The 65,839-nt window shown below is 36.7% G+C and overlaps 1 protein-coding gene across 6 annotated transcripts; it reads left to right on the top strand.

Moving 5' to 3' along the window:
* The first annotated feature begins 7,036 nt into the window (after positions 1-7,036).
* On the top strand, positions 7,037-40,577 carry UBE2D3 (ubiquitin-conjugating enzyme E2D 3). Of its 6 annotated transcripts, none has more exons than XM_008580869.1 (8): positions 7,037-7,121; positions 8,396-8,550; positions 25,704-25,767; positions 25,870-25,901; positions 33,092-33,169; positions 34,285-34,390; positions 36,960-37,053; positions 39,084-40,577. In XM_008580869.1, exons 2-8 carry the CDS (start codon positions 8,527-8,529, stop codon positions 39,127-39,129), a joined length of 444 nt encoding a protein of 147 aa, XP_008579091.1. In that variant the 5' UTR covers positions 7,037-7,121; positions 8,396-8,526; the 3' UTR covers positions 39,130-40,577. The 6 variants fall into 6 exon arrangements, with proteins under 6 accessions (XP_008579091.1, XP_008579080.1, XP_008579074.1 ...); XM_008580858.1 differs by lacking the exon at positions 7,037-7,121 and adding an exon at positions 7,283-7,477; XM_008580852.1 differs by lacking the exon at positions 7,037-7,121 and adding an exon at positions 7,509-7,620.
* Positions 40,578-65,839: the final 25,262 nt, after the last annotated feature.

Here is a 65,839-nt window from a genome sequence, read left to right as displayed (position 1 = left end):
CCGGGCTAGGCCAGGGGGCGGGAGCCGGTCTGTATGTGGGATCCGAACCCTCGGGCGGGAGCGCCGCCACGCTTCCCAAGCGGCGCACTATCCAGTGCGCCACCGGGCCGGCCCAATCACTCCAATTTTGAAGTTCTTAAATAGAAAAAATTTTAGATATATCATTACTATCTTATTAAGGAATCCTCACATAGATTTTCAAATAATCAAATCCAATACTGGTAAAACAGTGATCATTTCTAGTCTAAATCATACCCTTTTTATTTTTCATATCATTACTGAAACAAGAAAGAACATATTATGGTTGGGGGTCATTTTTTTTTTGGCAGGGCGGTATTATTTTAATTTGAATTCCTTATTTTTAGTTACATGCCTAATCTCCCAAATATTTAGATGATTTCCCCCGATTTTTAACCTACTCAATTTCATTTGAAATTTTAGGGAAATTTTTTTATAGTATACCAAAATCAGATACAATCTTCGATTTCTGGTCAAAACTATGAGTATTTATTTTCAATGAAATATTTTTTTAAAAAATTGTTTTTGGCAGCTTGCCATTATATGGATCTGAAACCTGACGTTGTTGTTACCAGCACCATGCTCTAACCAAGTGAGCTAACTGGCCAGCCCTCTAAATTTTTAATCACCATGTTTTATTAAGCAAATAATACTGATGAAAATGCCTCCAAATTTAAGACTGACAACAAATGCTTATTACTATATTAAAATCAAATTTAAATTACATTGTTGTTTATGCTGAAGGAAAAACCTCTCACTGGCTGTAAACTTTTCACATTTTCAATGTACTATATCTATTTATCATCAGTCACCTGAAAAGTATTAAAAGATACTTAAAATATTTACTAATAAGCTTCCAGACTGATTTCACATTTTGCTTCTATTACTTTTTGACAAAATATCTATATTGAGATAATTCACATACCATAAAATTCTTTTAAAGTGTACAACTTAGTGGGTTTTAGTATATTCACAGAGCTGTACAACCATTACCATTATCTAATTTTAGAACATTTCATCACCTCCCCCCTACCCCACAAAACCCATACTCTATCACTCCCCATTCTCCCTTGCCCCTAGTTCCTGGCAACTAGTAATCTACCTCCTCTCCCTATGGGTTTGCCTCTTCTAGTCATTTCATATAAATAAAATCACAACAATATGTCCTCTTTTGTGTGCAGCTTCTTCCTTCCACTTAGGAGAATGTTTTCAAGCTTCAAGATTCACGTTGTGACATGTATCGGTATTTTGTTCTTATTAATATTATTCAATCATTATAGATACACCACATTTTGCTTACCCATTCATCAGCTGATGGACATTTGAGGTGTTTCTACTTTTTAGCTATTATGAATAGTGCTACTCTGAACATTTGTGCATGTAAATTTTTGTGTGGAAAAATGCTCTTATTTTGATCTCAAAGATTTATACATGGTTCATTACATGCCACAAACCCTACTAATTTAAGGTAAAACTGATGTTCTTAGCATTAAATAAAATACAGTTTCTTAATCCACATTAATTTGACTTAAAAAAATGAGAGTCTGAATTGGTAAGTATAGAAACTAATTTAATTTTTATGCAAACAATATGAAATAACATTTGGTTGACCTGAGCTCCAAATGACCTATTCCAAGCAGAATATGTAAGCGTGCATCCTAAACATAAAATCCAAACCATAGCATTTACAATTTAATTAAACTGATATAATGGTATATACACTATATTAGAGCCAGAGTCCTTGGCAAGTTATGAGTTCTATGACAAAGAAACATGAAAACACAGATACATTAAAAACAGAAGTATATACACTAATCCATGTTAATTATATTTTATTCACAGGTACATCTTAATTAACCCCTGTACTCCATTTAGTATAATACTGTGTCCGCACTGAAGAATTCACACAATATTAGGATGTCAGCACACCTTCATTATTCAGATTATTTAACTGTCAACTTTATAGTAATGTTCTTGATCCTTTATATTTTTCTCCTGTTTTATGCCAATTCATCCAAGAAATCTACTGTAAGTAGAAAGCTTTTGAGACTTCAATATGATATTCATTAAGAAAGGTTTTTAGCTGATTATCTTTTCAGCACTTTTGTATCTTTACTGATTTCTCAATGTAAATGTTTCTTTCAGTATTTTTTTTTTTTTTTTTAAAGATGACCGGTAAGGGGATCTTAACCCTTGACTTGGTGTTGTCAGCACCATGCTCAGGCAGTGAACGAACCGGCCATCCCTATATGGGATCCGAACCCGTGGCCTTGGTGTTATCAGCACCGCACTCTACCGAGGGAGCCCCAGGCCGGCCCCCCTTTTTTTTTTTTTTTTTTTTGTCTTTTTTCGTGTCCAGCAACGGGCAACCCTCAGTGTCACGCCCGTACGGGACCGGGACCGGCAACAGGATCGCAACCCTCGGTGTTGCTCCCACACCTCACTCAGCCAGTGAGCGGGAACCAGTCTGTATGTGGGATCCGAACCCTCGGCGGGAGCGCCACGGCACTCCCAAGCGGCACACTGTAGCAGTGCGCCACCGGGCCGGCCTCTTCTTTCAGTATTTAAAACCAGAATCTTTTTTAGCATATCCCAAACTGCAATATAAAAAAATGATTTTTTAAAAATTTATTTTTGTTTTTTCAGATGGAGACATTTCTACGATTGTAATTCAAATAGGTGAAATGAATGAAAATGTTTTAACTTTAGTTGCAACTGCAAAGTGGAGTCTCTAACATTAGATATGTGAACAGTATTTAAAACTTTGAGCTAATCCTAATCCTAGTCTGCTTTATTCTAAAACGTCAAAATGCTTCCTTTTAACTGTAGCGAAATGTGAGCAGAAATATGTCCACTAATGCAAATACAAAAAAGTAAACAGAAGCAGGTAAATAAACCAATAAGTTCACTTCAGTGCCAAACAGAAATGAATTTGGGATTACACAATCACTTACCTTTATAAGCATGGATAATCTAGAATTCCATATATTAGGATCTATTTATAAGTCATAACTTCTTATATATAATTTCTTTTTTGCTGCTAGCTGGTACAGGGATCAGAACCCTTGACCTTGGTATTGTCAACACTGCACTCTAACCAACTTAGCTCACTGGCCAGCCAACTTATATATAATCTTGATAACTGTCAATATAAAACTACGGTGGCACTACGAGGACACTTCAAAAAGTTCGTAGAAAATAGAATTAAAAGATAATCCAAATCTTTCCATGAACTTTTTGAAACACCTTTGTATTGTAAAACAAAGGTTTACATTTCAGAAGTGAAAGTATGTTTGGAGAGCAGGAAAAAGCATGTGTGCATTTCATCTTTTAAGCAAAACTCCATTACAACAAAAATTTCTGTAAAAAAAACCAACAAAAAAAAGGTTTTCTAAACTCCTCTGGTAGCCCACTTTTTTAAAGGTGGTATTGGATATAATCGACACCACTGCAAAGGAAGAATTTGGAAAATCCCTTTTAGTCATTGGGTAGAATTCTACTTGGAATACTCAGGAGTATATAAACATTTTGAGGTAGCAAATACATATGTATCACACTAATGGAGAAATTAATATTGGCTAATGGTCAAGGGGCTAAAAATAATCAAACAATTTAGTGGTTACAAGTGTGGGCTTGAGGTCAAATTGCCTAGGTTTAAATGCTGGCTCTCCTACTTACTAATTGTATAACCTTGAGTGTTTTCATCAATATTATGGGGATTTGATGAGATAATGAATTAAAGGACCCAATACATAATAAGTACTTCAAATAATAGTTATATTAAAACTTGTTAAAAAATTTTAAAATACAGTATTTTAATTTCTTTCATCCTTGATTTTTTTTCCTATCCTTGATTATTTCCATTTTGTAATTCTCCCAACACATCCTATTTACAAAGACATATAATAAATGAATGTAATACAATAAAACCTAAGTTATCCTTGGAAAATGAATCATTCTGGATATTTAAATTTTGCATGTTACCTTTATAGGTATCCAAAAAGAAAAAAGAAAAAAAAAATCAACGAAGATAAAACTGTTTCCTAAATGTATTATATACTACCATACCTTCTTAGAGAGAGTATAATGTTTGTAATTAAATTTTTTTGAATCACTATTGTTAAAAATATCAATCATAATTCTATGTTAAAATTTCACAGTCCCTTCAAGATTCTACTTAAGATTTTTTTTTTTTTTTTTTTTAAAGATGACCGGTAAGGGGATCTTAACCCTTGACTTGGTGCTGTCAGAACCACGCTCACCCAGTGAGCCAACCGGCCATCCCTATATGGGATCCGAACCCGGGGCCTTGGTGTTATCAGCACCACACTCTCCCGAGTGAGCCACGGGCCGGCCCTACTTAAGATTTTTTAACGTGTAGTCCTTGGATAGAAGTCGGGGGAGTGTAAAGTTAGATGGGAATATCTCTAAAAATTATCATTTGTTCGATTATGAATGTTGGCAACAAACAGTAGTATTACCTACATCTGTTATCAGCAATATAAATCACAGATACTTAATATCATGATTGTTACAAACTCTGGAAATATTTACTTTTATCATTTCAAAATTTTGGTCTTTATTAGACCCATTACATCTTTCTTACTATGTTTATAAAGAACATATATTCCTATATCACAAATTTGTTTCTTATTAATATTCTGATATATTTCAAATGTTTTCTTTTATAATGCAAAGAATTTCATTTTATACATGCGAGAGTGATTTTTAAAATTCATGGAAAGACTCATTATCGTTTAATTCTATTTTTCCATGAACTTTTTGAAGTGCTCTCATATAAAACATTCTGAGAAGAGTCTGTGGCTCTATCGGACTGCCAAAGGGGCTTATGGCACAAAAAAATTAAGAATTCTGACCTCAAAGTTATGCCAATCTGCTGTGCTCTGCTAATTCACAACATTAATGTTCTATTATACTTTTATACTTAAGCTTGTTTAAAGTAGGGTAATACAAATTGGCTTCTCCGGGGCTTTTCTTCATAGATCTCCCCAGATATTCTGAGTTCCCTTTGGTAGGTGGGAATGCTTAATAATATCCTTTTACCTTGGCTTCTGAAGAACAGAAGAAAACAAATAGAAGAAATAAATCAAATAAAACTACATTCAGATGGCACTTAAAGTAGAAATACAAAACATCCTACTCTTTCTAAATTAAGAGACAATATGAAACTTCATTTAACAAATATTCAGAAGTTAACTACATAGGTTCAAATTCTACTTCTGCCATTTATTAGCTCTGTCACCTTAGAATATTAATCTGTGCATAAGTTTCATTTGTAAAAGGGGGCTAATAAGCACAGTATAGGGTACATGATAAGTTCCATAAATATTCCTCGTATTTATTACTATTATACACTTATTTCACACTATGGCTAGCTAATGCCTGACTGGTTACTTTAATAACTTATTTTATACTGCACTGCAGAGTCTACAGTATCCTTTCACACACATTATGACATTTGAACCACACAATAACCCTGTGAGAAAGGACAACTATTATTACACCTAGTATAGTGGTAAAGAAACAGACTCAAAAGATAAAATAACCAGACCAGTATCTTACAAATGGGAAACAATAAGAACTCAAATCTGGGTTTTTCCCTCCATCATCATGCCTAATCCTGTGCTTCTAATATAATTGGCTAGCTAGCAGAAAGAAAAAAAGGAAAGATTACTCAGGGAGAAAGAAGAGGGCATAGAGGTCCAGTAGGCCATGAGGTGAACGCTTCAGGGCTCTGCTACTTACACCGTGGTTCAGATCTGAAAAATCTGTATCACCTGCCAGCTTGTTAATAATGTCTAATCTCAGGCTCCACCCTGGCATACGAAACCCGCAGTCTTAACAAAACCCAGGTGATTCCGATGGACACTAGTTTGAGAAGCAGTTTCACTAATTGCTGAAGTGACACTATATGGTCACTTGAACAGTATATATTAGACCGCCTATCACTGACCTGTGACATTGTTATTAGGTAATACTTCTTGCAACAGGTTGTGTTGTTTATTATTTGTTTCTAATTAAGTACATCTTTAAAACCACTTTGCTTTTCCACGTAATTCTTAAAGATCTCCACTTTGCTGAATGGGGTTATTTAAGGAATGTTACAAAACCTTAAGCAGATCGGTGCTTACCCGCCTTTAAATTCCTTTTAAAAATTAAGGTCTTAACTATCTTTTGCCTGAAGGATACACTAGCGAGCAAAATCCCCCTCTCCAACTTTACACCTGGCAGATTAGAACAGGCCCATCCTACGCACAAAACCCCCCCCCCCCATTTCAGTAAGTAGTGCATTTTCCCGACCCAAAACTCTGATTTTATGAATTTCACCACTTTCTGGCTTAAGAACTGCAACAACAAGAGGGAAAAAAAAGATACTAAAATGTTAAACCTGTTCCCATACCTAAACCTTAGAGGACTGTGGCGGTTATTTACAGAGACAAGGAGACAGCCCGCCCCTAGCCCTCGCTTCTCTACCCTAATCAATTCACAACTGAGTTTGATTCCGAGGCTGTTGTAACTCAGGAACTGTCCACCGACCTGCTCTTTTCAGTACTCATCCTCTCGGGTCAGAAATGCACTACATTTCGGCACGTGGGAGCGCTGATCAGCGGTCAGCCTGAGGTCTATCTAAAATTACTGCTCCCTTTTTGAGGGTCGCCTCCTCCCGCTGGTTAACCAGCCCAGGAGCGGAGCGAGTGAATATGGTTCACCTGCTCCACTGAAAACCTCAAAAACCCTGCCCACCCTCGACTAAATGTATCCAGTAATTAATCTGTGGTACCTCCCACCGCACATTCCTGATTGGGCGCGTGAAAGAAGGATGTGTCGGCTCGCACTCCTACCAGTCCCGGAATTCCATTTCCTCTCCCTCCCACCAACATAGGCATTCAGGGGCGGCGCTTCCCGGGCCACGGTCGGCCCCAATTGGAGCCCATGCCACACTGCATCTCGCGAGAATTTGTGGTTTTGGGGGCGGGCCCCAGGCAGGAAGAGCGCACAAAACTCCTCTTAAGTCATTGCACAGCTACAGCTCTGGTGAGCGTGCCACGAGATTCTCGCGAGATCCGCCGCCTCAATACCAAGTGAGGAAACTGGGGGATGCTGTTGGGAGGGGCGTGGGGCACGAGCGCGCAGCTGCTGCTTCCATTACCTTCCTCCCATGGTCTCCTTCCGGTTCTCGATGCTTCTCTGAGTCTAAGGGTTTCCGCCACTCGTCTACCCTCCCCCCCAGCCCTGGCCCGCCTCCGTCCCCCGCCCTCCCCCAGTCCAGCCTCCGGTCTGTTTAGTAAGAAGGTGCTATTCCGAAAAGGAGAAGGAAAAGGGGAGGCACAGATTCACTCAGCCCTGGACGTCGGAAGTAAACCGTCTGCCTTCAGCCTCCTATTCGTCCAGTGCTCGCGACAGCGGCGTCGGCGGACTGATACGCGGCGGTGAAGAGGCAGGAGGAGGGGGGAGGGGCGGAGCGTGGCAGCTGGCAGTAGTTCCGTCAGAGCGGACATCTTGTGGCTGTGTCGTGCGCGTGAGCCCCGTAGGGCTGGGGAGGCACCAGCTGCCGCGCGGGGAGGAGGCCGAGGCCCCTCTGTACGCGTGGGTGTGAACGGCTAGGGGAAGGGAAGGGAGGCTGGCCCACTGGCCGGCCGGGTAAGAAGGGGAAGTACGGCTCTGGGTGGCTTGAGTGGCCAGCCTGTTGGGTGGGGTAGGGTGGGAAGGCTGGAGAAGCCGGGGCCTCCTGCTTAAGAGGGAGGGGGAATGGGCGCGTCCTCGCGCCTGAGCTGGGTTCTCAGGGGTAGCACGAGCGCGTGGTGGTGGCTGGGCGGGCGCGCTCGGGAGCGCGCTGGAAGGCGGAGTGTACGGTGGCGTCAGGGGCGACACAGAATAGCTTTAGCTGTGGGGACAGCAACACACATTAAGTCTCTTCCTTTATTTCCTTCCCCTCCCCGGCCGCACCTTTGAGCAGAAACCGAAAGAAGCCCAGCGTCAGTCCGGAGTCTCCTGGTTCCCCCTCCCCCCTTGCCTTTCTTTGCCCTAGTGACGCCGGTATAGCGCCGACTAGGCCCCGGCTCCTCCTCTGCTGGGCTCCGGACCCTGCCCCGCACCCACCCCTTTCTCCTACGCCTCTTCCTCTCCCACCCCGGTCTCTTCCTTTTGAGAGGCCGGGAAGTTAAACTTAGAGCCACCCCTCCGCTCTTCCCGTCACCCTTGCCCCCACTTCGGGCCGAAGCACGGCATAGAGGCTGTTGGCGGCTTTGCCACGCCATCCTATCCATCCCGGATCGCGACCGTTTTAAGGGACCTGGATTCATCAGGGTTTCTCCGGGGCCTTTGCGAGTGCTGATCTGCTCCGTTTTTGCAAAAGGCGCCTGTGTCTGGCGGAGCCGGTGTGAGAAGAAGAGACAATCCTTCCCCGGCGCCTGGATAATCAAGAGTTCTGGTTGGACCTTTGAGCACACACCGAGATAGCGAGGAGCCAGACGAAAAGCACAGACTATGGCGCTGAAACGGATTAATAAGGTAACTAACCCATGGGGACTGAAGAGAATGGGGTTGTGGGAGGAAAACAAGGCTCAGGCCCGGAGGAAAGCGCGGGGGCGGGAAGTAGAGTTCTGAAAATATCTCCTCTTGGGTCTCTTTTTCTATTGGGGGAATGGAGAACGCCGTTTGTACTTTATCATGAAATGAGGTTTAAAACTAGGGAACAGAGAACACTTGTGGCAAATGACGTGTTAATCGTGAGTGTGTTTAAATGGAATCGATGCAGATTGGGGGTGGGAGAGATTGACTTAAGCCACCTCGGTTTTCTGCTTCTTAAAGAAGTGTTAATTCCGTTTGGGGGTTGGAATTCCTGAGAGACGCTCCAGCAGATGTCACCGCACTTCCTATTCCTGGTGCTTGAAAATTTAGCTGTAAGATCAAGGCTGTAAGATCTAAGGCCTTCTAGGGGGGAAGAAAGGTGGGAAACTCAGAGGAGGGAAGGTCAGAAAGCTGGCCGATCCCGAACTTTATGGGGGGGGAGGGAGTCTTGCTGCTGAAGGGTAGTAAATGAGTCTGGTGAGAAACTCTTCATGGACTCTGGGCAGGTTACACAAGAGTAAGTGGGCTTGGGAGGAGCTGGACTGACACAATGTTGCCACTTCCTATGTTTTGTAGTTGCAGCTTTTCACCCAAAGATATCAGAGGCGCACGGGGAACTGATGTAAAAGCTTTCTGGAAGCTCCCTTTTTCTTTTTTTGGTGGGGGGGGGAGACAGTAAGTAAAGGCTAAGTGTACCTATTTTGCCTCAGCCGATTTAATAACACCTTCGGGGAGAATTGTTTCGCTGCTTACATACAATGTGGTTTAATAGTAAATTGTTGATCTAAGTTGGAAGTAGGCTGGGATTTTTCGAAGCTCGGGGGCGAGCGGAACCTCCACCTCCGGTGGTTTAGTCTCATTTTCTTGCTCTAACTTCTATTCTGCATTTTAAGATGGCGGCTGCTTTAACTGGTTCAGGCTCTTTCCGGCATCACTTTTCCTAATGATATGAAATAATATTCTTTGCTAAACGTTTACTTTTACATCAGATTGTGAACTGCTCTAAAATCCCCTGCTCAAGACTTACCTAAATTCAAACTCTCAGACTGTATTTCCCTTTTTTGTAACTTGTGTTTGTGTGGTGGATTTGGTTCTTGCACAATCGAGGAGGGTGGAGTACTTACAGCTAACTTAAAAAAAATGTCATGGAATGGAATAAATTCAGCCTTACTAGAAAATAGGAGAGCTTGTAGGTTAGAAACTTTAGTTTTGATAGGTTACTTTTTAAAAAGTTTATGGAGGGAATGGGGAAGACTTGGCTTTACTAAAATAGACTTGATGCTGCATAATTTGCATTTATTTAATAGATATGATTTTGGAGTTTTTTTGGCAAACTGGTATTTTGTGAAAGATGAAGGTATAACTCTTCACTCTTCACGTATTGATGCTGAAATCTTGCAATTTTTTTTACACCACCACTGCATTGTCATTGTGGGTTTATGCGAAATACGAACTTAAATCTTTGTGTTTTTGAGATGATGGAAAAGGAGAGGAAAAAAATTTTGTAGGCATAGAAGACTGTAAAAGGGATTATTTAAAAATAATAACACTTCTGTGACTACTTTGAAGGCCAGCAGCACATTGGAAAAGCATAGTTGTGTGTTAAGCATACTTAATACAAAGAACAAATCGAATACAAATCAAAACCTTTTATCTGTAGGAATTAGTTCAGACCCCTAGGATGTGGAATACTTTCAAATCCATACCTTTTTATTTCGTGTGGAATGGCACACTTTAAAGGAAGGTCTCACTGATTTTTTTTTTCTTTTACAGGTGATACCCAGCTTCTGTGACCCACTTTCATGATTTAAAAGTTTTAGAGAGGCAGTATAACATAATGGTTATGAGTGTGAACATTGGAGCAGAAGTGCTCCAGTTAGAATTCTAGCTCTGGGCAAGTTTATCTATGTGCCTCTGTAAGATGGGTATTTGTTGTATAAGGACAATAAATAGTTGTGTGCCTAATACATACCAAGCACTGTTGCAGGCACTCGGATGGCAGCAGTAAACAAAACAAATTCTAAGTTCTTAGGTTTTTATTTGAAGATTAAATGGGTTAATGTGTGGTTTCGAAAGGTCTCTGGCACATGATACTTCTAATAGCCATTACTGCTATCTTAATATCACAATTAAATCCTCAAAAGCCTTTTTTACTGAAGAACTTTGATTTCTAGAATAGCATTCTTAATTGATACCAGGTTGTCTTCTGTTGTAAATATTTTGAAGATTTATGTAATGCAAAGACTTGATGTATAAGCACTTTCCAAATTGGAAAACCCAGTGTCTGTTTGGGATATTATGAATTCAATCTATAGAAAATTCTGACATATATATGTGGTTTGGTTTTTAGCAGTTACTGATAGAATCACATGAGGAAGCTTTTTAAAAACATCCCAGATCCAAACAGAATCTTAGTGAGTAGACAACTCTGAAGGGGGATATTCTCTATCATTGCACCTCTGTTCTAGAAATATGGGGTCAAGTAGCCATTGGTGTCAATATGGTATTTCTTGTGTCATGCACCTATTTATTTTGAACTTATTATTGTGCGAAACCACCAAATTCCAAATATTGAGCTATCTCTGTATTCTCACTGAAGTTCTTATTATTGGAATACTTTTAACCTTTAGTGATTCATTTGATCAAGCCTTTGAATTTATTTTTTTTTTTTCTAGTTTATGTTCTTAAGTGTTTTTTGTTTGATTACTTAGATTGAACAACCTTACTTTGTTTTTTGCTGGATTCTTTATTTGGACAAGCTATAGTATGGTCTTAAATAGGGCCACTAAATAAGATTGAAAAAAGCAGAACTCCAAGTTGATTGGTGTTTTGGGGCCACTCCCATTAAACAAAATGACTGCAGTACATATGTTTTGGGGACATTTGAGGAGAACTTTACATAACCAAGCCTAAAAGAATAGCTGGTGCTTTCGTTGTTTGCAGTGTGTCAGAACTGTTTGAAACAATTATACTGACTCGTTTAATCGTGTAACAAACCTAGGAAGTAGATACAATTATATCTCCATTTTGAAATTAGAAAATTTACGCACAGAGAGGTTTTTAAAAAAAAAAAAACAACACCCAGGTTCATATTGTGGCAGAGTTGGGATTAGAAACCCAGAAACCAGGCTGTCTGACTCCAGAGTGTGTTCTCCCTAACCACTGCGCATTTATATCTTTTAGGTTTTCTTTTGCATGTAATACTGCCTACTACTAATAACAGCTAAGACGATAGGCACAGAGAGGTTAAGTTACTTGTCTAGTCACACAGCTAGTAAATGGCTGAGATTCAAATCAGAAAGCCTGCCTCAAGAGCTCAAGTTCTTTTTTGAACCATTTCAATTCCTATTTTAGAGTGTACATGTTTTAGTTTTTGCTACCTGAAGTAAGCTGCTGTGTTCTTTCTTCACATCTTTAAATAATTGGGATTTAGCTTTACTCTTGGGTTATAGCTAATTTGTGAATTAAGATTAGTTAATACATGTCTTGGAAGTGGTGAATTTAATTCTTTTTGGGTAATCTCTTCAAGGACTGGAAACCACTGTGTGTCAGTTAACTGCTAGGGTTATCTTAGAACAAAATGCACTTCTTGTCCCCATTGAGTCTATAGGCTTGGTAGATTATGTCTTTGTTTCTTTTGTGGTCCTCAAGGTTTGTCTGTAGCCAGCTAATTTAGTATGTAGGACAGTTATATGACTGAGGGATGCTGATCATATAGTGACTTTAGTATTTATTTAATTTGAAAAAGGTTGACTCTAACACTTATGTGCTTTTCTTTCATCATCATACTTATCTGCAGTGTTAATTCTAGTTATTGTTATTCATACAAACGTAAACTTGAATACCCTTGCTAGCACCGGGATAAACTACTTTTGTCGCTGCATTGCTCAGTCAAGCTTTATACATTAACTCCTGTGTTCAGGTGCCCCTTATTATCCAAGATACGGTCAGTTCTTGAGGATTCTTCAAAGTATTTTGCTATAATCTTTATCTGTTAAAGAAGAAACGAGGTTCCTAACTCTGAGATATAAATCTTTCAGATTAAATCCTCAAATCCTAGATTGGTTTTTTCATTCTTTTCTTCATAGATTTTTCTATTTGTTAGTATATATAATAAGAGCTGACTGTATATTATATATTGTGTATGTGGGTTTTGTTTTTGTGTGTGTGTGTGTATGTGGTTTTTTGTTTGTTTGTTTTGGTGGCTGGCCAGTACAGGGATCTGAACCCTTGACCTTGCTGTTACAGTATCGAGCTCTATGTATGTGGGTTTTGATGAGTTATATTTGTATAACAGAATGTTCAGAATTTTTAAAGGATATAGCTACATGGGGTCTTAAACTTACTAAAACATTTTCTCTGGAAACAGACTTAATTTTGAAATGTTCTCTAGGTGATTCTGAAGTCCCTCTCTGGTTAAGAACCACAGATACAGGGGGCAATCATTTAATCAATACCTAACTGAGGTAATAATGTGTGTTAGGCATAGTCTAGTTCCAGAGGATAAAAAATGAGGAAGACTGTCATTACCCATGAGAATCTTTGCCTTGAGTGGAACAGTCATGTTTGAATAGGTGTTTGTCACTTTGTACAACTTACTTTTCATGAATATAAATCTAGTAAGGGAAATACTTATTTAAAAGGGAAATCTTGGTATTCATATATCACATTTGCTTATTGCTGTTATTAAAGACAAATTTGTCTTGATCTTTTCTGCACTATATTTTGTCAATAACAGTGTGGTTTGTCTTTTATAACGACTTAACTCTGCTTACCAAAACAAACCAGTGTTTTGAAATTAGCAAAATTAAACTATTTTCATTCTTTAATTAGAAAGTTTATGGTCTTGATTTGGTCTTGCCACCAGAATGATGATCTTATTTCAAAATCGAACACTATAATTAAGAACGGATACATTTATTAAGTATCCTATTAGCCAGTTTACCTAATTAGATAAAATTTATTCTCAGAACTGTCCCCTCAGCCTTGTGGGGAGGGGAAAAGTTCAGGGTAGTATTTTATGCTTTGTTTAAACATCTGATTTTTATATTCCAACTGTACTTTCAGCATAATCTTGTATTGTTCAAAGACCTTTTCATAGGTGAATTTGTTCTGTTTGTCCTTTGAGGGCTCTCAGTTGTAATTCACTGTTGGTTACTTGTTTTAGGATAGAATACTTGCTTTAATCCTAATCTTGCTATAATTTCATGACTAATGTATAATTGGTTGCTTTCTACCTCTAGACTGCTGCTAATTTTTATTTTTCATGTCATTGGAAATGCCTTATTTGCTTTCATGGATGAAAACTTAGAACCTGAATGTGCTTTTGTCTATGCCAGTTTCACATAATGCTTACAAAAGAATAGCTTTGAATAATCCTAAGTGATTTACCTTCAGTAGTGATCTGAAGAAAGAAAATTGTAGTGTTACTCATTCAAGCCGTTCTTAGTACCTTGTCTAATGAACAAGCATACTTGTCTCACCTATAATTATAACTAAACAGGAAGTTAATACCTTGTCAGTGATATAATGAGACGTAATGTGCAGTGCCTACCTGTTAGTCCTTAAGAGAAAAGAAACTTACAGTATTTGTCCAAGAACTTGCAAACTAAAATAGGTTTTAAAGGGATGCTTCCGTCTGCTTCAAGTCTAGAGTTCTATAAATTGTTCGAATCTTAAAGGCTTTTTGCCAAGCATCCTTCTTGACATAACTTCTGGTAACCATACATTTCTGAGAAGTTTGTTTCCTTCCTTGACATTTGTATCTATATATGGTATATAGAAATTTTGTAACGTTAATGTACCACCCAGCTGCCAAAAAAATTAAAGTCAATACAAATTTTTATTTATTTTATACTAAATCTTTATTTTATATAAACAGCAGTTATTGTTTCCCTATTGAGCAGCTAGTTGTACTTTGTTTTAGCCTCTGTCATTGGTCTGAATCTTTATATTTTGCTAGGTTCTGAAGGCTTTTTGAGGTTGATTCTTAAGTTAAAACTTCTTAAGGGCCGGCCCGGTGGCGCACTGCTATGGTGCGCCGCTTGGGAAGCGTGGTGGCGCTCCCGCCGAGGGTTCAGATCCCACATACAGACCGGTTCCCGCTCACTGGCTGAGCGAGGCGCGGGAGCAACACCGAGGGTTGCGATCCCGTTGCCGGTCCTAGTCCAATACGGGGGCGACACTGAGGATTGCGATCCGTTGCTGGACACAGAAAAAGACAAAAAGGAAAAAAAAAACTTCTTATAAAGGCACTTATCTTCCTTGCTTCCCACATCATGCCCTCATTTTCAGGCCCTAAGATAGTTTCTTCTGTTGCTCAGTATAGATTCAAGGCGAGGGTTGTCTTTATAGTGCTGATTCAATCATATAAGTCTTGTTCTTAAGTCTAATTTAGTTCTGAAAGAAATGGATTCTTAACAAAATACAAGGAATTATCTCTTAATAATGGCAAAAGTTTTAAGTTTTCCCAAAAGTGCTGACAGGAAATGTACCTATACTGCCTCTTTCTATTCTCATTATGATGTGTATGGCAGAGATGGGGATTACAAATGATTGTGGAACACAGTGGTGATAATTATTGTACTGAAGGGTAGAATCCATGAACTTGTCCTTACCACTGTAACCAACTGAGATAAATTTTAACAACCCTTTGAGGGAATGATGGAACTTAGATAAACTAGAATATGTTATTTATGGAGTTATACTTTAATAGTAGGGATGTTATTAGAAACTTTTCATAAATGCTGCTCTTTTGGTTATGTTGATCTGATATAAAAGTATCAGTTGTCATTCACTGAAAGAAAATTTACAGAGTGCTCAAATCTTTTCTTTTGTGTGCATGTGTGTGTATGTCTGTCTGCCTTGTACAGGGATCCAAACCCATGACCTTATTGTTATAAGGCTATGCTCTAACCAACTGAGCTTAGTGGCCAGCCCCACTGAAATAATTCTTCGTGGGACCATTAAATCTTATTAGAGGCTCAGTAGTTTCTTTATTTGTAAACAGTCCAACAGTCAACTGTCAGAGATTCTGTATCCCATAAACGGTTCGCAGGCTCTTACAAATTCCACAAAAGGAATGTTTTCAGAATAAAGGTAGTGATTAAACCCATTCCTGTTTAATCCTCTATCTCCAAAAGAAAATACTCAGTGGCTTAAATGGTACCTGTTGGTTGCCTTTTAGAGAGATTTGATTGATCCCCTTAATCCAGCCCCATTTTCTACCATGGTGCTCACCAGGTTTTCAGGAAATAGGCAGACAGCTCAAATGTGTAAAGTCTGTTGCTATTCCCAAATTCTCTTTAACCCAGTGAGGTGAACCACAGCACATGAGAGCTTTGAGCATCTCATTTACCTAGATTAGAAGGCAGAGTGGTCTCCTTGACTTTACTTGTAGATCTTTAGGCTTTTAAAGGGAAGGAAGCATTTTTCCCCAAGGAGAGTAGGGCTGGATTCTCACACTAGCCAGGTATGCAGAAAATTTCAGGAGAAGCAGTTCAAAGGAAAATGATCCTGAAAGAAAATTTCCCAGTAAGGGCACACCATGGGGAAGAAATGGCTAAATTTTTGTTCTTTTTATAGGCAATACAGTTTCTTAGCATTGTACCCTAATTTTATGGACTTGATCCATTTTAGTGTCTCTTCAAGATAAGTGTAACCTTTAGTAGCTCCTAGTGTGTGCCAGTCTTCCCACCACCTATGTTCATACTCGAGTGGTCTTAATAGTTTGGCCAAGAGCCCACCTGAGTAATGCTGTTACCCTTGGGAGAAGTGTGGTCAGCAGAATATGAAAAGCTTACAGGTGCCGATTGTAAGCTGTTCTTTCTGGTCCTTGCCATTCATTGTCTCCTGTACTAGAAAGCAGTGAGCTGACAGTTTGAGTTATTCAAATAATTTTGTAAATTGTTTTGGTCCTTTGAAGCCTGTGAAACTTACAGGTTCTGAAGTCATTTCATAAACCAAAAATCATAGACAAAATTACTTTGGAAAGTTCTTTGAGTAGGTGCTTTATTGGAAATTGATCGCAAATCTAGTAGTTTCCTCTTGCAGTAGAATAGATAGTTTTCTCAGTTGGCTTTCTTTTAAAGGTCGTGTAACTTGAAAAATAGATAATACGAGGGTATTTCAAAAAGTTCGTGGAAAATAGAATGGAAAGTTAATACTAATTTTTCCATGAACTTTTTGTAGTACCTTCAGATCAGATTCACACTAAGTGTTAAGTATAGTGAGATGCTGACTAACACTGGAGGAACTGATCCTAAGACAAACATCTGTTTTTCATGTCTTGTTCTATCTGGAGCATTTGTTCATTGAGTAATAGCGAGTTGGGTTGATGAGATTAAAATTTTTTTCTCTGGTTTGCTAAATATGTCACATTCTTTAACTTAAATATATCTCTGATGCAAGGACACCCTATTCATATTTTGAAAGGAGCCTCTCTTTTTTTTTTTTTTTTCTTTTGTGACTGGCTGGTTCAGGGGCTCCAAACCCTTGACCTTGGTGTTACCAGCACCACACTTTAACCAAGTGAGCTAACCAGCCACCCGAAAGGAGCCTTTTGAAACTTATGCCTCGTCCTATTTTTCAAGGTGTCTACTTGAGAATGCCCCTTGTTTCTACCTATCCTGAAGCTCGGTATGTCGTACAGTTGTCCTCTCTTAAGGAGCTCTAATGTAAAATAGAGACGAACCATATTTCCATATTTCCATAAGGTGGTTGTGAAGGTAAAATGCTTTGTGTCGAAGATCTTTTTTCATCCCTGGCAATTTAGTTTAATTTCTTCTCTTCACCTGAATTACTGCTGTAGCTTCCTGATATAGTTATATACTCATCTGCCTTCTACAGTAGGAACTCCTACAATATGGGGTGAGTGTGGAGCCTTTAGCAACTCCTTGTGCATGCCACACAAATTAAGTAAAATTTTGTGGGGAATATGCATATTTGGCGATTAAAGGTAATAGTACTTCACCAGATTCTTAGAAATCTTTGACACAAGTAGTGTTAAGAGCCAATATTCTGAATGGTACCTAACTGGTATGTAAATGGTTTTAAAACCTGCAAAACAATAGTACATATGAGGTAGTACAGAAGTGACAAATTAGAGATAATCTTTTAAACTTTTGTGGAGGAGGGGGAAAGACAATGTGAAGAGGATGTGAAAGAGCACTCTCAGTGGCTTCCCATTGCTTTTGTGATATTTTAACATATAATCAAGGTTCTTAAAAGATCAAACTCTAATCAACTTTTCTAGCCACGTCTGCCACTCTTAACTGTATCCTGTATCTGTGGTATGCCAAAATTCAGTACTTGTTCTTAAATCACATTTTTATAGTCTTTGTTCTTTTACACCCCTGACTTTGAATGAGTTTGTCTGCTTAGAATGCTTCTCTTATTTTTTCTGTGTTACATGCCTCCTTATCCCTCTATCAAGACCCAGCTCAAACATCACTGTTCTAAACCCAGGGAAAGTTAGTGGTAACCCTTTCAGGATTTACGAAGCATTTGAATTCCTTTATTTTAAGCATGTAGGTTGTTGAAGTATAATATTTTTTGTCTTATGCCTACTTTCTGTTAGCTCAGTCTATTTGGGGAGACATTCATATTTTATTTATCTTGGTATTTTCAGACCTAACATGTTTGGCGCCAAAACAGCCACATGAATGTCACCAGAAAGGTTCGTATGAATAAATGTTTTGGTGAAATTCTAGCTCATAGCTTAAAATTACACTTTTCATTTTTAAAGTGGATTTAAATTAACTTCTAGTTTCTGTGGTAGGTTGAAAATGAGCTAATTACTAGACGGGGAAGGCATGTGACTTCTCCTTGCTCTCCCTAATTAGATTTTTGAGATTGCTTCATTTAGATTTCTTAAGTGTTTTTTCCCCCCAGCAGACTCAAGCATTACTATTATGTTTTAGCAGGATAAAATCTACATAATTGGTAAAGGGTACCAGGTAGCACTTTTCTTAGAATAGTTCTCTTCCCACTTGATTTTTTTCTTTTTCTCATTCTTGGTATGACCCAGATCAAATAAAGGATTTATAAGAGAGGAACTGGATAGTTAATAAAGAAATAGCTGTAAGAATCAGAGCCACAGCCTCAGAGATTGAAATTGCACATCTGTTTGCCAGGTCAGCTCTTTGTTATCTCTGCTGTCCAGTATGGTCTCTTTCTTTGGCTCTGGCTTCACCATGTTAATTCCAGGGCACATGGCTGCCAAAAGGTCTGGGTCACATCTTTATACCTCCTGATTATAGAAGGGAGAGCGACCCAGCTTCGACTTGGAAAATCTCTGAGGGACAGACAACGGACTAAAGTCAGGTCAGGGCTTAGGTTACTTTTCAACCCTTTGAGCTAATCACTGAGGGTGAGGGAACAAAAATTCTGTGGTTAGCCATGTCAGAATGATTGGTTAATGGTGGCTCATCACTCAGGACTAGTATCACATTTGGAGTAAGAGAAGAGCAATTCCACGGGTAAGATGGCTTATTGAGTAGACAAAATATCTTTTACAAAGAACATCTGCAATGACGTATTATGTTTGACTTATTCTCCTCATTTTTTTCCCCTGCATAATCATGTCTTAAATTATTTCATATGTATCTCAAAAGTAAGTGCTGGTATATGATTTGATTACCATTGGGTACTACTTAAAGGGCAAAAAAGAAAAGAGAAATTAGAATAGCATTTTTATCTTTTTGCGACACCGAGGGTTGCGATCCTGTTACCGGTCAGTAAAAAAAGACAAAAAGGAAAAAAAAATTTGACATAATTTCAAATTTACAGAAAAGTTACAAGAATAGCACAAAGAATTCCTGAATACCCTTCATCTAGGTTACTCAAATGTGAATTTTTTTAATTGACTTTTATTTATTCATTTATTTATTTATTTATTTATTTCTTTTGTCTTTTTCCGTGTCCGGCAACGGATCGCAACCCTCAGTGTTGCCCCCGCACCGGACCGGGGACCGGCAACGGGATCGCAACCCTCAGCGCTGCTCCCGCGCCTCGCTCAGCCAGTGAGCGGGAACCGGTCTGCATGTGGGATCCGAACCCTCGGGCGGGAGCACTGCCGCGCTTCCCAAGCGGCGCACTTATCCAGTGTGCCACCGAGCCGGCCCAGCATTTTTATCTTTTAAAAAATACTTTTTGTTTTGATTCTTAAAATACTTAGGTCATTTTTCTGTACTTGAATTAAAGTACATTTTTAGCGTATAAATTTATTGGCCTAATTTTAGGTCTTTGACTATTACTTCAGAGGTGTCATGGTCATGGAGATTTTGGAAAATAAAGTAGGAATAATGAGAGTAACAAGAACCTAAAATTGTGGGAGTAAAGAGCTGAAATTCAGTGTTAACTAGCTGAAATGATACCTTCACTCTAAAGGAATGATAATGCTAGCATTTAAAGGCTTAGTAATTCATAAGTATCTGTGTGCAGGAAAACTGTTTCTTCTATAAGAAATACTTTCTTACATTCTTTGCAATTCAGATGTGTAACTTTTGAGTAGTATATTGCTATATCCTAGGTCAATTTTATGGTTTTCTGACCTTTAACTTATAATAAATGAAACATCATTATTTCAACATTATTATTGGAACCATCATTAAATTGGTTTTTTGTTTTTAAAAAACTCCTAAATATTTTTCTTCAAACATTTTAACAATTTTTATTTATTAGATTCAAAATGTATATTTATAAAATAGGCAATTTAGGGTAGACAAATGTAAAAAATTAGATGCATTAACTTTTTAATTTCAATAATATTTGAACTCAGATGCTTACATTTTAGATAGCTAAGCATAAAGATTTGTCACATAGGACAAAAATATAAATAAGCTAGGGTCATAATACATACATGACCTGTTCATGAGGCAGTTTTGCTTTTGTTTAGTGAACAAATGAGTTGAGAGTCTTAACTCAAAGTCTTGCCTTCAAGATTGGTGGTGTACGAATAGTTTGCTTGTTAAGTATTTAGTACATTATGTGCCAGAGTGCTTTAAGACTTATTTTCTCAAAACTTACATAAAAATAGACATTCCTGTTTTAGAGACGAGGAATAAGCCTAAGAAATGGTGGATCTGAGTTCGATTAAGAGTAAGACCACAAACTACTACAGGGGTACTTCAAAAAGTTTGTGGCAAAATGGAATCGAAAGATAGTATGAAACTTTCCGTTGACTTTTTGAAGTACACCACCACACATATTGGGTCTTTATTTCATAATGCTGTCTTTGAGATTTTGTGTTTCATATGTAAGATTTCATTTGGATCTTAATAGCATTTTTGAAAATTCCAATTTTTATCCTTGATGTTGGGAAAAGGGGCTATAGCGTGATTCAGAGGTAAGTGGTGTTCAACCTTAAAATACCTTTTTTCTTATTCTCCTTAAGCATAGGGGTTTAGATTGCACAAGTTCTTTAGCTTCTGGTTTATCTTTTTTTTGGTCACCAGTTTTGGGACATGGGAAAATTCTCTGTTCATGAGACTGTGCCTGATTCTTACCTATAGAAAAGCGTATGTATGCCTTTAGAGGGTGTTAAAGTAGATTGCCATTATAGTAAGTTTGGGCAATCATGGAATTGGCAAATAATTGCTGCACGAGACTTGATCTGGCCTATTAAAAAGTCGTTTGCTGAATAGTGGATAGTTGATTAATTTATGTTGCTCTTAAAAATGTATTTTTTAAGTACTGATTTAGCTAAGAGTTATTTAGTGTTGTTTCCGTTTATCTAGTGTGTAAGATTTTTTTGAAAGCTATAAGCACACGTAGTTTCTTTTAACAAATTGTTTAATTCTGGAATACACATTTCTGTAATTCTACTTAATCAGAATCAAAAGTATTTGGAGTGAATGTTCTCCCATTCTTGAATATGTTGAACATATGAGGTTATATTTATATAGGCAAGCATAAAGGTCTGATCTGATCTTCCAACGTGAAATTGTGAATCTTGGGTTCTCTGGCTGTTTGGTAACTTGATAAGCAGTTGTGGTGAGTTTCAGAAGTAAATTGGCAGGGTATCTCATAGTATGATGACAATTCTTAGCACTTATCTACTGTGTTGTTTTTTTGTTTTGTTTTGTTCCTAGACTGTCTGCCCCACCATAGACTTTCATGTGCTTTTCTAATTGACTCTCCACTTGGAGGTCTTAATGTATCTCTCTGTCTGCCCAGAAACTTCATCTACAAGTTGTCCATTTTACTTAATGCCAGTTTCTTGCTTTGTTTGCTCAGGCCAAAAATCTTAGCATCCTTTATTTTTCCCCACATTGAGTCAATCAACAAATTCATTGTTGAATTTTATAATTTCTTAAAATATGTTTATTGATCAACAAATTTGGTGGGGGGGTTGGTTTTTGGTGTACCTATTAAATCGCTGTATTCAAAACTTAATTTTTTAAAAACACTATTAAAGCAGGAAAAATTTGTATTGATCATCTTAACATTTTAAAAGGCAAAATAACTATTCAAAATGCATATTTATGTACTTTATAGTTTCTTAGCCCTGTCTCAGTGCTATTTTGCTGAAGTCACTGATACTCTTATTTTTATCTTACTGAAAGTAGCACTTTTCGAGGCTAATAAGGTTTAAGTTAATGCCCTCCATTGACTAGTTTGTAAAACTATAATTTTTTTAAAATGAGAAAATACCCTGTAGGAGCTAAAGATACCTTATAAGCTCAGAGCAAATCCTGTTAAATGGAGGATAGTTTCAGTTCTCTTTTCTATATTGAAATACACAACTAATTTAGCCCAGATATTTTCTCATTTGCATTCAGATCACTTTTCTTCAGCAAATACTTCTTACAAGACAAAAACCTTTCATGTAATTAGTCTTTATTCTTTTCAACGTTTTACCAAATTTGAATGTTCCAACAAAGTGTAAACCATTTCAGTTTTATTCCATGCTGGTACAGAAATACAAACTTACCCAATTAAAATAGGAACTCCATCAAAACAGCTTTCCCACAAATTAAAATATTTAAAGCACAGTTAAAACTTGTATACTGTTGGGGCTTACATCATTTAATTTGTTCAGTTCTTGAGTTTTGTAGGGGAGAATTTTAACATCTTCCAGTTTTCAAGCTGTGTTTTCAGTGATTCCAATTTGCTGAAAGCTGAATTTTTTGCCACTCCATTTGAGTACCTATTTTAAAAGTTTCTAACGGATTCTGAACAAAACTTAGAGTTTGCATTTGTTGCAAGTTATACCCCCCCCAAAAAAAAAAAATCAGTGGGATTCTTAATATTAATTTACATAGTAGTTCTTCAAACCCTGAAACTTTTTAAATTCTGAAATCCTGATGACAGCAAAAAGAATACTGGCTGGGTTTTTTTAGTATTCAGCACCAGCTTTTCACTCATTTCATAGAGCCACCTACTCAGGATATGTTTTTTTAAATTGTGAGTTTTTGACAACCATTGCATTTCTTTTGATTATGTACCACAATCAATACATGCATCTACTACACAATGATTCACTTAGGGTAGATAGCATAGTTTTATGCCCATTTTTACCTCAACATTGTGTTCCATTCAAACTTAAAATGATTTTATCTTCATTGTTAATTTTGCTTTATAATAGATTCACAGTAAAGTCAGGTGTTCCATCTTCACAGAATGGTCTTAGAAAAGTTTGGTTTGATTCCATGTAGTGAACGAAGAGAGTCAAATCATCTGTTTGAAACATCTAAAACTGATATAAAACTGGCATTAAAGTATTCAAAGTTCTTGTTCTGTTGGAGTCAACATAGTAACAGCCATTACTTATTTTTTTATGTAGTCACAAGATAACTTACAATTAAAAAGGAATTAATAGGGCCAGCCCGGTGGCACACTCGGTAGAGTGCGGTGCTTGGGAGCGCGGTGGCGCTCCCGCCGAGGGTTTGTATCCCATATAGAGACCGGTCCGCTCACTGGTTGAGCGCGGTGCAGGCGCAACACCGAGGGTTGCGATCCCATTACCGGTCATGAAAAAAGACAAAAAGGAAAAAAAAAGGAATTAATATAGGAATGCAATGTTACCAAATAATAGTTGCTACACTATGCAAGAGCATTGATTCTTTAAGGCAGGGCTGCTCAACCTCTATTTCTTGTGCATGTAAATTTCTCATGTTTACCTATAAACCTGCCAACTCTCAGTCCAGAGGTCACTACCATAACATGCCTGATTGGTACACACCAAGTAGCCAGCAGAAATAGCAGTGTCATACTTGTCATTCACACAAGGTTGGAGGAGTTGGCTGATAAGGCCTTAGTATCTAGGCATGCTTTGTTGTCATGAGCCCTGTATGCTGTCCTTTAAAAGAAGGAGGTGTTACCATTTGTATAAAAAGGACTACCAAAAAGAGAGGTTTTCTAGTCTTTGAGATTTTGTCATGTGTTAGAGAACTCTGCTCACTGCACATGCATTTTATATGTGCATTTTTGCAGCTGAGGCCAAGGCAGACCCTGCAAATTCCAGAATAATTCCAAAGTAAAGGTCTTCTAAACCCATTCTGGCTTGGTTTAATGTAATTAATACCTACCGTACCAAAATATCTGGGACAAAAGGTAAACCAGATGGCGCGCCAGGATGATAGGTGAAAACGGGAACTCTCCCAGCCAAAATAAGGATCAGTGGTTACTTTAGGAAAACCATTAAATCCATTGGAATTTCAATTCAGGCTTCTTTAAGTAAGTCTTAAGCTGTGTACTTTTAACTTTTGTTAAAAGTTAAATGATTTTTGATATATTCATTTAAAGCACGTAGTACATGGTAAAATCTCAATACTTGAGGGCTGGGAATCTTCTCATTTTTCTATCTCTAGTGTCAAGTACATGGAGGTTCAATAAATACATGGCTGGATGGATGTACAGATGTTTTCAGTCATATATGTAAGCTGCAGAATAGGGCAATTTATGCAGTGGTGTAAAGAAACTGAAAAATAACTGGTTTTCTAGAATCCTAGAGTAAAAGGGTGTGTATATATGTTTTCTGGATACAACTTGTTACTGGTTATTTCTTGTGTTCAGAATCCTACATTCTCCCATAAGGCATTTATTCTGGAATTTAAATTGAGATTTTTAATTCCTCTTCGTATTCCCTGCACTCTTGGGTGATGGGGGGTTGGCGCTGGTTAAACTAAATATTCTGCATTTTATGTCCTTGACTTTCCACTAAAAAGCAAAAGGTCAGAGTTTAAGAAAAAATATGAATGTTACCAATTTGGAAATTTATTTCCATTTAATTCCTATAGTTACAGGGAATAAATTGTTCTAGCAGACTAAAAGAAAGAAGATTAATATGAAAGAAGATTAATATGTTTAAGTTACACATATATACATGCATTGTGGTAGATTGTTGCTTTTAGCCAAATTTTTATTATATCTTTTTTATTTAGGCATTTATTATTCTGCTTTCTAGTGCTTGGTCTTTTGTAGTATATGAGTGCGTGCGTGTGTGCGTGTGCGCGCATGTCTTTTGTTCAAACTCTTAAGTCCCAAACATTACCCTTGATCATTTTCCATGTTTATACAAGAAAAGAGATAAAGTAATTCCTGGACTTAGATATATTTGATTTTGTGTCTGTGTGTGTCTGTGTTTTTTGGTGGCTGGTCGGTATGGGGATCCGAGCCTTTGACTTTGGTGTTATAACACATTTATTTTTTTGGTGGCTGGCTGGTATGGAGATCTGAACCTTTGTCCTTGGTGTTATCCAGCACTACGGTCTCCCAAGTGAGCTAACCGGCCAAGCCCCTCCTTGTCTAAATTCTTAAGTTATGAAAGCATCTGATTCTAACTATTTAGGTTTGTAAGAGATCAGCTTTTGTTCATGTAATAAAAATTTCATATAGATGTGTATATACTTTCATGAGCCCTAGTGAAGATGATTGTCTTAACATGTGTCCATTAGACAACTGTGCATATTGTATTCCAGGAACTGGACTAGGGTTACTTAAGTTTTCTATCTTAATGGAAAGTATTGTTTATGTGAGTTGTGATTGCATGCCTTTTAAAGAATGAGATAAACGTAACTGGAAGCAGTTGATTCTCCACTTGCTCATGTTTTCTTAAGTTACATGATCCATCATTTTCTGTCTTGGTGTAGGAACTTAGTGATTTGGCCCGTGACCCTCCAGCACAATGTTCTGCAGGTCCAGTTGGGGATGATAGTAAGTAACTTTCAAGTTGATTTATTCATGACTAATTTCAAAACTTGCACATTTTTAGATGATAATCAGAGGTTTTTTGTTTTTGTTTTTTCTTTTTTCTAGTGTTTCATTGGCAAGCCACAATTATGGGACCTGTAAGTATTAAAGAATTTTTTAAATTTTGCTTTTAATTGAAAATCCAGGATTGATATGGTTATAAGTGTTAATTAACTTAGTCTGTAGGTTTATTTTATTATGTAGTTATTCTGTTTTGGATATGTCATAGTTAGACTGCTTTTGAAAGAAACAGTGTAATGAATTAGTCGTTTGTTACATGTACCTCATGTGTCTTTGTGTTCAGGTTCTAGGGTATAGCATCTCTGTGACCTACCAAATATCTCTTTCCTCAATCCAGTGTTCCTTTATAATAATGTAAATCATTGTCACGGAGCTTCCTGTTATTTATAAGAAACAGACTGGTTCTGATGCTGCCATGAAGTTGTGTTACTCAAAGATCTTACCCTATTCCTGTAGCTGCCAACAATCTAGCTTAATTGAATTATTTTAATATTCTGTTCTTTATAGAACTTTAGTTTTATACAAAGTTTGAATATTTTTAGGCAGAAAGTCATATTTTGAATATAGCAAAATTCCTTTTTATCCTGGGTAGATAAGAAACTATATGCTGGATAATTGAATATTCAGAATTATGGATTCCATCCTAAGAATTTCAGAGAATTAGAGCGCACTAAAACATCCTGGGGTAAGACTGTATCTTGCACAAATATTTAACATGGTTTTTTTTTGTTTGATATTTTGTTTTTAACTTGAAAGGCATTTTAGGATTTCTATTCTAAATGTATTGTCTTACTGAAAACTTGCTGCTTTCCTCCCTTTTTGGTGGCTTTATCTTAACATAAATAGCAATAATGTAGTAGGTGAGACAATGGTCATTAAGTAGATGTTTATAATTCTAAAGGAAAAAATGCTCTCAGAGGAGTTAGTTGATGGGTTGGATCAACAAGTATTTCTTCAGCAGTTCTGATTTTAATAACTTTAATCGTTTTTCTATCAACAAATTTGAGCAGCTACTGTATGCCTGGAAATAAGGATAGAAATGAACATAATAGATTGCTGTCAGTTTTTAGGGAACTTAAAATCTGAGAAAGATCGGTAATTAAAACAGTGTTACAGTGAGATCAGATGGAAAAGAAGTGATAAGTGAATGAAGTATGGAGTAGAAGTTTATGGGAAAGGTGCGGAGACTGAATCAAACTAAGACAAATGTCAGGGGGCAGATAAGTTTAATACTTTGTAATATACTGGATTATCTAATTAAAAAAACTACAAAGCCAGGATTGTGCATTTTATCTCAAGGACCATTTTTACTGTTTTAAGTTTTATTTTGCCTTGAAAGTGCTTTCTATTGTTTAATTTGGTAACAAAACTATATTTTTAATATTCATAGTTAAGTGATGACTTTCCCAGTGTGGCACCCACAATGTTTTAAAAGTTGGCAGTCCAAGGGGTAAATTCCTCTTACTGGGCCCTTATTCCACAAGTACAATGAGTTGGTATGGAGTAACAGCTGCCTTTCATTTTTAGATGGGCTGTATCTCCTATAGGTTCTGCCAGGTCCACTTCATAATAGTCTACCTAGATTGATACTTTTCTTTCTTTCTTTCTTTCTTGGCAATAGTTCAGGGATCCAAATGCTTGACCTTGGTATTATCAACACCCAGCTCTAACCAACTGAGCTAACCAGCCAGCTGCTTACCTGGATTTTGTAAACAGTTGCTTTTTTGCGACTTCTAGAATTTTTCCCTTGTCAGTTACCAATTTTCAAAGCAAAGAAGTCAGTGAAATAAAGCTCATCTTTGATTCAGAGAGTACTTTAGGATAGTCTTATAAAATTGTCAGTACTAAGAAAGTACACAGGGGTTAGTAATCAAGACTTCTAATTGGATGATGTACAGAATAAACCAACTCTAAAACCAGTGTGATCTCCTTCCCCCACTCCCTGCTCAATTTTTGAGAATTCACAGACTTCTAATTGGATGATATACAGAATAAACCAACTCTAAAACCAGTGTGATCTCCTCCCCCCACTCCCTGCTCAATTTTTGAGAATTCACTATTTTGAACAATGTTACTCCTTTCCAAAAGGTAAGGAATATACCTATAGTAAATCAAAGTGAAGCGTGAATGAGGAGTATATGCTAGTAGCTTTCCGGAGAATAGAAGAATGAAAGTTGCTTATCTTGACAAATTTTTTAGTAGTTTACTTAATTTGCTTTTCTCAGAAAACATTTATTTTTTCATTTATTTCATAGATATTTCAGATAATGGCTGTTCTTGCTAATTTTTTTTCAACAACCTTTTGTTTTGGTTTTGGGGTTTTTTGGTGGCAGACTGGCACTTGGATCCAAACCTTTGACCTTGGTTGTTACAAGGCCATGCTCTAACCAACTGAGCTAACTGGCCAGCCCCTCAGCAACCTTTTAATGTATATTAATGAGTAGGAGTTTTTCTGCTTTTAAAAACAAATATTTGATTTTCAGTACTATTTAAATATTCCTCGATAAACAAAAGCAAAAAATAAATTTATACCGTAATTGCAGAGTTTGGCCTTGGTAGCATTATTCCCTGAAATGTATTTATTGTTTTGGCTGCTGACCAGTACAGAGATCAAATCCTGAACCTTGGTGTTACAAACACCACACTCTAACCAACTGAGCTAACAGGCCATGAGATGTATTTATCTTCAGCTAAAAAGGTTAATTTTAACTATTATTGGTTAGATAATTTCGGGAAGGAGTCAAAGGTTATAAAAATGTACCCAAGTATAGATTTTACTGTCTTCTAAGTAAGCACTTAAATTTAGATGCCGACTTTAAAGAGTTAACTATATGTTTACTGCAGAGTGCTTCAGTGAAACAGTTCATGTTCTTTTGGCTTCTGAATGCATCTTTGTGACAAAACATCAATAGTATGATACGATAAAAGCTTATTTTGTGAGTACGGTTACCCTGTGTGGCATGACCCAAAACAAAGGGCCAGTGGTAGCATAACAACTCATAAATTGCAGATTTGCTAGGAGAACCAGATGGTAGCAAAATTATTTTTGCTTTGGAGTACTTACGTCAGTTAAGTGATGACAGTGTCACAGAGCTAAAGATTCCTGACTTTCTAAGGATTGTGTAGAGTCTAGTTTGAGTTTCAGTAAAGAGTAACTCAATGAGTTGTAGTTGAGAGATGCTATTATCATTGAAGTTATGCAGCAGAAATGCTTGGTTTTAATAGCCGTGTGTGCTAGCTTATTTATGAAGATAAGATACTTTGGAAGCACTTTGAAATAATTGACAGAGCAGTTTGCTAATTAAGTAGCTTTCTAAAAATTTGTGTTTTGGGTAATATACTAAGGGTAGTTCCCAATGAGAAGTGATGGCAGTGAGAGGAAATTAACCTCTTTACCTATGGAGGTGTTATTTTATGGGTTTATAAGGGTTATTTTTTCAACCTAAAATAAGTGTATTATGTCATTTCCTACAAAGGCTACGATACAAGAAAATGTTTTTCCCTGTTTGTGTTACTGTTTAAGGAGCTTTGTGATATAGAGGAAGAGGGAAATATAAGTAAATGTTACAAATACAGTGGGCAATGTACATAAAGAGGTATAATAGAAGGGCCTCCAGGAGATTGTGCTAAAGGGAGGGCTGTATTATAAGAAAGAATATCCCAAGTAGGGAAAAAAAAATAGAAAAAGGAGGTGTGAACCTAAAGAGCGCGTTCTGGACAAGAAGTAGAAGTTGAAAATAACTGAATTGGTGGGAACTCAGATCATAATGTACCCTTTGTACTTAGATTTTGAATTTTATCTTAAGAGCTATGGAGATTTCAAGCAGGGGAGTAACTTGTATCTTAAGACCACTTCAGGGATAAATTGGAAGGGAACACCGGAGTGAAACCATTGCCATAATGATGGCAAAAGATAGTAAGAAAGTGGCAGTGAGCACGAAGGGAGAGGCTAATTCAAGAAATTTTAAAGATCCTTAAGATATGCTAACAACTCTGAGGAGATGAGAGAGGAAGAACCAACAATGAGATCCTAGTTTATGGCTTTCTATTATGGTTTACTATTGATAAACAGGAAAAAATGGGATTGAGGAGACCAGGAGTTTGAGTTTTGAACAGAGGAGATAAGATATCCAAAGTAGAAATATTCAGTAGGCATTTGAATGTAGTCCCAAGAATGAATACACTAGAGAGAGAAATTTGAGAGTTTGTAGAGTATACATGGGGCAGGAGTTAGAAGCAGAAGCAGAAAATGGATCTGTAGGAATACCAACATGTTTATGGTTGCCACAGAGAAGTGCAGGCACTGAGCAGGAGCAGCTAGGACTTATGGGAACAAAACCAAGGTAGAATGTTTCTTTTTTTTTTTTTCTTAAAAGATGACCGGTAAGGGGATCTTAACCCTTGACTTGGTGTTGTCAGCACCACGCTCAACCAGTGAGCCAACCGGCCATCCCTATATGGGATCCGAACCCGTGGCCTTGGCGTTATCAGCACCACACTCTCCCGAGTGAGCCACGGGCCAGCCCCAGAATGTTTCTTAAGAAGAGATCCAACATAAATTTTGGATTTCTTAAGATTCGAGTCAATTTGTTGATCAAAGTATTTCTTATTTGTCTATTTTGGTGTAGTTTCTGTTTGTTGCCGATTTGTAAGTAAAACGGTACCATAGAGCATAAACTTTGTATGTGAGCTAGTTCCATTGCCTCTAAATTTTATAGTTTTTACCTCTTTGATATGGTAGAATTGCAGAGTTAAATCATAAGGTTGAAATATTACACCCCTTACTTTTTTTTTTTTTTTTTTTTTGGCTTTGTTTTGTCTTTTGAGCAAATGAATTGAAATTTGGCTTCGCTTAAATCTCATCAGTGGATTGCCTTTATTCAGAAGCAGTCACACATAGCACTTTACTGTCAAAACTTGGAATTGAAGCTTAAACAGAACTTCTGGAATTGGTATAAAAACTTAACATTTGGGATTATTCTTAAATTGCTAATTGTACACAATGAAAACATATCTTCTATAGTATCTGTTTAATATAAAAGTATATGCTATTTGAAGCATCTATTCCCAGTTTGTGTAGCGGTATTATTTAACAAAGATACATTAATGTAATGAACTTCGGATCACATGTAAATCTCATGAACTCAAATCACATTCTGGTGCCCTGTTTTGATTTGTTTTTTCTATAGTTCTCAGATGCTTCTTTGCAGTCTCAGGTTTTTTAACTAAAATTTTGTAGAAAATATGAAAAAAGAGATATTTAAGAGTTGGAAGGATTCAATTTAAATAGTAACTCTTCCATTACTTATATGTTTCTTTGAATGTGATCCTTCATCAATAAATTGACCTTTCTTCTTTGAACCCCATTTGTGCTTTATTTTTTATAATATCTGTAACATTTCATTGCATTTACTTTACATGTCTCTACCAACAGAGTGTAAGTCCTGAGATAAAAAAGTTGGCCTCTGAGTCCCTTACATACCTAGTATATGGTAGGGAGTTAGATTAATTGGACTAATGTTTAGTTATTTTACAGAAGGGTGGGGTTGAAATGAGCTATATTAAAATGTCAAGCCTGTGAAAGTTGGTGTGTTTTTTTTTTGTTTGTTTTGGGTTTTTTTGCCTGACATTGAGAATGGACTAAAACATGTCTTCAGATTGGGTCTTTTCATATCCAGAAGCAATTTGGCAATTTCGTATTTTTAGCTTAATCCTTGATTATGTCAGTTTCTTTTGTTTATTGCTTTTTGATTAGTGTCGTCTTAAGTCGTCTTCAGAAGGCTTGTGTTTGAATCTTCCTTCTATTGTTTACTATTTATATGTTAGACTGTGTTACTTTTAAGTCCCATTTTATTCATCCATAAAATAGGACCAGTGATCTATATTCTGGTTAAATTAAGATAAAAAGCTCTTAGCAAGTGGTTTTTCTCAAATGTTAGTTTATATACTAGGTATAAATAACATTAGTTTATATACTAACATTGTATAATACTTATTTACTAAGAGTTCTTTATACTCAAATTATAATGAGCAAACCAGTAAAAGAGAAAGTTCCATTATAGCTTAAGCTTATTTTTTCTGTTGAAATGGAAAAACATTCTATATTGTTTTCCAATTCTAGTAATCTGTGTTTGTGCTGACTTGCTATGAAGAATTCAGTATGCTTTTGAAGAAAACATTTCGTGGTTTTAAATTAGAATTTTGAGAAGCATGTTGGGAATTCAAATACCTATTTTGTTCATTCTGTTCTGCTTTTGAAGGTAGTTGTGTGTTAACCTAGCATAGCTAATATTTTGGTTTGCCTGTGGGCAAAGTGGCCTGTTGTGTTGAGATGCAAAGCCATTTCACATAACTGGCTGTTGTTAGAAGTAATATTTCTACATGTGTAAAATGTTATTGTCAAATTATAGTCTTTTGGGGTTTTTTTATCTTGTTTTGTTTTGGCGTGGCTGGCTGATACAGGGATCAAACCCTGGAACCTTGATGTTATCAGCACCACACTCTAACCAAATGAGCTAACCAGCCAGCCCAAATTATAGTCTGATACATAATATTATATGTAGGGTTTATTGCTAGGTATACTTTTTCGTTTGTGAGAATAGGGATTTAGAACACTTGTTAATGGGTAAATTTTTTTCCAGAAATTTTCCTAATTGAAATGTATTGGTTATATGTGTTTATGGGGTACAAAATTATATTTTAATACATGCATACAATGTATAATGATGAAATTAGGGTAGTTAGCAAATTCATCATTGCAAAAATTTATCGTTTCCTTGTGATGAGAACATTTGAGCTCCTCTTTTCTAGCCATTTCAGAACATACAATAAATTATTATAGATGCCTAGCACTACTGTACACCACTAGAACTTATTTTTCCTATCTAGATATAATTTTGTGTTTATTAACCAACCTCTCACTATCCCCCTTCCCCTTCCCAGCCTCTGGTAACCACAGTTTTACTCTCTACTTCTAAAAGTTCAACACTTTTTTTTTTTAAAGCTCTCTAGGTAATTTTTCAAAAACTCTTTGACTTGTATGAAATTAGATCTAAGTAAATTAGGATTCATTAACGTATAGTACATTTTTATTGTGTTTTTTCCATTAATATGAACCAAATTTTCTTGAAATAATTTAGATTCTTTATTGTCATGTATATAGTAGGTAATTTTGGTTTGTTAGAAATGCTTAAAGTAGAAATGTTATGTAGATTATTTAGCAATAATATTTTAAATATCAGAGTTAAGCATATTTTTCTTTTCACAGAATGACAGCCCATATCAAGGCGGTGTATTCTTTTTGACAATTCATTTTCCTACAGACTACCCCTTCAAACCACCTAAGGCAAGTATTTTCTCCCAAAATCTGTTAGTATAGATTTATGCTTTATTTCAGAGGAATAGAGTATTCTCAGAAATTAGGGTTCTGCATAATTGAGGCTAAATTTGTATATATGACGAGTAAGAATAGTGAGACTGAATATATATTGAATTGAGTTACTGATATATAGATGCTGACCCTTACCCTGTTAAAAGAGCTAGACCTGGATTAGAACTTTATAAATGGAGACATGATTTGCTTTGTCTTTAATGTTGCAAGGCTCAAATATACCATGTGGGAACTTTTTGTTTTCCCTTTATTCTTACACAAATTTGGATTATTGACCCTATTTGTCTTGTAACAGTAGGCATCAAATGTTCAACTTTAGTATACATTTCCACATATTGCTTGTACAACTTACACTCTGCAGTTTAGATAGACTATAATCATTTTTGGTTTGCATACAAAACTGTAAATTTATCAAAACTTAAAGTAGCTTAGTGCACTGAGGTGTCTGGTTTATAGTTATTAAAAGCCTATATTTCTTGACTTTCAGAGCCATTAACATAAATTGAACCTATGTGAATACCTAGAAGATAATGTACATGGGACATTGACACTTCATTATAACCGTCTTTATGTTATAGGTGCAGTGTGATGGGTTCCTTTAGTCGGAACACTTTTGATATTCAAGTTTGTTTTATGTACATTGGAAGTGCAGACTCATACATACTGTGTAACTCAAACTTTAAATGAGCTGGTCTACAAATTTCGTTTATGTCCAAAAGTTCCTTGTTTATTATTAATGTGTTAAATACCATTCAGATTGCTCTTTGGTGCTCATGATAGGGTAGTACCAAAGTTAACCTTCAGAACTTTCCACCATATCAGTAATGAAATTTTTGCCCCTAAAATTTCATTTTAATTAAAAAGAGGGAGCCCTCAGGGGGATCATGATCAAAATGTAAAAACAAATTTCCGTAGTTTTTGGTACTTCTATGTGTATAAATTAGGTTTCAGTGATTTGATTTTTGTGTGTGTGTGACTTAATATTTTAAGCTTTGCTATAAGTTTTTTACTTAAGTTTAGGATGCTTGTTTTTATTTGTGTAAAACATCTAAAGGTTTTATTTATTTTAGGTTGCATTTACAACAAGAATTTATCATCCAAATATTAACAGTAATGGCAGCATTTGTCTCGATATTCTAAGATCACAGTGGTCTCCTGCTTTAACTATTTCTAAAGGTAAAATACTTTTTGTGAAACAGTATTGAGCTGCCTTGATTGTCTAATACTTAGGAGTTTCATTCTTGGATTTGCTTACCTGAATCTTTATTTGTACTATTCTAACTTTTTGGTATGAGTGGAGAAGGAATGTTATTTTTGCTCTTTTGGCAGTATTAATAAGATTCTGTGTGAAGCTAAAATTCACGTTGCATGTTGAGGGGACATTATTTGCCTAATGAGTTATCTTCATTATGTAATAGCAAATTTTATTTAGATAAGATTTTGGGGGCTGGCCTGGTGGCGCACTGGAGAGTGCGCTGCTTGGAAGCACAGCGGCGCTCCCACCGAGGGTTGTGATCCCGTTGCCGGTCCCCGGTACGGGCGCGAGGGTTGCGATCCCGTTACCGGTCAGTAAAAAAGACAAAAAAAAGGAATTAAAAAAATTTAAAAAAAAAAAAAAGATTTTTGTATTTTTCAATCCCAAACCACTTGTACATCTCATACTCAATTATTTGTTGCCTTTTAAAGAAGAATAGTGTTGTAATGTACCTAAATTTACTAGAGCTTTTACATCTTGAAATTTCCACTCTTAAGAAAATTTTGATTTTGCTTTCCTGTGTTTATTTTTAGATAAATCTTTAGTCAAGTGTTATGTAGCCATGGTAGGTTATTTCTGCCTGATAACAATTTAAAATGAAAGAATCTTAGAAAGGTCTCTAGACTGATTTGGGTCTGCTGCTTTTAGTAGGAATCCATTATGTGATGAGTTATCTGTTATCTGCATGAATTCCCCAGATGGAGATGGAGTTTTTCTCTATCACTTTCTCCTTTTTGAATGACTCTGACTTTTGTGTCACTTTCACCCCACAAGTAAAGTCATACACAAAACTACATAATGGGAAGAAAGTCTGAATTTTAGTAATTCTCAGTTTTGGGTATTGGTTTAACATTCCTTAGGTACATAGAATTGGGTTTTTAATGTTGCTAATTATGACAGTGTTTCAGATATTGAGGGTAGTGCATTTTAACTGTAAGCATTGTCTTCTGTCTCAGTACTTAAGTACAGCATTTCCCAAACTGTTTCTTGGAAAAATTAACAGTATTTTACCAAAAAGTGTTTTTTGAGATTGGTAAATGCAAAGTGAAACAGCTTTTTTAAGGCAGGACATCAAATAAAAGCTTTCATATGCTCACACAATGCATTTGAATGTCATAGAGGGACTGTATAGCATTTCTCAGACTTATTTAACTGCAGTCACTTTTGGGGGGCAGGGAGAGAAAGAAAAACAATTTGGGCAAATGCTGCCATAATTCTTTAAAGTGTTTTAAAATTTTAGACCTGTTTTTTACCCTCTTTCAATGCATTCTGATTTCTTTTCAAATTATGCTCTCATATCTGCATGCCAGATTCTAAATTTTTTAAAAATATTACTGGGTATGCACTATAATACTGAAAACTTTCTGTAAATGCAGGTTGAGTTGATGGTGTTTTGTTTTTAAAGTAGCTTGCTTTTTTGGCAGCCGTATTTTGCTAACTTATTAAACCAGGAGTCACAACTAAAGCTCCCTACCTTTTTCTGTTATGTTACTGTGTGTATTCAGATCTCCTTTATTCTGTAATTTTATATTTGCCTTCTGTATTTGTGTTTGAAATTTTATTTGCTGCTGTCAACAGATATATAGTCATGCATTGCTTAACAATGGGATATATGGTGAGAAATGCCTCTTAGGCTATTTCACTGTATGCATACATCATAGAGTACTTACACAAACCCCCTACTACACTGCTAGGCTAAATGGTATAGCCTATTGCTCCAACTACCATAATGTATGTGGTTCGTACTCATATTTAGCTTATGTGATAGTTAATGTTGTCTTTTTTTATGCTATTGCTTTCTGGGGTTTTTTTCATCCTTTGATTGTCACAACCACTTTAAGCATTTATATCTTAAAATTACTATCTTAAAATCTTGTATGGTGACTGGCATATAACTGGCACTTAAAATGAATGAGATCTATATTCCATGATGCTTGAAATCTTCTAAGTTAAACCAGTCAGGGTAATTCAGGGAGACAAAACATTTTGTGGAAACTCCCTTAATGCAGGGCAAAGAATGTATTTTTTTAAGCCATGCCTAATAGCTAAGAATAATATGGGATGGGTGTTGCCTAAATATTTTTGCTAAAGTTTTTTCTTTCCTTTTACTACCAAGAAACTTTAATTCTAATGCCACTTATACCCACTTTTAAAAAAATAAACTTACGGCATCATTTGACTTTCTTACTCCTGACTTTGGCCGTGTTTTTATAGGTAGGTAGTGCTGAATTGGATGCCAACAAATCTCTAATTTTAACACTCCTCATTTACCAGGAACTTGTCTTCTGTGAAACAAAAGCTCTAAAATATGACTCATTGAGATTAAGGTACAAACTAATAAAAATCTTATTCCCCCCTAAATCCTAAAGGAAGTCTCCCCAACTAATAAAAATCTTTTGAGGATTGAATTTTGTAATACATGTTTTTAAATACTCTTGACATTTATCCAAACTCCTGATGCTGGGTAACAGACGTTTGTTTTTGTTGCAGTTCTTTTATCCATTTGTTCATTGCTATGTGATCCAAACCCCGATGACCCCCTAGTGCCAGAGATTGCACGGATCTATAAAACAGACAGAGATAAGTAAGTATGTAATAGTTTAAGGAAATACTATAAAAAATGGTTTTACTTGATGAATTAAGCTTATGCTCTGCTGTGGTTGTGGCAATGACAAGACAACCTGATGCTTATTTCTGGTAAGTTAATAGTTAAAATGTGCAGAAAGCTAGTTATTGAAATGTCATCATTTTTTTGTTTTTTTTTTTTTTTAATTACTAGATTTTAGCTTATGTGACAGTAAATAGCCCTTGAAAAAGTTTTGTTTGTTTAACATGTTAGAAAAATTTGTCACTTGATCTCAAGTTTTAGGAAAGCAAATTTTTTTTTTACCCCAAATATATTTTTCTGAAAAATATTAATACTGTTATAAAAATTCAGTGTACATTTCTCAAATATTTGAATTGTCTTTATGTTCAACTTAACCATTATAACTTTTGTATGTCATAATTAATGCTAAGTATACTTGTTCAATTAGGTACAATAGGTTAGCAAGAGAGTGGACAGAGAAATACGCTATGTTGTAGGGTAAGAGGATCTGCACACTATGGTGCGCTTATTCATGGTACTGCCAGCACTTGTGCTGCATGCTTAAAGGCACTGTATTAACTAACAAAAGGTAACTGATGTGACAGTTTTCTGAAAACTGTACATTTAACTGCTTGCTCTGTTTAGCGTGAAAGTATACCCAGTAGTCATTATTGCTTGAAAGTATTCTTGCATGGCAAAGCAGTTATATAGCACTAGTAAGAAATAGAAATTTAAGTGGTATCTTTTTCGGATTACCATGGTGTTTAAATTTCAGCTTAAGACTTTGTACCAATACTGTATGGAATGTGGTGATTTAGTTCAAATTTTGCCAGGAGGTAGTAATGTAAGAGAAAAACACTTTTAAGCCTAAGTGTCTAAACTAAATGTTCATTACTGACTAGCATGCATATAGTGTCAGCTATACTTTGTGGCTCCCTGTATGCTAAATAAAGCCTTTGTTTTAATGTGCTGGCTTTTTGAGAGGGTATCCTTAAATGAGATAATCATGAATTGTAGAAAGAACCTCTATATTTTAAAGTTAAGAAAAGTAGTCGAACCATATTTAATTCTTGGTTTGAAATGAAGCTAGTTTATATTTTTTAAAGTTCAGACTGTGAATATAAATCTAAAAGTTCTCCCGTACCCTTTGATATATATTCATTTCTTAAGGTTATCGCTGTATTTTTGTTGGCGGTAAGTGTAAGTAGCCTATGGCATAAGGTGTAATCCAGGGAGAAGCTGATAGTATTTGTGATTATTGATATTCCTCAGTAATGATCATGCTCGTGCGTGAATTACCTGTTGATCTTTTTAAACAAAGATGTCCTGGTTGTATTCCTGGAGATTCCCATTCAGCAGGTCTCAGTACTTATTAGCCCCAGTCATCACAATTTTTAAAATAACACGTGGTTCTGATTAACACACCCAACCACTTATGCCCACCCCCTCTTGAAAATTACTACTCTATTACCCTTCTCAATGTCTTATTCTTCTGTCCCTGCCCAAGTCTCAAAGGCATTTTCCTTTCTGGTAATATCCAGGCCAAGTAACTTTTCAAAGCCTAAGATGCAGATAAGCCTTTCAGTAAATGTTTGGTTATGGTTTTGATGGAAATTTCTATAGATGTACAGGATGTGTATATCATTGTCTAACAAATGTCCATAAGGAATTGTAAAAACTTTTATTGTAAAAATTTGTCAGAACGAACACTGATTTTAGAGTTTCTAATAGAACATTAGCTTGGTGGTTGAGAGAGAAGGCTTTTGATTTTTGTTAGCCTCCCAGTCTCGGTGCCACTTTTCTTGTTTATGTAAATAATACTGTTTTCAAAGAATAAGGCTCTCATTTCCCACATTCCTTTGAGCACCATTGCTGTTTCTCCCTTGGCTTTTATTCTAATCAAAGCCGTTAGAGATTACTTCATGATGAGTATGGAGGTAAAATAGAAATCTTTTCCTTCCATTTAAAGTATTAAGAATTCTTTTACTTTAATTTTGCTTTTTAAATAACATTATCTTTATTTACAGGTACAACAGAATATCTCGGGAATGGACTCAGAAGTATGCCATGTGATGCTACCTTAAAGTCAGAATAACCTGCATTATAGCTGGAATAAACTTTAAATTACTGTTCCTTTTTGATTTTCTTATCCGGCTGCTCCCCTATCAGACCTCATCTTTTTTAATTTTATTTTTTGTTTACCTCCCTCCATTCATTCACATGCTCATCTGAGAAGACTTAAGTTCTTCCAGCTTTGGACAATAACTGCTTTTAGAAACTGTAAAGTAGTTACAAGAGAACAGTTGCCCAAGATTCAGAATTTTTTTAAAAATGGAGCATGTGTATTATGTGGCCAATGTCTTCACTCTAACTTGGTTATGAGACTAAAACCATTCCTCACTGCTCTAACATGCTGAAGAAATCATCTGAGGGGGGGAGGGAGATGGATGCTTATCACATCAAAGGAAGCAGCATTATTCTAGCAGCATCCATTCTTGTTTAATCCTTCCACTGTTAGAGATTTGAGGTTACATGATATACTTTATGCTCATAACTCATGTGGCTGGAGAATTGGTATTGAATTTATAGCATCAGCAGAACAGAAAATGTGATGTATTTTATGCATGTCAATAAAGGAATGACCTGTTCTTGTTCTACAGAGAATGGAAATTGGAAGTCAAACACCCTTTGTATTCCAAAATAGGGTCTCAAACATTTTGTAATTTTCATTTAAATTGTTAGGAGGCTTGGAGCTATTAGTTAATCTATCTTCCAATACACTGTTTAATATAGCACTGAATAAATGATGCAAGTTGTCAATGGATGAGTGATCAACTAATAGCTCTGCTAGTAATTGATTTATTTTTCTTCAATAAAGTTGCATAAACCAATGAGTTAGCTGCCTGGATTAATCAGTATGGGAAACAATCTTTTGTAAATGCAAAGCTGTTTTTGTATATACTGTTGGGATTTGCTTCATTGTTTGACATCAAATGATGATGTAAAAAGTTCAGAGAGTGAATATTTTGCCATGTTCAGTTGAAGTGCACAGTCTGTTACAGGTTGACACATTGCTTGACCTGACTTATGCAGAATTAATAAGCTATTTGGATAGTGTAGCTTTAATATGCTGCACATGATACTTGCAGCCCTGGAGTTTATAGATGGACTTGGGACCCAGCAGTGTCGAAATGTGTATACGGAGTTTAATGGAGTTTTAAAAATTTATTTTCCAGGTGCAGTCCCCCTCTCCGTCTAACTAAAATTTCTCTTCACCTTGTACACTTGACAGCTGAAAAAAACATAACATGGGAGTAATAATGGGTCAAAATTTACACAATAAAGTACTGTTTTGGTGTGGGAGTTGTCATGAGGCTGTGTTGAAGTGACTTAACTGTGGGATATTGAGTATCCATTGAAATGGATTTGTTCAGCCATTTACATTAATGAGCATTTAAATGCAACAGATATCATTTCAGGTGACTTAACATGAATGAATAAAAGTCAATGCTATTGGATTATTTTGTTTGACAAGTGCTATCTGTGCCACTAATTTAACTTTTGTAGTAACAAGGGCATTACCATTCCTCACCTTTCCTAATTCTGAACCTGTAGGTTTTTTTCCCTAGTTTGAGTTGTCCGTTTTATTTCTTAAAGTCCTGTATTCCATTTCTAGCACATCTGTGACTTCTCTGGTTTCACAATTTTGCACCGCTTAATTTATGTGCAGTCTTACTCCTTGTCTGCACAGATATGGAAAGCTAGAAATAAATGTTAAAACTTAATTTTTATAAACATTTTAATATGTAGTTTGGACATGATTTATTGACTTAAGGTTCTTCTCTAAACTGGAAGTGGAAAGCATGCCTTCCAAAGATGTTCTGGCTTTGTTAATATTTTTTTTTTTTTTTGTCTTTTGTCTTTTGTCTTTTTCCGTGTCTGGCAACGGATCGCAACCCTCAGTGTTGCCCCTGTACCGGACCGGGGACCGGCAATGGGATTGAAACCCTCGGCGTTGCCCCTGGGCCTCGCTCAGCCAGTGAGCGGGAACCGGTCTGCATGTGGGATCCGAACCCTCGGGCGGGAGAGCCGCCACGCTTACCAAGCTGCGCACTTATCCAGTGCGCCACCGGGCCGGCCCAGGCTTTGTTAATTTTTTAATAAGTGTTTTCTTGGGAAGTATCAATCCAGTACAGTTTTTCCAATGAGTGAATTTTTTCATTTTATCTTTTGCTTAAAGTATAACAACTTCTTCAAGGTAGATGTGATACTGTTAAAACTTTTTTGTATTCAAATTATGAATGAGAAGTTAAAAACATACTGCCCCACAAGGTAAGAAATACTGCCCTTTGACTCTATTTTCAAAATAATAAGTCTATACTCTCAAGATAATAGCTTTAGTAGACATATTTCCTCAAAGCCAAACATGAATAAAACACACTTTCAATAATACACAGTAGATCCTTATTTGGCTTTCAAATTGACATTTTTAGCCTTACACAACCTTTAGGTATTCAGAGAACATAATTAAACCATTGGTTGTCATAATTAGTAATGTGTCCAGTTCTCTTTATGACTTGATGCTTTAGACGTTTCATATGTCACTTTTAAGGGAATAAGCCATAGAGGCTTCTCCAGGTATAACTAATATCAAATACCTGGAAGACCAACATTTTTGAATGTATTGACACTGGACTTGAGGTCAGCTACAATGAAATGAAACTTTCAAAAGAATCCAAAAATCTGAATTTGCCCTCTTCCCCCACCCTGCTCAGTAATTTGAGTAGTGCCATGCGTAGTACTGAAGTGAATATATGCAGATTAAGAACTGTTTTTTTGTCTTGTTGTATTTTCTATATCTTTTATTGCGTAAATTTTAAATTAAGGTTCTCTTTACCTGTAAGAAGTGGAGTCCAGTTGGCCTGTTAATGGTAAATTTAAGTGACTTTTTCTTGGGAAAGTTTGCAATGTGATAATCAGATTTTTTTTCTTTAAATGCATTAAAATGAAATGTTTTCTTTCTTGTGTGGGTGTACTCACATTTTAAAAGTATGAACCACAGTTAACTAGTGGTCTCAGGGTTAGTGAAACACTCACTTTTTTTTTTCAATGACTTAGTTGAAGTATACATAAGATACTAGTCATACTGTTAGTGATGGGGGGTGACTCAAATTAGCCATGTTTTGTCTCGGCATAACAAAACTGTTAAATGATTGTTCTGTTTTATGAGGAAGCCAGTGCAAGTCACTAAATATTGTCTAACAGTGACATTTACTTAAGACTTGTAATAGCTGAAGTTAATTGAGCTTAAAGGAATTGTTACCATTAAAGTCTGTGTTTAAAGACACTTTGGTCTTACTTGGTAATTCCAGCTGACATGAAGTCCATATTTGAACTTAGTACTGTATGTGAGCTTGATTTTGAACTTAAAAGGTAGTTACAAAAGAAACTATGGTCTATGAAGAATTAGGATGATGGTACTCAATATGTGACTGAGACCAATAATAGCATTATTTGGGAAATTCTCTTAAAGTACAAGTTATCAGGCCCCGCCCCAGTAGTATTGGATTAAACTAGGGTGGAGCCCAGTAGCCTGTATTTAAAAAGCCCTCCAAGTGATTCTGATGCATGCTAAATATTGAGAACCATTTTGGGAAGTCTTTCTGAGTTCCTTTGTAACAGACTGTAGCTGGTAATCCCTTGACCCTATAGTTTTCAACTCTTGGTCATTTGTGGCTTTAGAGAACATGTTTTCTGTGCCTAAGTACTAAATTTCTATTTAGTACCTGGCAGATTCATAGTACTTTGGACTGTAATATTGTAGGTTGATTTCCACGTTTACCCTTGGAATATTGATGTATTAATATTCTACAACTAATTTGTATAACAGCAGTCTAATGACATTCAAATTTATAAATAAGATCCAACGTTATTTCTAATGTATTTTGATTAAACTAATGGTCAGGTATTAAAAAGAGTAACCAGGTACAAAGGTCTACCTGCTATGTGTTGTACTAGGTAGCTGGACAAAGACTTGAACCTAGATCCGTTCTGTGGTCTTGTAGTAGGTAACTTTTTCCCCCTTTGGTGGAAATGAAGATGTCATGTTAAGGATTTTTGCAGTGTTTGAATTTGGCAGACATTAAATGCACCTAAGGAAGCTACTAAAACTGCTTGTGCTCTCACAGTGTAATAGATAAAATGGTAAAGTTACTTGGTAACAGGGCTTTAAAACATGACAGCCAACAAAAAGTTACGGTGGACCATGTTAGAGATCAAAATTAGAGCTGTCTAGAAAAGCTAGGAAGAATGAAGTGGACTATTTTAAGTCCTCAGTATTATCACTTCGCAGTGTTTCCTGCTACCTTGTAACACTCTTCCGTGGCCTCATTTTTGAAGAGTTTTTTACGATTAACTAAGTTTGATGATGTGTTCGATAATTGTACTTTTACTTGGAATATGTTTTAATTAAGGTCCCCTTGCCAATGGTCTCTTCCTAAGTTGTATGCTATTTCTTTTTTTCTTTTTTTTTTTTTTTTTTTGGTGGCTGGGTAAGGGGATCTAAACCCTTGACCTTGCTATTTCTAAATGAGACTATTTTAAGAGCACTCTTTAATTTTTTTCTGTGTAGTGAAAGATGATACAAAATTTTCATTTCACATACCATTGACTGAGCTTCCACATAACTTCTTGATTCCTTGCTTACCATATCAAATTTGAATAGTGTCAAGGCAATGAAGTACTTCCATACCCTAGTTGCTTAGGAAAACAATCATTTGCTGATCTTCCATTTCTCCTGAACTTCTGTATAATTTTCTATTCATTGTCTACTTGGCTGTCTAGTAGCTGTCTTTAAAAGGTCCAAAAGTGGCCAGATTTCTACACACACTCTTTTACCTCTTCTTAGCCTCAGTAGTTGTAAAATTCTTTCAGCAGCACTGGCCCAAAACCTAGGCATCAACTTTGACTTCTTCACTCCACTTCTTATCAGACTTAAACATTATTCCTCTCAGTTCTACCTTAAATTTATTCAGAACCTGCCTATTCACTATATTCACTGCTGTCACCATGGTCTGATGCTTCATCTCTTATTTGGATTATTGCAGAAGATCCCTGAGTGGTCTTCCTGTTTCCTGACTCACAGCACCTGATATGTAACCCTTTTAAACTGGTGTATTCCACACCCAGCACCTGATATGTAACCCTTTTAAACTACATAAGATCAAGTCATGGTTTTCCTCTGAACCTCCTAATAGTTTCCCATCTCATTCAGAGTTAAAGCCAAAACATTAAGGAATCTAGGTTAAAAGTGACTTTTTCCCTTATTTCTACTTCACATGTAGTCATTTGCCCCACCACAATCCTAGCTCACTCAGTTCATACAGGCCTCTGCTGAAACTTGAACACAATGGACTTTCTTCCCCACGAAGATGTTTTTCTTTTTTACCTTAGCTGAAGGTGATCTTAGCCCATATACCATATGGCTTTCTCTTCTCTAACTGTAGGCCTTTGTTCAAATGTCACCTTATCAGTGGTTTTTCTTGACTATCCTATATAACATATCAACATAGCACCATCACAATAGAGTGCATCATGGCATGTTTATTATCCACCTCACATGTAATATCGTTTGGTTTCCCCCTCAACCCTACCTCAGAATATAAGCTCTGTGAGAACAGGGCTTTTGCTTATTTTGTTCTATTGTGTTCATCGACTGCTTGCCACATTGTGAGTGGTCAGATATCTAATACAGAAATGGCTGAGCTCGGTAGTCTGCCAAAAGTACTTTTATTTCTAATTCCAAAAATACAAAAACTGCAATACACCATAGAAAAGTAAAATACCACAACAGTGGGTAAGTGGACATTGTAATTTCTGTCAGTATGGATAATAACCCTGACCAATCTTGTGGAAAACAAAACTTGGCTAGGGAAAAAACTTAAAAAAAAAAAGTGTCAATGACCTATTAAGGAGTACTCTTAGGCCAAAAACCAAACTGAAACCTGGAACCCAAAGAGGAAGTGGAACATACCCAGAAGCCAGCTGTCATCTTGAGAGCACTTGAAATACCAAGTGAACTTCAGCTTAAATTTTTATGGCCCTGGCAAAGCCCAGGATGCACCCAACAAATGGTGTCAAATAAGAGAAACCCATCCCTAACACAATTAAGAGTTTGCCTATCTTGAATCTTGGTGCTATATGGCAGGAGGATATTCTCCCCTTAGAATTTGTAAGGGATCCTACATAGGGATGGCCAGTGCACTCACTGGCTGAGCGCGGTGCGGCCAGTCTCAAAAAGGACAAAAAAAAAAAAAAGAATTTGTAATAATTGTTTGGCCTTTGTGAAGATTTGCAGTCCTATATCTTCCTACATAGGTGGTCCCAGAAAACTCATGCAGAGGATTTAATTAGTGATCAGGTGTTGTCAGAAGCAAGTACTCTGCAGGAACTTGATGATAGCTCAGTTAAAAACTGGAAAGGTACAAATACAAAAAAAATTACAAGAAAAAGTACAAGGGAACATAGCACCATGAGCAGGAGCCAGAAATCAGGAATTTCGAATGTTAAAAATAGCACATAAAAATTGGAAAGAAATAAAACTCTATTCACAGATGACACGATCTTGTATATGGAAAGGCTTAAAAGAATTCACAAAAGATTAATAAATGAATTTATTCAGCAAATTTGCAGAATACAAAGTCAACACAATGGTGTTTCATAATAATGAACAATCCAAAATGAAATGAAAATTCCATTTGCAATAGCATCAAAATAATAAAATAGGAATAAGCTTAACCAAGGAAGTATAAAACTTGCACATGAAACTACAAAATACCTCTGAGATTACAGAAGTCCTAAATGATAGACATTCTGTGTTAATGGATTAGAACGTTTAGTATTGAGATGACAATTATCCTCAAAGCAGTCTACACGTCCACTGCAATCCTTATCAAAATCCCAATGACTGTTTTGCAGAAATGGAAATGATTTAGAAAGTCAAATGAAATTGCAGAGTACTGAGACAAAAGCAAAGGACTCATACTTCCCAATTTCAAAACTTATTACAGCAATCAAAAACAGTGCAGTACTACCATAAGAACATATAGATCCATGTAATAGAATTGACAGTCCAGAAATAAACCCAGACATTTATGGTCTATTGATGTTTGACAAGAGTTTCAGGGCTACTCAATGGGGAAAGAATAGTCTCTTCAACAAATTATTCCGTGACAACTTGATATCTACATGCAAAAGAATAAATTTGGACCCCTACCTTACATTACAAAAATTAACTTAAAATGGATCAAAGTCCTAAATGTAAGAGCTAAAACCATACAACTCCTAGAAGAAAATAGGAGTATTTGGCAACACTTGGACATACTGAAAGTGGAAGCAACCAAAGAAAAAATAAATTGGACTTCATTAAAATTATAAACTTGTGTGTGACAGAGGACATTATGTAAGTGAAAAGACAACATATAGACTGGGAAGAATACTTGCAAATTATATATCTGACAAGGGTCTAGTATCCAGAATACATAAAGAATTCTTAAAACTCAACAATAAGACAGATAACCATATTGAAAAATAGGTAAAAAATTGAAATGTTTCTCCAAAGAAGATAAAAATGGCAGCACACATGGGAAGATGCTCAGCATTTCTGGTTATTAGAGAAATGCAAATAAAAACTACAATAAGATAGTACTTCGTACCCATTAGGGTGGCTATAATATTTAACACTGGAAAATAGATTTGGGTGAGGATTTGGAGAAACTGGAACACTTGTACATTGCTGGTAGGAATGTAAGATGGTGCAGCTTCTGTGGAAAGCAGTTTGGCAGATACTCAAAAAACTTAAACATAGGATATAGGACTCAGCAATTTCATTCCTAGGTATATACCCAAAAGAACTGAAAACAGGTATTTAAACAAATACTTGTAAATGAACATTCATAGCAGCACTATTCACAATAGCAAAAAGATGGAAACAATGAATGAACAAATTGTGGTTTTTCCATACAACAGCATGTTACTCAGCCATGAGAAGGAATGTAGTACTGATACATGCTACAATATGAATGGACGTTGAAAACAGGCTAAATGAAAGAAACCAAACATTAAAGGCCACATATTGTATGATTCCATTTTTATAAATATCCAGAATAGTTAAATATATAAAGAGAGAAGATTAGTGTGTGCCAAGGACTAGGAGGAGGGGAGAATGGGAGTGACTGCCTAGTGCATATGGAATCTCCTTTGCAGGTGACAAAAATGTCTTGAAACTAAATAGAAGTGATGGTTGTGAAACATTGTGAACACACTAAGTGACACAATTGTACATTTTAAAATGTTTAGTTTTATGTGAATTTCACCTGAATAAAAAATATATCAGCCACAAAAGATAGTAAAAGCCAACACTTATGTAATGCTGTTTAGGTGTCAAGCACTGTTCTAATTATTTTATATATATAAACTCTTAATTCTCATAACAAATGTGTATACTTATTACTTATATGCCTATGTTATTATCCCTACATTACAGATGAAGAAACTGAGGGAAAAAAAGCTAAGTGATTTACCGAGTGTTACTCATCTAATGGCAGAGGTTGGGATTTAAATCAAGGTAATTGGATTTCAGCTCTCACCACTTAACCATTTTGGTAAAAGTAAGAAAAGTTTAAAATATAAAAAAAGAGCAAGAGACTATAAAAATGACCCATCATATTTGAAAAATAACCAAAAGCAGTACTTCCAGAAATAAAAAAGTAGACTACTTGAAACTCAAATTCAGAGAATAGGCTTAATAGCCTAGAAAACACAGATGATTAAAGAATTGGATAAGTGAAAGATATGAAGAAATCATTCTGAATATAGCACAAATGAAAAATAGGAAAAGGTTTTAAAAACATGGAGAAGTGATTCAGTCTAACACATATCTAATTGGAACTTGAGTTCAATTTACTGCCTCTAGTCTCCAGATGCACCTTTCAATATATCTTCTGTCATGAACAACTGAATTCCTTTAAGAACTTCTTTTTTAAAGTGGGCAAATTTAAGCTTCTCAGTAAAGGACATTGGAGGGATACTGCAGGAGGAAGAGGTTCTGCTATTTCTGATGTGGGCTGAGGGTTGGCTGATATGGGTGTGAAGACAACCAGTAAATATCCACAGGCCTGAAACACAATCCATCTGTGATCTTGCAGCCTTGGTCTGATAATAACCTTTTTGCTGCCCTTTTGACAAGGAAACCAAAGCTCCTACATGACTGGCGCAGAGCTGCCTGTAGCCTAGAGAGTCACACACCTGAAGTCACTCCTACAAGCCTCTCTGCAGCCTGTGCATAGCTCACCTGTGGCCCAGCCACAAAGAGCTGCCACTCTGTCTGCAAACTCCTATACAGAATGAATATTCTGAAGGCTTCCCACACCCATGACTACCTAGACTTTGACTGAAGATGTACGTTACCAGTTGCCAATCACCTACTTTCCTGCCTGCACTCTAGAGGGTGGCCTGTTGCTTGCCCAGCAACAGCTGGAGCCTGGCCAAACCAGCAATGTTCTTTGCTATCCATTAGACTGAAACACATCTTCTCAAATAAGACTTGAACCCCTTCCAAGTTTGTTTTTCTTTAGGTACTCTCCCTCAGCTCTAGGGTACCACATGAGTCTTTTTATCATATAGTTACTCTTTTATCATAATCATTCTTTATATTGAACTTCTTCTGTTTAACCTACTGTGTGATTGCTTTTTCTTGGTTGGACCCCTTCTTGATTGAAATAGAGTTCAAGAAGAAGCACGAGGGAATGGAGCAGAGGCAATTTTTGAAAAGGTAATGGCTAGTGTTTTCCTAAAATTGGTTAAAGAATCTAAGCTACAAATTGAGTAAACAAGTTACACGAAGGAGATTTATTACTTTCAGATAGGCAGCAAGAGACAAAAAAAGCCTAGGGTTCATTGTGAGCTGGTCCCCCAAAGATCAAGAAAACTACTCGGTACACATATAGTCTTGACTACATGTGCTCCACCTGCACCACACCTAAGGGAACCCAAAAGGCAGCCCATCCAGGGGTATTTAACCCAGGGTCATATGAATCACTGGGCTAGAGCATTGAAGGACATCCTGTTCTGAGAAAGGAGGACTAGAACAGTTAGGGAAGTCCCTCCCCTATCTCAGGTTGTTGCATTCCCAGCACATTATACAGTTATTCTTGAGAACTACAAGCAAGAAAGGAGGAAGAACTGGGTCAGTCCAAGGCCTCCTGGAAAACTGTTCTGCAAGCATGGCTGCCCTTTGCTCCAGAGGGACATTAACTTTCTTATACTGGACAATAAGCATGCTTACCCAACACTCCAGAGAGAGATGCCACATCAATCTTCCAATGCTGTTTGACAAATAAACATCCTTTAAAATATAGTTAGAACAAAGATAGCTAGTGCCTCTTGTCACAAGTTGTCCAGAAATATCAGACCCATGGAGAATTATCTCCCAATATTTTATTTTATTTTATTTATTTATTTATTTTTTTGTCTTTTTTCGTGACCGGCAATGGATCGCAACCCTCAGTGTCGTGCCCGTACCGGACCGGGACCGGCAACGGGATCGCAACCCTTGGTGTTGCCCCCACTCCTCGCTCAGCCAGTGAGCGGCCGGTCTGTATGTGGGATCCAAACCCTCGGCGGGAGCGCCGCTGCGCTTCCCAAGCGGCGCACTGTAGCAGTGCGCCAACGGGCCGGCCCATCTCCCAATATTTTAGAACAACTTGGGTATGTGAATCTTTTTTACTGTAAAATTTATGAAATCTAATATAGATCAAGTATTTGCAATGAAAATTTAGCATTCAAATTGAGATGTGCTATAATTATAAAATTCACAATAGATTTTGAAATCTTAGTATGAAAACTAATGTCAAATATTTTATTAATTATATTGAATACATGTTGAAATGGCAATTTTGCAGTATATCTATTTAAATAAAATATATTATTAAAGTTAATTTCACCTGTTTCTTTTTACATTTTAAAATGTGACTACTAGGAATTTTTTAATTACATGTGAGTCTCACATCACATTTCTGTTGAACAGCTCTGGACAAATGAATAGAAGTTGGGAGAGGGTAGTATCTTTGACTGAGTTCCCTAGAAAATAGAGACTAAAGCAAAGCTTAATTCTTAATGTTTTGGGGGGAAGTTCAATCCCAGAATAGTGAGAGTGTAGAAGAAGAGAAGTGTGACCTAGAAAGTGGACAAAAAACCTTTGGGCAGTTACTGGGGAAGCCTGATTCCGTTTGCTGTGGTATGGTACCTCACCTGAGACTGGAAGTGGTGATGGGAGCCAAAATCACCATGGGACTGATTGGGTTAGGCCTGTGTGCTGGAGCTACTGAGGCTCTTGTCATGGTGGGTTGTCTTGTTCCTGTTTGGTCATGGTTACAATAATTTCCCATTGACAGTTAACACTGGGCAGGGACATAGTAAGAGATGCTCTCCTGACTCCTTTGGGCTCCACACATAGTCCTCCCTACCTTCATTAAGTAATAGCAGCTCCAGCTTCACCTAGTAATTAGGGTTCATTACCCCAGGCAGTGCATTAACTCCATTTTTTACTGCTTGTCCAATAAAATGAAGAACCCAAAGCGACTCCAGGTATTAGTCACAACTTGCATTTGGGTGGAACACTATACCTTCCCTACCCCTGGAACCAAGACTTCTAACCTAGAAGAGTCAACAGTTTTAGGGGCAGGAAGCACAAATTTCATTACTGAGTCATTGAGAATGATGGTGAGAGAGACTACTACTTCCACGCCTTGGTTCCTATATTAGTCAGGGTTCTCAAGAGAGACAGAATCAACAGGATATGTTATATATGAGAGGGGAATTAGCTCACAAGAAGAGAAGTCCCACAACAGGCCATCTGCAAACTGGATGTTGGTGGCGTGGTTCAGTCCAAGTCCAAAGGCCTCAAAACCAAGGAAGCAGAGGGTGTCCTTGGTGTAGGTGCTGGAACCCAAAAGCTAAGAGTCTTGAGCTCTGATGTCTACGGACAGGAGAAGAGAATGTATCCCAGCTGCAGCAGATAGAGAGAGAGCATCACCTTTTTTCTTTGTTTTTTATTCTCTCTGGACCCCCAATGAATTGGATGGTTCCCACCCATATTGAGGGCAAATCTTTCCCACCCAGTCCACTCAGGTTTTCATGCTAATATCCTCTTCTAGAAACACTCTCATGGACACACCTAAAAAGATAGTTTTACCAGGTTTCTCTTCATTCCTTAATCTAATCAAGTTGATGCTTAGAATTAACCATCACAGTTCCTATACCTGTGTTTTCTAGTCTGGGGGGACATAGCACCATACAATGGCCATGGTTTGGTACATGTACTGCATCCTGAAAGAAAATGTTCCAACCCTACAAGGTGCTGTCCCCAAGCTGACAGGTAAGCTTATTTCCAAAGGCCATGCTTCTTTTTTTTCTTTTTTCTTGTTGTCTGCTTCTGGGTGGTAGAGTACTTGGTAAAATCACTGATTCTCATAGTTATGAGCCCATTTTCACATCTTCTTTGACATCAGGTGGGTTCACATACTAAGGCAGTATTGGAGAGATACAATTTCAATAGGTAAACATTTCCTTAAACTGTCAGATGGTGCTGGTGGAGAAATTGCAGTCAGAGTGCATTCAGAATATGTATTAATTCCAGTAAATCAATTCAATGCTTCCACCAAGGAGGAAGGGGTCCAATGTAATCATCTGCCAACAGGTGGCTTCTTGGTCCTCCTGAGTTCAGCATCAGTCTCTGCTGCTGGCTGGTTGGGCAGTCAACAGAGGCAGTAACTAGAATGCCCTTGGTGAGAAAAATCTCATGTTGTTGGATCCATACATAGCCTCCATTCTCACTACCATGGCCACTCTCTTCATGGACTCAATGTCAAGTACTCGAGTGGTGTGCAGACAGACTGGGTATAATCAGCAGGACTATCTTTCTCTGTACTCAGCTGTCGAGAGCCTCCTCCATGGTACATATTTTCTTGTGAGCATTAATGTGATACATGAAGAAACTGCATGTGATGTGCCCACTCCTACAAGTTCCAGGCATATATTATCTACCCAGACCTCCATGTCACCCATCTTCCAGTCTTATTTCTTCTAAGGCCTGGACCAACCAAACAAAACTTTTGGCTTTGCCCCGGTGTCAATATATAATTATACCTCAGGCCGCTCCTCCTTCCACATGAATTGAAAAATCAAATGTATGTCTCACAGTTCTGTGCATTAGGAAGATTCCCCTTACAATGTCATTCAGGGCCACTTCTAAGTGGGGCTGTAATGTGATAGCAGTCCTTTTATGGCTTGTTCCAATATATTGCACCAGTTCATGTGTGAACTAGGCATCTGTGAATTGGTCATAAGGAACTCCTCCTGAGATAAGTGATATGGAAGAGGTAGCAGAGGTAAGTGATATGGAGGTTTAAGCCACCTATTCATGTAATTTACTTCAGTCTTCTGGACTTTGCTTGAGTCTGAATGTACCACTCTCTACATACAATAGAACACTGCTGCCTGCTCATGCCTAGCTCTATGATGTCAGTTTAGGTCGCACAGTCACTTGGTGTGCCATAGTCAGATGTCAGGTCTTTACTGGGAGACAGTAGCACACCAGGACATGTTTTTCAGAGTAGTTTTCTATGGTAAAGTGCATATTGGCTTACTCCAGAGTATTCTCGTTATTCTGGAGTAAGAGTGTTACTCTTCTACTGGAGATTGCCCAAAACTCCATATATCCTCCATGGATATCTCCAGCACTATAAGATCTGCTAGATCTCATAACACAAATGTTAGGACAGCTTGTACCACTGTCTTGATCTGTTTGTAGTTCTGGTCCCCACTCAAAGCTGGCAGCATTTCAGGTACCCAATAGGTAAGAACAGTACAGATGCTCCTTGACCTACCATGGGATTACATCCCGATAAACCCACCATAAGTTGAAAATATTGTAAGTTAAAAATTCATTTAATACACCTAACTTACCAAACATCGTAGCTTACCCTAGTCTACCTTAAACATGATCAGAACACGTATGTTAGCCTACAGTTGAGCAAAATCATCTAACATAAAGCCTATTTTATAACAAAGTGTTGAATATCTCATGTAATTTATTGAATATTGTACTGAATGTGTATCACTTTTGCACCATCATAAAGATAGAAAATCATAGGTCAAACAATTGTAAGTCGGGGGCCACATGTATTTCCAAGTACATGATATGCCTCCTCCGAAATCCAAAGAAAGCCAGGAAGCATTATGCCTCTTTCTTTATCATAGATCTGTAACTTGGCTATCAGAATATCTATGAGTATGAATAGCTAGGAATCTGTCAGGTAAAAGAATGACCATGACCCAAACTGTGAAGAAGAAAAAGAAGAGAAGAACCAGAACTTTGAAGATATAGAAGATTATTATATGCAGGTGACCAGTGATATAAAGCAACAGGGGTTTGATACTTTTGATACTAAGGCATACAATTACTCATCATCCTGACCTACCAGGAGTTCAAGGGCATCCAAAACAGGTCCATAGATTAGGCTTAATGCTACTATAGGAAATTATATAGGAAAGAAAAATATTTTCACTAAGTGGTGCTGGAAAACTAGATGGACACATGGAAAAACATTAGTCTCAATCCTTACCTGACACCATACAAAAATCAATTTGAGGATGGATCATGGATCTAAATTCAAAAGCTTAAACCATAAGCATTCTAGAGGAAAACAGGAGAATACCTTCATGACTGTGGAGTTGACAAAGATTTCTCCCACAGGACTAAAAAAGTACCAACCTTAAAAAAAATCAATAAATTGGATTGCGTCAAAACTTTAAACTTAGAAGACACTATTAAGTAATGAATAAACAAGCCAAAATATTTGTAATACATATATTGGATAAATGATGTGTATCCAGGATATGTGTAGTGGACTGAATTATGTCCCCCCAAAACTCCCTGAAGCTTGAATTATGTCCCCCAAGTTTTATGTATTAGAAACTTAGTCCCCACTGTGACTGTTAAGAGGGTGGGAAATCCTATTAGGGTAAGTGAAAGGTGGAGCCTTGAAGGGGTGATTGGATTGTAGGACCATGCCATAGTGAATGGATTAAAAATGGTGGTCAGGGGTGTGGTTGAGGGCTTTAAAAGAAGAGGAGAGTCTGTCTGCTCTCTCTCTGCTTTCTCTGCTTCCACTATCTTGCAATGTGAGACTCCTGGGTCACCATCACCACCACCAGATGGACTTTGGACTTAGCCCCAGAAACTGTAAGCAAATAAATTTTGTTTTCTTTATAAATTACCCAGTTTCAGGTATTTTGTTATATGCAACACAAAAATGGACTAATACAATACGTAAGGAATTCTTCTAATTCATTAATCCACCTTTAAAAGTGGGCAAAGAGACACTCACAGGCAAAGAAAAAAAGAAAGAAAGAAAGAAAGGAAAAAGGAAATAACCATAACCTAAAATTCACCCCTTATACAGAAATTAACTCAAAAGGTATTATAGACTTATATATAAAATATAAAACTATAAAACATTAAGAAAAAAAAATAGGAGAAAATCTTGGGGACCAAAGACTAAGGAAAGAGTTCTTAGACTTGACATAAAAAGCATGGTCTATAAAAGGAAAAAAATTGATCAATTGGATCTCATAAATGAAAAGGAAATACAAATGACCAAAAAGCACATGAAAAGGTGTTCTACATCAATAGTCATCAAGAATATGCAAATTACACTCACAAAAACTTACTCTTCACACCCACTAAAATGGCTAAAATTAACAGAAATGATAACACCAAATGTTGGAAAGATATGAATCAATTAGAACACTTATTTGTTGTTGATGGGGTGTAAAATAGTCCAACCACTAGAAAAAAAAAAAAAAACTGTTGGTTTCTTATAATGTTAAGCACACACCTATCCTATGATGCAGAAAGTTCTCTTATTTACTCAAAAAAAAAAAAAAAAAAGACAGAAAGTCAGACATGCACAAAAAAGTCTTGTATGAGATTGTTCAGAGAAGTTTTATTTAAAATAGCCCAAACTAGAAGCAACCCAAATGTACATCATTAGGAAAACAGAAAAATTGTGATATATGCATAAAATGGAGTACTACTCAGCAATGAAAAGGAGAAATTTTCTTATACTTGCAACCACGCAGAAGAATCTCACAAACCCTATATAGAGCAATTTTTATGAAGGTCAAAAACAAGCAAAAATAATTTCCTGAGATAAAGTGGCACAAGGGAATTTTCTAGGATGGTGGAAATATTCTATATCTTGATTGAAATAGTAGTTACACAATATATACATTTAGTTAAAATTCATCAAACTGTGCACTTGAGATGTATGAATTTCAATGTATGGAAGCAATATCTCAATAAAAATAAATTTAAAATAGAAGAATATTTTCAGAAGTTGGATGGAGAAGCAATCTTCATGTGGAAAAAGATCAACCACCTGTTTCACCTGTTCCAACACTCACTCACTGTCAGAATTATAAGTGAGATTCAGAAAAAACAAAGATAAAGAGAACATTCTAAAAGTTTCTGGAAAGAAATTTCAGTTCTTTAAAAAAAAAAAAAAAGAAGAGGTAAAGAAATTAAAAAACCAAAAAGCAAAGACAAAAAGGGAAAAAAAACCCAGACGTCTCATCAGCAATAGGGAAAGCTAGAAGACAATGGAGCAAAGGCCTTCAAGATTTTAAAGGAAAATTCTTTTGAGCTTAGAATTATACACTCGTCCAAAATATCAATAAAATGTGGGGGCAAAATAAATTCATTTTAGGACATGCAGGGATTCCTGGAAAATACCTCATTTGCACATTAAAACATTTTTTTCAATTTAAGATATAATTTACATACCATGAAATTTACCATTTTAAAGTGTACAATTCAGTGCATTTTAGTATATTCACAAGGTTGAGCAACCATCATCACTGTCTCTTTCTGAAATATTTTCATCACCTTAAAAACATCATACCCAAGATGTTAGCAGAAGCCACTCTCCATTCCTCCCCTTTCCAACCACTGGCAAGCATTCATCCCTTTTCTGTCTCTATGAATTTGCTTATTCTGTACATTTCTTATGACTGGAATCATATAATATGTCTTAGTATGTATCAGTGCTCTATTATTTTTTAAGTTCTAAATAATATTCCATTGTATGCTTATATCACATTTTGTTTATTCATTCATCAGTCGATGGACATTCAGGCTGTTTCTACTTTTTAGCTATTATGAAAAATGCTGCTATGAAGGTCTGTGTACAACTTCTTGCATAAACCTATATATTCAATTCTTTGCAGTACATATCTAGAATTGGAAGTACTAGGTCATATAGTAACTCTATGTTTGATTTTATGAGGAACCACCAAACTGATTTCCACAGCAGCTGTGCCATTTTACATTCCCATCAACAATGTACAAGGATTCCAATTTCTCTATATCCTTACCAACACTTGTTATTGTCTATATTTTTGATTACAGCTATTCTAGTGGGTGCGAAATAGTATATTCGCTTGATTTTTATTTGCATCTTTCTAATGCTATGGTCCAAATATTTGGGTTCCCCCAATATTCATATCCTAACTCCCAAGATATCAGGGGGTGGAGCCTTTGAGATGTGATTAGGTCCTAAGTGTAGAATCCTCATGAATGGGATTAGTGCCCTTATTAAAGAGTAAAGAGGACCAAGAGAGCTCCTTTGCTCCTTCTGTCATGTGTGAACACCCCAAGAAGGCACCATTTATGAAGCAGAAAGTGGGCTTTCACCACACACCAAATCTGCCAGTACCTTGATCTTAGACTTCCCAGCCTCCAGAACTGTGCGAAATAAATTTCTGTTGTTTATGAGCCACTGCTTATGGTATTTTGTTATAGCAGCCCAAATGGACTAAAAACCTAATAACTAATGATGCTGAGCATCTTTTTTTCATGTGCTCGTTGGCCATTTATATATCTTCTCTGGAGAAATGTCTATTCAAATCCTTTGCTCATTTTAAAAAATAGACTTTATTTTTTAGAGAAATTTTAGGTTCACAGCAAAATTGAGTGAAAAGTACAGAGTTCCACTATAGACCCCGCCCCCTCACATGCACAGACTCCCCCCCTCACCGCCCGATCAACATCCTTACCAGAGTGTACATTTGTTAGAACTGATGAACATACTTTGACACATCGTTATCACCCAAGGTCCATACTTTACATTCAGGTTCACTCTTGGTGTTGTATATTCTATGAGCTTGGACAAATGCATAATGGCAATGTATCTACCATTATAGTATCATATAGAGTATTTTCATTGCCCTAAAAATCCTCTGTGCTCAGCCTATTCTTTCCTTCCTCCCCTCAACCCCTGGAAACTACTGGTGTTTTTACTGTCTCCATAGTTTTGTCTTTCCTAGTGTCATATAGTTGTAATCATACAGTATATAGGTTTTTAGACTGGTATCTTTCACTTAGTAACATGCATTTAAGTTTCCTTCATGCTTTTTCATGGCTTAACTAATTTTTTATTTATAATTGATATATAGTAATTATACATATTTATGAGGTATAGTGTGATGTTTCAATGCATGTATACATTGCATGATGATCAAATCTGGGTAATTTACCTTATCCATCACTTTAAATATTTACCATTTTTTTTGGCGATAACATCCACAATCTTCTAGCTATCTCAAAATATGCATTCACTACATTGTTTTTAGCTATAGTCACCCTTCTGTGTAATGGAACACCAGAACCTATTGTTCCTGTCTAACTGTAATTTTGTAACTCCTGACCAACTTCTTTTGGCTCCTCCTTGCCCTCTCCCTCCCCAGACTCTGGTAACCACTATTCTACTCTCTATTTCTATGAAATCAACTTTTTTAGATTCCAGATGTAAGTGAGATCATGTGGTGCCTGGCTTATTTTACTTAACTTAATGTCTTCCAGTTTTGTCCATGTTGCCAAACATAACAGAATTTCATTCTGTTTTATGGACAAATAGTATTCCATTGTGTATATATATACCACATTGTTTCTAATCTATTCGTTCGTAAATGGGCATTTAGGTTGATTCCATATCTTGGCTACTGTGAATAGCACTGCAATAAACATAGGAGTGCAGATATCTTTTCAACATATTGATGCCATTTTCTTTGGATATGATGAAATTTCTGGATCATATGATAGTTCTATTTTTAATTTTTAAAAGAACTTCCATACTGTTTCCATAATGGATGTACTAACTTACGTTCCCACCAACAGTAATAGTTCATTTTTTCAAGTCTGGATAATATTCCATTGTTGGGGTGTACTACAGTTTATTTATTTTTGTGTTTTTTTCACACCTAATCATAGGCAATTACAAAGCCATTACCTGACAGTCCTCACCGGGGAAGGCTGCCCTCCCCACACCAGACTTGGTGCACAGTCAATGCAGTGCAGTCCATAAAGGGAGTCTCAGTGAAGGGCTCAGACCCCTCTGGCCAGTCATGGTCTTTGCATATTTATATTCCTAACCCTGATGCTTTCATTCCTATGTCTCTTTATTTGAGAACTTTTGCAGAGGTCTTCTTCAGATGCCTCTAGTGAGACCTCCTGATTGTGTAGGGGATGGGGCAAGAGAAGGAGGAAACCTTGAAGACACTTATCCCTGTGCTGACTTAATACCGGTAATTTTCCACTCCTAGCCCTTCTTCCTCATACTCAGCCAACCCCAGAGTCCATAAAACAGCCAGAGCCCTTTGTTCAGGGATCCCTCAACAGTGAGATGACCCCCAAGTCTGTGCTGATTCACCTGCCCCTCAAATATTGTGTGTTTTATGGGAACAATAAAGGGGAGTTGGTGTCTTCTCTGGTTCTAGCTTCTTGTTTTCCCATTCATAGTAAGTGATTAAAGGTTCACTGTTACTTTCATTTTGGCTCATTGTTGCTTTAATTGGCAACTCCAATACCTGACAGCTCTCTTGACAGAGTAGTGTCAGTCCTCCAACTTTGTTCTTCAATATTGTGTTGGCTATTCTGAGTCTTTGGGGGCTCCATGTAAACTTCAGAACAGGTTTGTCAAAATCCACAAAATAACTGGCTGAGATTTTGATTTGGATTGCATTGAATCTGTATATCAAGTTGGAAAAAACTGACATCTTGACAATATTGAGTCTTCCTATTCATGAACACGGAATATTTCTTCATTTATTTATCTCCTCCTTGATTTCTTTCATCAGAGTTTTGTGGTTTTTCTCATGTAAATCTTGTACATTTTTGTTAGATTTATACCTAAGTATTGGAGTGCTAATGTAAATAGTGTTGTGTTTTTAATTTCAAATCCAATTATTCATTGTTGGTATATAAGAAAGCAATTGACTTGTATATTGTATATTAACCTTTGTCATGCATTCTTGCTTTAATCCTTTATTAGTTCCAGGAGTTTTGTTGTGTTGTTGATACTTTCAAAAGATTTTCTGCATAGACAATTATGCCATCATCAAACAAGGATAGTTTTATTTTTTTCTTTCCCAATCTGTTTACTATTTATTTCTTTTTCTTGTCTTATTTTATTAGCTAGGACTTCCAGTATGGTGAATAGCAAGAGGACATTCTTACCTTGTTTCTGATCTTAGCAAAAAGTTTTCTAGCTTCTCACCATTAAGTATGATGTTAGTTGTAGTTTTTAAAAGATTTTTTTTATCAGGTTGATAAAAAAAAGAGGTTCACCTCTATTTCTAGTTTTCTGAGAGTTTTTATCAGGAATGGCTGTTTCATTTTGTCAAATGCTTCTTTTTTGCATCTATTGATGTGATAATGTGATTTTTCTTCTTTAGCCTGTTTATGTGATGAGTTACATTAACTGATTTTCAAGTGTTAAACCAGCCTTGCATACCCAGGATAAATCTCACTTGGTCATATTGTATAATTCTTTATACATTGTTGGATTCAATTTACTAATATTTTGTTGGAAATTTTTTTATATATGTTCATGAGAGATACTGGTCTATAGTTTTCTTGTACTGTGTTTGTCTGATTTTAGTATTAGGGTAATATTGGCTCCATGGAAGGAGTCAGGAAGTATGCATTTTGCTTCTATCTTCTGGAAGGAATTGTAGAGAATTTGTATAATTTCTTCCTTAAATGTTTGGTTGAATTGACCAGTGAACCCACCTGTGCCTGGGACGTTCTGTTTTACAAGGTTATTAATTATTGACTTAATATCTTTAATAGATATAGGCCTATTCTCATTGTCTGTTTCTTCTTGTATGACTGTAGGCAGATTGTACCTTTCAGGGAATTGGTCCATTTCATCTACCATATTAAATTTGTGTACATAGAGTTGTTTATAGTAATTATTTATTATCCTTTTAATGTCTATTTGACATCATAGTGATGTCCCCTCTTTCATTTCTGATGTAATTAATTTGTATCTTCTCTTTCTTTTTCTTAGCCTGGCTAGAGTCTTACCAATTTTACTGACCAAAGAATCAGCTTTTGCTTTCGTTGGTTTTCTTTACTGATTTCCTGTTTGCACTTTCGTTGATTTCTGCTCTAATTTTTACTATTCTTTTTCTTCTGCTTACTTTGGTTTTAATTAGCTCTTCTTTTCTATCTTCCTAAGATGGAAACTTAGATTACTGTTTTTAGATCTTTCTTTTTTTATAATACATGCATTCAATGTTATAAATTTCCCTCTAAGCACTGCTTTTGCTGCACCACACAAGTTTTGATAAATTGTATTGTCATTCATTTATTCAAAATATTTCTCTTGAAATTTTATTGTTGACTTATGTATTATTTAGAAGTGTGCTGTTTAATTTTCCAGGATTTGGGGGTTATCCAGATATACTGATTTCTAGTTTAATTCCATTGTGGTTTGAGAGTATTTATTGTATGATTTCTATTATTTTATATCTGTTAAGGTATGTTCTATGGCCCAGAATATCATCTGTCTTAGTGAATATTCCACATGAGCTTGAGAAGACTGTTTACTCTGCTGATGTTGCATGAAATAGTATATAGATATCAACTATATTCACTTGTTTGATGGTGCTTTTGAATTCAATCATGTCCTTACTGATTTTCTTCTTGATAGATCTGTCTGTTGCTGATAGAGGGTTGTTGAGGTCTCCAACCATATTAGTGGAGTTATCTTTCTCTCCCTACAGTTCTATCAGTTTTTGACTTGCATAGTTTGATGCTCTGTCATTAGGCATATACACATTAAGTAGTGTTACATATTCTTGAAGAATTGACCCCTTTTCTCATTATGTAATTTCTCTCTTTATCCTGATAATTTTCCTTGCTCTGAAGTCTGTTTTCTCTGTAATTAATATTAATTCACTCACATTTTTCATGTTAGCACGATATATCTTTCTCCATTCTTTTACTTTTAATCTATATGTGTCTTTATATTTAAAATGGGTTTCTTGTAGACAACACATAGTTGAGTCTTGTCTTTCGATCTACTCTGACAATTTCTGTCTTTCAACTGGTGTATTTAGACCATTGACATTTAAAGTAAATATTGATATAGTTGGATTAATATCTATCATATGAGAGGTCTTCAAAAAGTTCATGAAAAAATGCATATTTAAAAAATTCCATTTCTCTACTTGTATTTGTTAATTGTTACTGTTTTGTATTTGTTGCCCTTGTCCTTTGTCTTCCACTCTTTTTCTGCCTTTTTTGGTTTTAACTGAGCATTTTATATGATTCTATTTTCTTTATTTCTTAACATATCTGTTATACTAATTTTTAAGCTTTTTTCAGTGGTTGCCCTAGAGTTTGCAATATACGTTTACAACTAACCCATGTCCACCTTCAAATAACACTGTACCACTTTGATACCTTATAAAAAGAAAGTATGCCTAATTCCTGCCTTATGTCCCCTGTGTCATTGCTGTCATTCATTTCACTTATACATAGGCTGTGATCATTAAATATACTGTTGCTCTTATTATTTTGAACAAACTGTTATCTGTTAGGTCAATGAACAATAAGAAAAAAATAAGAGTTTTTATTTGACTTTTACTTATTCCTTCTCCAATGTTCTTCCTTTTTTTATATATATAAATATGAGTTTCAAAAGCTGTATCAATTTCCTCCTCTCTAAAGAGCTTCTTTTAATATACCTTGCAAGGCAGATCTATTAGTAGCAAATTACTTACATTTTTGTTTGTCTGAGAGAGTCTTTATTTCTCCTTTATTTTTGAGAATAATTTTGCAGGGTACAGAATTGTAGGTTGGTGCAGTTTTCTTGTTTTTGTTTTTGTTTTTTCTCTCAACACTTTAAATATTTCACTTCACTCTCCTCTTGCTTGCAGGGCTTCTGAGAAGGTGGATGTAATTCTTATCTTTTCTCTTTTACAGATAAGTTGTTTTTTTCCTCTGGCTTCTTTACATTTTTTCTTTATCTCTGATTTTCTGCAGTTTGAATATGATATACCTAAGAGTAGGGGTTTTTTTTTGGCGTTTGTCCTGCTTTGTGACTTGGTGTTTGACATTAATTTGTGGGAGTTTCCTGGATTTGTGACTTGGTGTCTGACATTAATTTGGGGAAATTATCAGTCATTATTGCTTCAAGTATGTCTTCTGTTCCTTTCTGTCTTTCCTCTCTTTCTGGTATTCCCAATTTGTGTGTGTTATACTTTCTGTAGTTGTCCCACAGTTCTTGGATATTCTGTTCAATTTTTTTCAGCCATTTTTTCTATTTGCTTTTTAGTTTTGAAAGTTTCTCAAACTCAGAGATTCTTTCTTCAGCCGTGTGCCATCTACTAATGAGCCCATTAAAGGCATTTTTCATTTCTGTTACAGTGCTTTTAATCTCTAGCATATCTTTCTTTTTTTTTCTTACAAATTCCACCTCTCTGTTTACTTTACCCACCTGTTCTTGCATGTCGTTTACATTTTCCTTAGAGCCCTTAGCATATTTATTAGTTATTTTAAATTTCTGGCCTGCTTCATCTCTGCCATACCTGAGTCTGGTTCTGGTACTTGCTCTGTATCTTCAAATTGTGTTCTTTGCCTTGTAACTTTTTGTTGAAAGTCATACATGATGTACTGGGTGAAAAGAATTGTAGTAAACAAGACTTTAGTGATGTGTTGGGAAGGTATTGGGGGAGGGGAAGCATTCCACCATCCTATGATTAGGTTTGTCTTTTAATGAGTCCGTGCCCTTGACTGTAAACTTCACAGTACTTCTCAGCTTTTTCACCCCCTTAGGTGAGACAGAATGTCTGGGGCGGGGGGCCTGGAGTTGGGTATTTTTCTTCCATCAGGTTGGTTAGGTTCTGATAAAACCCCAGTAGGTTTGGTTCTGGTAAAATAGTTTCTTTTGAGGGATGTCTTGTTAAGAAGAATAGAATCTCTGGCACATTCAAAATGGTTACTTTCCTCTTCCCTTGTATAAAGTGGGGAGATTTTCCTCTCCAATCTTCACTGTGAGAACTATGTAGAGCTCCTGGAAGCAGACTCACAAAAGTGTGGATGATCCCTCTTTAGACGAAGCCCCCTTGGAGTTTTTAACTCTCAGACTTGTCCACATTGATTCTCCAGCAATTTGTCAGTTATAGTTCAGGTTTTCTCACCCAATACCGGTTCCCCCCGAGATTTCAGCTCAGGGGTTTCTGCTCAGGTAAGTTGTGATTGCCTGTATTCACCTATCTCTCCAATTTGGGGGGCAGTGGTTTGCCCTGTGACCTCACTTCTCTGACAGATCTAAGAAAAGCTGCTGATTTTCAGCTTGTTCAGCTTTTTACTTGTTTTTTGGACAGAGTGATGGCTTCCAAGACCCCTAACTGCTAGGCCAGAAAGCAGAAGTCTATTATTGTTTTGACCCATAGATTTTTTAGAAATATATATTTTTTTAACATTCCAAATACATGGGATTTTTTTCTTTTGGTTTATTCTTTTTATTACTTATTTCTAATTTTATTACATTATGGTCAGAAAATGTTGCTTTCCATGTTATTAATTCTTTGGAATTTGTTGATATTGTCTCTGTGGCTTGGTATGTGGTCACTTTCTTTCAGTGTTGCATGTGACCTAAAAAAGAATGTGTCAGTTGCAGTGGGGTCTTAATGCCTATTAGATATAAGGCTTTTTTTTTTTTTTTTTGTCTTTTTTTGTCTTTTTCCATGTCCGGCAACGGATCGCAACCCTCAGTGTCGCCCCCGTACCAGACCGGGGACCGGCAACAGGATCGCAACCCTCGGCGTTGCTCCCGCGCCTCGCTCAGCCAGTGAGCGGGAACCGGTCTGTATGTGGGATCCGAACCCTTGGGCGGGAGCGCCACCGCGCTTCCCAAGTGGCACACTTATCCACTTATATCCCTAGATATAAGGCTTTTAACTATATGATTCATAACTCAAGCTCTGTTTCCCACCACCTGATTACTGCTCCTCATCCTTACCCCCAGATGACACAAAAACATTGACTGAATATTAAAATACAAATTTCTTTTCTCATCTGAGTCACTGAGAGATGGGCTTCTCTTACGGTACCAGAAATGTTACAATGTAGCCAACAAGCAAAATTCTCATAAGAGAGTTCAAGATATAGAGTGAAGAGTATCTTGTGCTTTTATAACTAGTTTCCTGTAACCAGCTTCTTCATCTGCTGCCTTCAGTCATACATGAGTTTGATCTTTTTCCTGCCTGTTGTTGCTATCTCAGTTAGATCCCACAACTATTTGCTTATCTTCAGGTATTCAGTTCAACTTAAAATTTTAGTCTCACATCCAACTCAAACATTTCTCTCCTTCACCCAGCCAGCTCAGGATTAGCCTGTGGCTTGGGGTTTGCAGTGGAGAAGGGGGGTGGTCTTTTTTTACACCCCTCCTTGCTCTTATTCATCTCTCCTCCCTCTAATGCTTCTGCGTCTCCTTTCCTTCTCAGGTGGGTTGTAACAGCAGTTAAGGGATGGTGGGAGTTCTTTGAGCCTCCCCCAGGGGAATACTGTACTGCACAGTTTGCTGACATAGGCCAGGTGTCCTCTGGCTGACTTCTTGAACTCTTGGGTGGTGTCCCGTTATACTGGCTCAAGCTTGGTTGCCTTCTATTGTGTCCTCTTGGCTTATAGGAAAGTCCTATAAGCCAAACATCCTCGACCTACCAAATTCTAGCGGTGCACACAGTTCCCACTACCTTCTCTCCTTGTTCTAACATTTGGGGCTTCAAGTCTAGGGGACTATGTCAAGCATTCTCTCACTAGGCTCTGTTTTTGCCACTCTTGGTGGGTTTAGGAATTTCCATTGTTGCAGTGTCTGGCTGGGGATGTGAGATACCAGACTCCTCCACTTGCAGGCTTCCTAACTTCCACAGCAGTTCTATTGGACCTCTTCTCTCCAGTTGGCTTGAGAAAAGCCAAAGTATTCTCCTTCTAAGCCTATTGACTTAATCTTCTGATTGTTTAGGCTCCATGGCTTGGTGAGAGTGAGGGTCAAAGGACAGTTTGACCACCTCTCAGTAAATCCTTTGAGGGGGATACTTATGGCCTTGGGGATTAATCAGACACTCTGAGTCTAAAGGAAAATACCCATTCAACACCCCATTATTCTTTCATTTTCTTCTCCTTATTATAACTTCTGTAATTATATCATGGGATTGGAACATCTCTGGCCTTAGTACATCGTGGTGTTCTAATGAGTTTACCAACTTTATATATTTTGAGATGAAGAAAGTATTGCCATATAGCAAAGGGCCAAAAAGTCCAAATTGGCCTGCTGTGGCCACGTACTAGGCCTTATTTATCTATTTGTCTCTT

The sequence above is a fragment of the Galeopterus variegatus genome, unplaced genomic scaffold, assembly GCF_000696425.1.
Source record: "Galeopterus variegatus unplaced genomic scaffold, G_variegatus-3.0.2 Scaffold88, whole genome shotgun sequence".
In the NCBI taxonomy this organism is placed as follows: Eukaryota; Metazoa; Chordata; class Mammalia; order Dermoptera; family Cynocephalidae; genus Galeopterus; species Galeopterus variegatus.
The sequence above is the reverse complement of the archived record's forward strand: the minus strand, read 5'-3'. Positions and strand labels throughout refer to the sequence as shown.

Bases quoted from the DNA above. Each gene is read 5' to 3' on its own strand.
- UBE2D3 (XM_008580869.1), top strand. From the start codon at position 8,527: ATGGCGCTGAAACGGATTAATAAG. The intron at 8,551-25,703 runs GTAACTAACCCA...GTCTTGGTGTAG, and splicing joins CGCTGAAACGGATTAATAAG to GAACTTAGTGATTTGGCCCG. The intron at 37,054-39,083 runs GTAAGTATGTAA...CTTTATTTACAG, and splicing joins TATAAAACAGACAGAGATAA to GTACAACAGAATATCTCGGG.